This window comes from Diospyros lotus, chromosome 2, assembly GCF_014633365.1.
Source record: "Diospyros lotus cultivar Yz01 chromosome 2, ASM1463336v1, whole genome shotgun sequence".
In the NCBI taxonomy this organism is placed as follows: domain Eukaryota; kingdom Viridiplantae; phylum Streptophyta; class Magnoliopsida; order Ericales; family Ebenaceae; genus Diospyros; species Diospyros lotus.
The window spans coordinates 10,532,496-10,601,660 of NC_068339.1; the positions used below are offsets into that span (position 1 = coordinate 10,532,496).

The following is a 69,165-nucleotide window of genomic DNA, read 5'->3' on the forward strand; positions in this document are numbered from 1 at the left end:
CTCTCTCTCTCTCCCTTCTCCTCCCCTTTCAGCACTGCCCATCGACGCCCATCACTGCCTCGCTTGGCCAATTATCGATAGTCGCCGCTCACCTCTTGCGCCTCGTCTCTTGCCTGGTCGACCGCCACCTCGCATCTCAGCCAGGCGAGGGGACGGTAGGGCAGGCAAGGCGTGAGGCGTCGACCGTCTACTAGGCGAGAGGTGAGAGGTGAGGCGTTGACTATTAGCTAGGTAAGGCAATGCTGGGCGATGAGACAAAGGCAACAACAACGGCTAAAGGGGAAATGAGAGAGAGAGAGAGAGATAAGAGGAGAGAAGTCGCGATATTCTCACGATAAATCTCAATTGTAAAGTTATTTATGTACATATAGCATTATCCTTTCAAATTTGAGTAAGGGGAAGATGGAATGTTGATTTTGCAAATCTTTGTGAACATGCACATGTTTCCAAGATGACCAACATGATGGGGTGCTGTTAAAAGAACAGGCCAATATGTTAGATTATAACATCACTGTCTTAATTAGGACTTAAGATTAGTGGCAGGCAGTGATCTTAATTAATCTTGTCCTGTGGCATGTTTTTGTCATAATCTTGCTTGGGGAATCTCATCAATTTTTGCTTCTTTTTTTTTTTTTCGTTTCTATTTTTTAAGTTGGCAGATGTCATGAAGAGAGAAGACTCGCATGTGTTCCAACTAATTTCTATATATTATTGTCAAGTAATTAAGAAGATACATCCAACTTTAACTATAAAATACAAATAGCTTGAATGTTTAATTTTTTTTTTTGGTTCTTCTAATTCTATGCGTAATTTCAAAAGAGGAAGTGTTGTTCAACCGTGAATTAAATTGAGTTGAGCAAAGTGTTAGATAAGTTATTGTATTTTAGTTTTGAGATTAATTAATTTAATCTAATTTTATATTTTGAAAAGATCAAATAAAATATTTTATTTTTAGATTTCAAGTCAATTTGATCAATATACTTTAAATAAGTCATTGTACTTTTAAATTTGAGTCACATTAACTATTATAATAAATATTTTTTAGACCATCTAATGACGTTTTAATTCTATTAAGAATGTCAATTTTATCTTTAATCAAAATACCACCCCCCCCCCCCCCCCAAAAAAAAAAAAAAAAAGTGTATCTGCATACATGCATGCACTCTGATGAATGATGATGAGATTTGAACATATCATTGAAATTTTTAATTAATTTATATTATGGAGTTTGAACATTTGATCAATAACTCATCTATATATGCTAATAACACTGCCACTAATATCTCTATATCTATATCTATATAGCCTAAACAATAACATCACCAAAATTTATATATACACATTTCTGAATCAGCAATTCAACCAATATAAAACCAGGCAAAGTGAATCAGCAATAGCATTGCATTGGATCCAACTGCAAATTGAGTTTTGGGTTTGGATAGTCGACATTGATTGGGCATGATGTGACTCAGACCAATCTCAGAATGTTCCCTGTCTTTTTATCCTTACTCTCCCCCACCCAACCCAATTAGAATTTAGAAGCCCTTCTGAGAAACCAAATTATGTGGAGGTAAATCTTATTACTTAAACCCTAAACCTTAACTCTAAATGGTACTAATTACTTAACTAAATTATTATGAATGCAAGATAAATCAACTCAACAATACAAGACTTGTCTAAGAGAGTGAGGAAGTTTTATTAGATTTCAATAGTGATATATAATAATACCATAAATTCTTTCATCTTTCAAACCCTACTAATAATGATATAGATGATACAAAAGTGAGAATATTATTTAAAAAAAATTTAAATCTTAAAAGCATCAAGCATGGCTTCAGAAAGAGAGATTGCTGTGCATGCATGTGCACGTGCAGGCACATGCAAAACTGCTGGTAGGAAGTTTGACTGGCACTGGGTGTTGAGATGAGAGGCCATTTACATGTGTAAAGTGGGAGTGGTGGAGGAATCCATCACATGTCATGTCCCCTTTAAACTTTGCTCCTCTCTTCTCTCACTCCCTCCAATTTTATTTTATTTATGAAATTAATGATAAATATTTCTCTTTATCCCTCACCTGAAGCCCTGAAACTGCTGTTTCCTCTTTATTATTTTTATTTTATTTCATTTTAAGACATTTTTGTTGTTATATTGTCCTGTTGGGTCACAGTCGCCAGGCCCACCGCAGTCTGCCAGATGGATTGCCTGGGCCCAATTGTCTTAATACTCACGCTTGGAAGACTCCTTCCCCCTCCTCCTTCCATATATCTTTAGATGCTTAAAACTTATTTAAGTAAAGATAATATTTTGTTAATATTCTTCTACCCCACTAATTAGCAACTTCTCAAAAAATCATTTTTAGTCTTGATACCAAAACTTGTTTCTTACGGCATTACGCATAAATACAAATTATTGTCGATCTTTTAATGTTTTTTTGTTTTTTTTTTTTTTGCAGCTTATAAAATAATTTTTAAATCTATTATTTTACATAAAATAATTTTTTAGCCAAAAATATACCACATTTTATATACAAATGTAAAACTAGTATTAGTGTATGCATCTGCATTTCAAGGCATATTTCATTTTCATTTTGAAATTTTTTAAAATGCAAGTCAAAGTCAAACATCCAAAAATAAGAGAAAATATAGCAAACATTTTACATTGAAAGAAATGTAGCCTTATTTTTATTTTTTTTAAAAAAAAAACTAAAATAAACAATTAAATGTCATAAAAAGAAAATAAAATTCTTAATCGTGAATTCGTGGTGATAATGATGAGTTTGGAGACGAGAAAAAACAGACGTACAAGAAAGCAACACCAAAACGTGGGGTGGGGGCCCATCTTATGGGCTGGGATTTGTAGGCCCACATCCCACGTGGGCTGGCTCCCAAGCCCTTGACTCACTTCACTGGTCCGCCCATCCATTATTACTTACTGTGCAGTGTGCACTGTATTCAGACTCTCTCCCCATTTAAATAAAATTCACTCTGCCTGAACCCCTACCTTAATAAGGTACTCCTCCACCATTACAAGGCTCTTTTTTAGGATAACATCACAATATCATCTTCATGCCTGTCTCTAAACTAATACAGATAATATTTTGCGACAACTATAATTATATTTTGACCATATAATTTGGTGTTATTTGTGAGAAATTCATAATAATTTTTTTGTATGTACAATTCATTTATAACTGGGGAAGCCCATATTAGAGAGAGGGACGACCCTACGTTATTAAGTTAATAATTAGTAATGTCTTATAAGTAGTTTGATTATTTTTAATAAAAAAATATCACATAGTTATGTCTATACACATCTTTAAACTAAATTAAATAATATCTAATTATACAAAATTAAAAATCAACCTCAAAAATAGAATACAACAGTTCGAATGAAATGGGATCAACTTTGTTTTGGGTATATTCGACGCAATTTAGGTCTCAACTAAAATAGCATAATGAATTTTATAAGATTTCTCCGATAAAATCTTAGAACATGATACAGACAAAATTAAAAGTACTTTTGACATTTGAGTGAAGAAATTAGAGAGTATTCTTGTGAACATAGTTGTAGTGACAGTAAAAGGATATATTTTAAAAAATGTGATTTTTTTTTTCTTGGGCTATAGAAAAGATATGAAATTAATGGGGGGTGCATGCATGCCCATGTTCCAATTATGTGCATACATTGCAATATTGCACGTCATATAAAACCAACATCCTCATTGGGGGCCACCTGGCTTGTAAAAGCCGTAAAGGGCGGTCGTCTTTTTATCGGCCATGTTTGTCTTCATTGTACACTCCAATTCCATCCTCCACCCCCCACAAAAAAAAAAAAAAAAAAAAAAAACACATACACACAAATTATAGATGAATCGTATGCAAATATAAATCCATCTCACAAGTCTGCAACTTTAATTATTACAAAAGGGCCGAGAGGATCCCCGCTTGGGAAAGCGTGGGGCCAACTAGGGTCCTGTTTTGGGGAAGAAATTAGGCCAGTGGGTTTAGAGTTATTCCAAGCTGCAATTAAAAGATTCACCTGCCAAACAAAGCCTTGGTGATCGAGGTGCTGGCTCACCAACAGCATCTCTAACTACCCAATCATTAGAACAGTAAACTAATCACATTAATTTCTTAGTCTACAATTTAAATAACAAAAAAACAAGCTGGGTATCTTTGGATACATAATATGGTATTTTTATGTTATTTTAACAAAAAAGAATTCTCACTATTACTTTTTCATATATGAATTTAAAATTAAACTATTTTTTTTTTATGAAGTCTCATCCTAACAAGCCTTAATCTCATTAAAAGAGTTTTCTTATTTGAATTGTAACTCTTCACACAAACTATGAAATATCTAATGTAACATTTTTCTTGGGGCTAGCTGTAATAAGAATAAACATTTGGAGAGATTAGTTAGCCTAGCCATTGCTACAAACTATCAATTTTGGTTTTTGCATATAAATAAACCTGAGTATAAGGTTTCGGGTCTTGAGTACACTCACAATTTACTAACCAATATTAGTTGATAGATATTGCACTTACTTGACGGTAGTCTTCTGTTAGTTTTTATGCCAATCATAGCACCTCCAAATGGTAATTAAAATTTATAAAACCAACTAATAATATACTTAAAATCCCGACCTATCCAATAAAATACCAATATAAAAATGAATTTTGACACAAACAGCACAGTAATATTATATTATTCTAGAGGAGAAATAATTTTATAGGAAAGAATTAGAGTCAGAAACAGAAAGTTGTTGAAGGGTCAAATGGAAATTGGGCTGGCAATGGGGTAGAGCACTGACATAAGCAAAAAAGGTTGACAGAAGAAAGTGGACTAGAGTCCATTATCTATTATGCACTTCTACCTTCCTGGTATAGTTTTAATTCAATCTAATTATGTATATGTTGTAGTTAGATACATCAAGTGTAAAGGCAAGTGTTTCTCCACCACCTATACCAAACACAAGAGACTGAGAGCTGTATCCTGCTGTTAACTGGCAAAATTCCCTTTCCAACACATTCATAGCTGGAAGATTTTTCAACATGTTTTAGTGAAGAAATAGGATATACAGCCTTCTCAATATCAATTACTAATTTCAGCACTGCTCTTCCGATTCCAATTCTGAATTATGTGATAGTAATGGTGTTGTAGTTAAAATTGCATTTTTTGTAATAATAATTAACTTATCATTTTTTATACATATAATAGTACTCCAAGAAGGTAATATAATTAATAGATTTATTTAAACACTATGTTATGTTTACATCTTCATGACTTGCGAATGTGATGTAAATGCCCAACTTTTATTTTATCAAGTGGTAGTTACTGAAAATAATAATAATAATAAAGATGTACAATACAATACCAACATTAAAAATGCACAAGCATTCTTAAAAAGATATATATATATATATATATACATACCATATGGAGTTGATATGAAATTTGATTTGGTAGTGTCCTGCAATTTACATCAGACAGAATCATCTTAAATTAGTCTGCAGAAGAAACATGATTTGCAAACATATGTCACAAAAGTTGAGGAAGCTAGCCAGGGAACAAAAAGAAAACAGCGGAAAAGGATTAGGGAAAAAATAAAGCGAAACTGAGAACAACGATTCACAAATTTGATTTAGTATCCAAACATTAAACAATGGGAATAAGGATTCGTACATGAAAAAATTAACAGGAGAATTTGTAATGACAGTAGGGGTAACTTCCCGACCAGCATAATCGTCGCCAATCAATAGAAAGAATTAGAACTCCTCAATCTTCTCTCCCTCTCTCCTTCTAAACCTCTAATGTCCATTATTGCGCTCGAAAAAATTCACAATTATACAATGTTTCTATATGCAAAAAGATATTAAATCAAATTTACAGCGTGTAGTACTGGACCAAATCATCGAGAGACTCCGGCTGAGGATCGGCATTCTCGAGCATCCAGAGCAGGTGCTCGAAGAGCACCACCTCGCAGCCGACGACGGTGACGGAGGAGTCGCCATTGTCGCCGGACCTCTCCACCAGCTCTCGGAAGACCGGATTGTCGACGACCTCGGAGCTGAGGAGGTAGCGGCGGCGCGACTTGCCGACGTACACGGTGTGAAGGCCGGCTCCGGAGGAGATCATCTTGCTGCTGCTGTTGTTGTTGTAGGAGTAGGATCCGGAGGAGGAGGAGGAGGAGGAGGAGGAATCATCGTAGTCCGACGAAGACGAGTGGCTCGCGGCGGCGACCGAGCCCCCGGCGGTGGCGCGGCCTAGCTTGCTGAACGAGTTCCACTTCTTTAGCACTACCGACTTCAGCTTTGTCAGCTTGCCTCCCTTCGCCATGTTTATATATTTAAGTGTGCCACGGAGCTTGAGAAATAGAGAGAGCTTTAGAGAGAGAGAGAGAGAGAGTTTGGGACTGAGAACGGAGAAGGAAGGTTCATATATATAAGCAGGGGTGGGATAGAAGGGTAAAATGGTAAATTTGTTACGGCAGTAAAAACTAGAACAGCCTTGCACGTGTGGGCCCAGCTTGTTCTCTGAAAGACTATGGTTACAACAGAAACGGCATCTTCTTTAAAAACCGAAAAACATATAAAATAATTAAACCACCGTTGCAAAAATTTTGGGAAGAAATAATATTTTGTTAAAAATTTTATACAGAAAGTGCTACCATAACAGAGAGATAGCAAGAAATTTTAGCATGGTAATCATAATAATAATAATAATAATAATAATAATAAAATGTAATAACCCCCAAGTGTGGCATCATAATTTATGTGTTGGGAAAAAAAGTTTCAAATTAAATTCCTTTTATTTTTATATACATCATGAGATTATCTTAAATTTATGAGTAAATGGGTTAATATTATTATTATTATTATTATTATTAAATCTAAAAACAAATACCATTAATATGAATTTTGCCCACGCAACATAAGAGTTTGTGTTTTAAAAAAGATGCAAGTCCAATTTGCTTTGTGAACAAATCTTTCTGTATGTACTTTTTATGAGCATAATTGCTAATTGGTCTTCACATCATCAATTCACTTTATTGAAGAAGAACCCCATAAATAAAAGAGATCGAGTTGGCTTTGTTAAACTGTCTCTCTCTCTCTCTCACTCTTCAATCGATTTATGTTAACAAGTAGAGTCAAGTACAGTTTAGCTTTGTTCACAAGTTACTCTCGCACAAATAATATGGCTTTGTCCATAAGCCACTCCTCGTCCATGCCATTCTACGTTCTAAAAAACAGGACCCAAAATTTTACAGCTTCACTAGCAAATAATTACAATTAATTTCTTATTCCTTAAACTCCTCCTCAAATTTTAACAAAATATAAAAAAATCACTTAAATCACATCATAATGTAGACACATCTCAATCAATCTTGACACAAAATCACCTTCTTCGTAACAATTTATTTAAATAATACGTTCAAACAATGTTTTTAATCCAACATTTAATTTTCTTTTAATTAAGTTTTGAACAACTACAAGTAAAAATTCACAAGCAGGGCTATAAAATATTTACTTAAAAAGAAGAAGTAGAAAAACAAAAACAGTTGAACCCAGAATGGACGGCCCCGGCGATGACATTATTTTAGATTAAATTGACGGACAAAGTGAGGATTGGGTTAGGGTTGACATTGACACTTAAATGGGTGAGAGTGGCATCCCCACCTAATAAGAATTTAGAAATTAAAACCTATTTTTTGTTTAAAGTTTACTTAAATTTCGGTGATTGGGGCCCATGGCCAGCTTTGATGGCACTCTTGGTGTAACAAAGTAATTATACAATGCCAACACCCTTGTTCACATTCATCTACCACCTATCAAGTTGTCGTTCGTTGCCCTCCAAACCAACCGAATAAACAAATTATTTAGTTTGTTTATGGCCCTTCATGTATTTATACGATAATCGAGTTTTAGTCATCATCCTTAAAACATGAATTAAATGTATTTAATTTATATTTTATGCTTGTATTAGATAAATACATAGAATTTATACGAGAAATTAATTAACCCCTAGTAAGTCAATTATTAGTTGTATGAGAGATTATTAATGTGTTTTATTATTCAATTAAAATTGAATTGATTAATTTGTTATACAAAATAATTTGAGTTCAATTTTCAATTTGATTTCAATATTAGTGTTTTAGTTTTTAACCAAACAACCCGAAATATATACTACTTGATGAAATATATTTCCTTTGATATATAATCGACCAAAACAACTAAATGAAGCCCGGCCCTAATCCTTACCATCGAACAAGCCCTAAGCCTCGCAGGTAATTATCCAAACTTTAAAAGCATAATGAGAGTTACCTAAAGTTTGGCAGTTTAGACTGCCCTCCCTCCCTTCATCACTTGGCTTAAACTTTCGAAGTTTTACCCTGAATGGAATGTTGCGAAATTTTGCACAATTATATCTAATGGTCTCATTTAATTTAATTCTAAACCTATTAATATTATTTATCGTTTTGGAGTGTTCCGTTTTCAGTTTGGTCGAGATATCTGTTTTTGTTACTTGTAATAGGTTTTCACTAATTTGCCATGGTGTATTTTTTAACTTTATCATTAATAAAATTTGTCTCTATTTTCAAAAAAAAAAGAAAAGAAAAGAGAGAGAGTTGACTATCTAACTTAATTTATCTTATTTTAATATTTCTACATTTCAATTAATAGTATTTGATTTGATGGGTGATTAATTGAAAATATAATTTTAATGACGATGATGATAATGATTATAACGGCCCGCCTCCCGGAACCTCCTCGTGCACAAAGTGGATCCGTGAGAGGGTCATTATAAAAATGATATCGAACAATGACGCACCTACAACACACACATAACCCTTTTTGAAATCATAATTTTTCTTTATTGTAACATCTCATCATAATCTTTACAAACCATTCATCACTTGGGCTCACTTGGGCTTACATAACATGTGACAAACTCTGAAAACATAAACATTAACCTTATTAAGACACGATGACACCCAGGATCTAGTTTTAGGAGAGCTCTGCACTTGTTATCACGACTCGACGGTCTGGACCCAAACCCCGATGAACGCACCTGTGATCTCAGGATATGCTGACCTGGAATGATGTAAAACAAACATGAGTCGCGAGACTCAGCAAGCTCTAGAAAGAAAGGCTGAGAGTTTAGGATATGACTCTTCCCATAACACCTCATGCAATTCATGCTAATGTAATCACGCCATGTCATGAGCTATACGTACCTTACTTCTACATGCATAACATAAAATTAATTGCACATAAGGAACTAGGGGCCCACATAAGTCAAACATTGGCACCCGGGTCCCACATACAAACCTATTGTAGCCTAACATAGGCTACCATATCATCATTCTCTTAGACCAGCCTTTTCCTGACATGGTTGGCTTTTCCTGACATTCAACATTTGTCTTTTCTTGATACTTGTTACATACTTTTCCTGATTCCCATCATATTCTCATGTGTTCATCATGTCATACATTACATAATCATATACTTCCGCGATCTTGGTCTTTCTTCGGGCCAACCCCGAGCTAATATCTAAGCCGAGCCGAAGCTCACATGAGTCGGTACTCCCGACACCTGGCACGGTACTCCCGTCCAGAATAACAGTAACATTAGAACTATGCAATGCAACACATAAGAAATGCAAGGGCTTCTGTAGCATAAACGTGATGACAAGGCCCCCATAAACCAAGCATCAGGCCCTGCTATGCCCACACATAAGAATTCACACATGCGACATGCTCTAAATGCATATGCTTATCTAGGGTACCCAAATTGGCTCTTAGACCAACGGGGTCGTGCAAATGCTCATACAACCCATCACACACAAAGCATGACCCCACGTGAATGCAACCCAGCCCTTTGAAGCACACACATCATGAAATGCACAAACCAAGGCGGGAATCTGGAGTACCAGCTCTTCTGGCCGTCTAGCGCTTATCGTAACAACCGATGACTGGCGCCCATACATCCAGCCATCAACTGTCACGACCCACGGTCAACAGTCAGTGACTTTGTACCCATACCCTTAGACACACTTACTGACACTATTAACTTTATATCTTCCCAGCTTAACCTTGCATAACATTTCTCCATAACTCTTAACTCTTCATGTACATAACCACATAACATCGTAATACCATTCTCATTACTTTTCATTCACATAAAACCATCTCAACATACATAATAGACTCTTTAACATATTCTCCTAATTCTAACCATAACCAATTTCTTTAAGAACCTAACCCCAATGGGTTCGGCATCATTCCCAAGGAAAATAGAGCGATACGAAGCTTCGTAATGGACAGAAAGAATGATACCAAATCATCATTTTCTTAACTCATTCCATTAATAATAATCCCATTTAATAAAACATAAGTCATAGGGTGGTTGCCACGTGGAATATTATTATTAATGCGTGGCACCGAATCAAGGTGAGGGAGGGTTTAGAGTACAAGAAACCTCAAAGACTTTCACAGGAAATAAATAACGCGAGGAGAGGATTATGAGCTTGCCTTATTTTCCAGATTTCTGGCCTCTCTTGTGCTCCCGATGCAAAGTAAAACGTCTCCTATCAAATAATACAACCGTGACTTAAATTGGTTAATTCTAACACATAAAATGTATAATCTAACCGTATAAAATCCATGATTTAAACATATAACACTTATATAAATTTTACCCACTTACCTGAATATTTTAAACACCAATTAATCACCAAAATCTCTTAATTTTTGCCACTTTTTCTTCCTTCCCAAGTGCTGCTCGCGAGGCCTTCATCTTCTCCCTTAATTTCTCTCTTCCTCTCTCTCATTTACTCTCTGTTCGCGAGCCCTTCATCTTCTCCCTTAATTTCTCTCTTCCTCTCTCTCATTTACTCTCTGTTTCTTGGCAACAAAAGTGGCCGAAATAGTCACTAGAATGCCCTTAAATTGCCTCCAATGCTTGCTGCCCAAGCTTTGTCTTATATATATCCACTTGAGTGACTTTTAAGCCACAAATTGATATGGCTATGGATGCGCCACGCACAGCACACACAAACACACACATATATATATATATATTAATTAATTAATTTAATTTAATTTGATTAACTCTTTTATTATTATTTTATTATTATTATGGTTTAGATTATTATTGTTATTATTTTTTATTATAACTTGTTTTATTATTTTCATAAATACATTCAATTAATTTAATTAATCATCTTAATTTCTTATTTTTCAAAATATCATAAATAAATATTTTCTCAAAAATCTTCAAATATTTTAAAATATCCTCAAACATCCAAATTAATTATTTTTACTTGTCTCTAAATTTTTAGGATACTACAATGATAATTAAGGCAGCATGCTTTTCTGTTTTTTCCTCAGGAATATAGAAGGCCATCGTCTTTTTTTTTTTTTTTTTTTAAGAAAATTAAAAATAAAAAGTCTAGTTTGACCTTTTGCCGCCACACATTTAAATGAACTCTCTCTCTTGATTTGTTTATGGCCACGAATATATTAATTGATGATCAGAGCATATATAATTTATTAATTTAAGTATTAACAAACAAAAATATATATTAATATTTAATTATCTAAAACTTTAAGCCAAGCACATTTGGAAAGTTGAAGATGAGTTCTGTCATCTCTATCTTCATGGATAATGTTATATAAATTAAATTTTTTATACAAAGTTCTTTCGTATAAAATAATATAATTCCTTATTAATATGGCATCGTTTTGGTTAAAGCACATTTGGAAGACTTTTAAGTGCTGGTTTTCATTATTTTGTACTGAATCATTAATTAGTATCCCATTCCCATATATATAAAAGTTCAAAACTTGTACATTAGTCTAAATAGGTTGTCTAAAATTTTTTAATTCAAAAACCTTATTTATTGAATTAATTATTATTCTTGTCTCATTTAAAAGCTCAAACATGTAAGGAAAGCAGGTGACTTAGCTATTATTATTATTATTATTATTATTATTTGTAATCACGACAAAAGAGTAAGAAAATTAAAAATAAAATAAAAACTATGGCAAATATTCGCTCGCATTCCCAGTTTTAGCTGGGTGAGCGTTCTCTCTCGCCTTCTGGCATTATTGGCAAGTTCTGCTTTTGGCCGATAACAATGAAGGAAGAAAACAAATATTTTATTTGAAATTTATTAAAAATACTGTTACTGAAATGATATAAAAATATATTTAAGAAATGTTGTTTCCATTTAATAAGACAGACAGAGAAAGCAAAGAATCAGAAAAGCAAGCAACAGGGAAGGATGAAATGCAATGGATGGAGGGCTAGGCTAGGCAATGGGTGGTCTAATTGTTGAAAGAGACGGCCACGTGGCGTCCATGGAGCGGCGGCATGTGGGCAATACATGGATGAGCACGAGCATGTACTGGACCCCCATGTGGATCCATCTTCTTCTTCTTCTCTCATCGCATACACATACATAAGCAGCCAAACCCAAATCCCTTTTCTAATTCAATTCCCTCCCTCCGCCTCCATTCCAAGTCCAACCGACGATCGATAAGCCATATAAATTTTTTTAAGAAAAATATTCAACATGTGCTCAGATAAGTTCTTTGATATTTTAATTAATTAGAAATTGCATGCACCAACTTAATCAGAACAGGAAGGAAGCAGTTATTCAAATTTGATGGTTGTATCTTAAAAATTGTAAGCCATGCATGCTCGGCAGTCGGCAGTTTGGGAACAAAAAAAAAAAAAAAGAAAAAGTTAAATCATTAAATATAACAAATAATAATTGGAATAATAATAAAAGAGCGTTTATATATATATATATATATAGCAGAATGTCATCACTTCCTCTCTTATTTGTGTGACAATTCATTGTAAATGTTAGATTTTTGTCCACATCAACTCAATTTTCTTGTAAATCATCAATCAAAATTAATATAGTGCACTAATTAACTATAAATGTCTAGTTAATACGACACAAACGATTAATAATTGTGTCTGTCTGGGCAGGAGCACAAAAGCAAGCATACAAGCCAGCCAGGGGGCCAATCAATGAATTATGTATGTAATCTCGTCAACATTTTGATTCTCCAACTCACTGATTAATGGTGTTTACGAAAAAGCTAAGCTCAATTGGACTTCAAATAGCCAAAATTTTAGTTCACTGTCTGCGCTATGTTCTTTATAAAAGATGTTATTTTAGTTTACCTATATAATAATAATAATAATAATAATAATAATAAAGATCAAAAAGTCATTCATGTTTTGTCTTATTAAGAAGCGCTTAAAAGATTCCCATCGAGGCCTTGTTTCGGAGACTTATATATATATAATAAAATTAAAACAATTACAAAAGACGGGATCCAAAATTCTCAGCCCAAACTATGTTCGTAAAACGAGCTGATACTAAACTATTGTGATAAATATTTAATTTAGTATTTATTTATATGTAACAGTATGTAAAGGTAATGAGGAGCGAACGAGGATCGGAGGCTAAATAGGTCTTTTTATTTTTATTTTTTTGTGAAAATCAATGAATGAACACACCACACGGTGGACACATGGTAGTTTTGGAGTCTTGCGTATGCCATGTGATTCTCTGTTTTATGGTTTGGAAACACAATCAAATCAATGCAGGATTTGCGGCTGGCGCCAAATCAACAAATTTTAGATTTGTCTCAAAACCATATAATAGTCTTAATAGTATCTCTCTCTTATAGTAGTTTTTTTTTTTTTTTTAATTTTTGTGTTATTTAGTTAATAAAAAAATATAATCCAATGGAGAAGAAGTGACGACCAAAGGGCTGCTTGGACTTGCTATGTTGCGCTTCATAAAAATTGTGTTTTTACTAAAGTAACTCAATGATAATTAATGTTAAAATAATAGGTATTTAATCAGAATTTTACCTTTGTGTTGTGGTCGCGGATATGCAAAAGTAGTCTATTGACATGTATTTTAAATCAATATTTTATATTAAAATGTTCTTTCTATTAAAAATATTATAAAATTATAAATAAATAAATATTTATTGATGCTTAACCGTTACCCTTAATTTAAAAGGGTGTTTTAATTTTGATTTGAAGTAGCTTAACCTTGCTTGTAAGAAGAACATAAAAGGAAAATTGTTCCTCCTTTTATGAAAAAGCAAAATTGTTCTTAATCAAGCACAATTTTTGAATAAAAAGCAACGGTAGAAATTATGCATTGAGAATATTAAGGGGAAGATATGATGGTCGATTGGGCTACGTATGGTTCGTTGTTAACTAGGCTGGCCCAAATGTCTTTCGGGTTTGGAGTGGCAGCCCAAATCAACATCATTCTAAAATTTTGCATAAAGTTTCTTGCAATCTGCTACTTACTTTGACTTCTTAATTATCGAGTCATCCTAAATCTAAATAGGAATTGCGATTTTTTTTTTTTTTTTTTGGATCAGTGGAATTGTGGAAATTAGATAAATTCAGATATATAAAGCATATAAATTAAAAATAAAACATTTTACACAAGAAAGTATATGATAAAGAAGAAACCTTTAACATAGGCCTTTTATTAGCCTTTAGATCAAACTATCATTACCAGCTTAGATTATTTTATATACTTGACACTATGTTCGTTTCTTTATATTTTTAAGCAAAACTTATATTATGAAGAGTTTTAAGTGCCAATATGTCTTGCAAACAGCAAGTAGTACTGGATATGAAGCAGATTTAGGTGATATATTAGGATCAAATCTATAAAAGGACATTTGTGGCAAACACATACATAAATGGGCCAAAATTAATTGTTGTTGCTAAAATACAATAATTTATTTATTTTTTTTTTACGTGGGAGAATGTAAGGTGCGTGGTTGATAATGAGAGTTTCTAGAGACTGGTGAGTCTTGAGGGTTTTGAGAGTCAAGTGTCTCGAGAGTCTTGTCGCCAAGGTGCGATGAGGGTCTCGTCACCAAGGTGTGCTAAGGGTTTGATGATCACGTGGGTCTTGGCGATCATGTGGGTCTTGATGACCACGTGGGTCTTGGCAATCAGGTGGGTCTTGGCGATCACGTGGATCTTGATGATCACGTGAGTTTTGCTAATCACGTGGCCCTTGGTGAGGCTGATGATCTGGTGGGGCAGATGATCAGGTGGCCAAAGATAACCGAGTGACATTGAATAAAAGAGAGACCTTAGATAACCGAGTGACTCTTGATAACCGAGTGATCTTGGATAATCGAGTGACCCTTGATAACCGAGTGACCTTGGATAATTGAGTGACCCTTGATAACCGAGTGACCCTTGACAACCGAGTGACATTGGATAACCGAGTGACCTTAGATAACTGAGTGACCAAGGATAACCGAATGATTTTCAAAACGAGAGCACCGTTAGGGTGCGGGTGGGGGTCCTCGCACAAACCCTCTGATGCCTAAGTTAGTTATGGAGAGAAAAAGTGAGAAATTGTGTTGAGGGGCCCAAGAGTACGTACCTTATGTTGGAGGTGTGGCCTCCTATTTATAGTGGAAGAAAGAGGGGAGACATGCAACAATCGGGGCGAGAATCTCGCCACTAGTTTCAATGATTTCGCAGCCCATCCGAGAGGGAAAATAGGAGAGATTGGCCCAAGCCCACTCGGTCATGCCTTCTTCTGCCATTTTCCTTGGTTCAGTCTTGAGTAGTTCCCATACCTCGACTTCATGCCCTATTTACACCTTGATTCAGCTCAAATCTCTTAAAACTCAAAACACTAACGTTGTGTATAATTCTCTTATCTTTGCATAGGGCTTTGAATCACTTCAATCAGAGCCTGTATGAGAAATTTATGCTTGAAAAACCAACGCAGTGTCGTACCTATTTGACATAATCGAATGGGTCATGAAAAGTGAGGGGAGATTAGTCTCCCACCCACTCGGTTATAACCGAGTGGGGGCCTACTCGATCATGATCGAGTGGGTCTTCATTCCCTTGGATTTGAGGGCCTCTTTTTCCCTTTATCTTGGTTCAGATCCATCTTCACTCAAATACTTGATTCTGAGCCTTAATAGTGTAGGTGCATCAAATAAGAGCCCAATTTCAGCCTTGATGCAACCAGGATCTCTCAAAACTCAAAACATAAAAGTCGTATATAATTCTCTTGGATTCCCATAGGATTTTGAATCACCTTAATCGGAGTTTGTATGAGAAAGTTATGCCCAAAAAATCAAAGAAATGTTGTACCCACTCGACATAACCGAGTGGGTCCTTCTCACTTGGTCTCGGCTTGACCTCTTGCTCCTTCGGTTTGTTTCCTTGATCTCCTACAACCTGTTGGGCCTTTGGGCTTCATGTCCATATCTTGCGACTCTTTTAGGTCTTGTGACTCTCCAAGTTTGCAGGACATATCATTAATAATACATGGGAAGATGAACAAAGAAAGGATAAAACACAATGATCAAACCATGGTCGAGTGGCCAACGGACCCTCTTGGGGTGTTTCTTGAACCGAATATACTGAGAATATTTCAAGATTTTACAGAATATACCAAAAATATACTGGTAATATACCCAGAATATGCCACCCAGGAAACTCGAGATGGCTACCACAAGTCCCCTTCTCTCTTCTTTATAAATAAGAGGCCTGCTTCCTCTCTCAGGTACGTTCACTTTGTCACTCCAACTTCATTTCTTGTGCTAAAGCACTCGAAAATCAACTTAAGTATCAAATGATTTGTGCGAGAATATCCTCCTACACCCTTAATTATTTGTTTATCTTGGCAGGCCTTTCAGTCATTTCAAGGCCTCTAGGTCATCCAAGACCTCTCGGTCATCAGAGGTATCCCATTCATCAGCAAGCCATCATTTCTCCAGGCCACCTGATCATTTGGCCTCCCGATTATTTGGCTTTTTGATTATTTGGTCTCTTGATCATTTGTCTCAAGGTCTTATGATCATCCTTGCACGAGAACATCAAGATCATATTTCCCACTTTACAAATTCATTGTTGTATTTTGATAACAACAATTGGCGCCATTTGTGGAAAGAGGACAAAAAGTCAAGCAAGAACTACTATTGATGGAAAACACCAAAAGCAATCAACAATCTCTCTCCTAAGGCATAGAGGCTCACCATCTCCACAAAACCCTCAGCACCCAATGGGAGCGCACTTGCCCCCAGTAGACTCTCAGTAACAAGGAAGTACCCAACCAATTCCCCTAGAGCCCTAACAAGAGATGAAGACTCAACCACCTCTATTAGGTCTCTAACATTAGTACGGATGTCATGATCAACCCAGCACATCACAATAAGCTTCTCCCACGTTCTCTTAGGCAAAATATGAAGCATTGTGAAAACAACATATTGAGGGAATACAAACATTACAAGATGATCCCCAATGTGGCATTACCCACGACATTGAGAGATTCGTACTAGAGGTTGCCACACCAAGGAAAGTCTAGCAAGAAAAAGAAGAAATTAGTTCTTATCGAGAAGCTACGCCTGACTCCTACTCTCGGTCTTTACCTCGTTAAGGAAATCGCTCAAAACCCCTCTTGCAGGGCATTAACGTCTCCCCACGGTAAAATTGGGAGCGAGAGCAAAATTATTGAGAAGATAGGTAGAGCCCACAAAGGGGAAGACATTAGGAAACTATGGCAAGTACGCCTACAAGAAGAAGGCAAAGCCCACTTGGGGTTCGACGCTAAGGCTTAGAGGGACAGATAACCACACCATAATAAGTATACGAGATGATATAAAAAACGTGGTTGAAGAAGTACTCAAATAGAATATATTGGTTCCAATCGCGAAAGAACAACGAAGAAGGAAGTCTCCGTTCACCAAGAACATATTGGGGAAACCTCTAGTAAGAAAATTCAAGATGTTGCAAATTACTCCCAATGTCGACAAAGATGATCCTGATGATCACATTCAGAATTACGAGTCCCTCGTGACAATTCATGGTTGGGATGATGAAATTATGTGTCGAGTATTCTCGCTAACTTTGACAGGACACGCTTGAATTTGGTTTAAGAACTTACTTGAAGCATCTATCTCCTCATTCGGGCAACTAAGGGAAGAATTCACCAAAGCATTTGTCATTAATGGTCAGAAAAAGAAAAAAATCAATGTATCTCCTTAGTATTCAACAAGGAGGAAAAGAGACCATTCGCCAATACGTGGACAGGTTCTGTAATGCCACCTTTGAGATTCGTGACTTACGAATTGAAATGCTAATATTTGTCATGTTGCAAGGGATGTGGTTAACTTTTCTATAATAATCGCTATCTTCGGACTCGCCAAAGTTCTTGGTAGATTTGTTTGACAGTGTAAATAAATACATACACCATACGGAGGTAATGAGGAATGTGGTAATAGATGAAGATAAGGAGATAAAAGAAAGGAGCGAGATGTTGATGAAGACCTTAATTGACGATATGAGAGAGCCCGAAGATTAGATGTTGTTAGGCCTCAATTTAATCACTATACCCGACTCACCCAACCACGATCAGCCATAGAGGGGTCGGGACTCATCTGACTTCAAAAAATGGTTAATCAGCCTATATGAAAGAATCGGGATGAGTATTGCAGATATCATAGAACTTGTGGCCATTCCAACAATCAATGTTGGGAATTGAAAAATAAGATTGAAATGCTTATTCAAGAAGAACACTTATGAAGATATGTATGAGAAGAATAGGGAAATGATAGGGAGCCATAAAGAAGGGAAGAAAGGCCTAAAGGACAGGAAAGACATAATTAGAGACAACAAGAGAGAGGGAGGGACTACAGAAAGAATCCTCCTTTGAATAATGAACCAACACACCAGGTTATACATGTCATTTCAGGCGACGAAACCTGGGCCAGTAACACTTTTTCTTCCTAAAAGGCCTATGCTCGTCTAGCCTATCAAGTCAACTTGGTAATGGAAACTAAAGAGAATGAATAACCTATTATGTTCACACCAGCTGATAGGGGAGACGTAATCATCTCGCATGATGATCTAATGGTAATTGATGTTTTGCCTTTAATATAATTTTGATGATGAAAAACAATTGTATTTTGATGATGAAATAAAGTTAAGAGAGTTCAATGTTAAAGAATTTTATGATTCAAATATTCTTTTTTCATGTTATCATTTAACGATTTAGTTTTTATAAAAAGAATAGTCGACTATGTGTTTGTGTTCTGTTGACTATGTCTATGGATAGTCGACTATGTCTATGGATAGTCGACTATGTGTGGCTTATGTCGATTATATTCTATTCTGTCGACTATTATGTAAGGATAATCGACTATGACTTTTGTTCTGTCGACTATGTATGTGCATGATGTTGTAAAATTTCTTTGTATTTTTGTATATGTCGACTATCAGTAGTTTTTGTTGGACAATAATCAACTATGCTTTCTTGTCTGTCGACTATGTCTTAATTTTATTTGAAAATATAGTCGACTATCCATTGTCTTCTGTTGACTATCTCTTTACAGAAACCTTCCAACGGCTAGTTTTTCAAATCCCGATGGTCACAAACGGCTAGTTTCGGGCAATGCTTTTGGGATGCCTATTTATACAACTCAAGGATGATCAAGAGAAGGCTAATGGACGAAAACGAGTTGATATAGAGATTACAAATTAGTTTATTCGAGCTTTACAAGAGTTTGTGCTTTCATTGTTATATTTTTCTATGCAAGGCTTCGTTCTATCATTGTAAATCTATTCTTAAGCCTAGTTTTTATTGTGAGAGAACTTTTAACTAAGAGTGTTAACTCTTAGCTTCTCTCTTTCATTTGTATCACTTTTATTTTCCTAGATTGTGTAGCTAGAGGGCCCATTTGAGTGGGATGTTGTAATTCCTAGTCTCAGACTAAAAGACTTACTTGGTTTAAATAGGGGGTTTTAGTGGATGGTTTGAAAAATCCTTATTGAGGAGCTAAGGTAGTGGATTAGACTTAGGTTAAACCGAACCACTATAAATCATTTGTGTTCTTTTCTTGTGCTTGTGTTATTTAGTTTGTTTATCATTGCTAGCATTTCCATAAAAAGGATTTCAAGTTTCAAACTAAGTTTTTAAAATAACCAATTCATCCCCTCTCTTGGTGTGTGCCATAACACCTCTCGGTCCAATAGTAATTTCATCAATTATTACAAAGCATCCCATCGAGACAATTTTAGTGGATAATGGCAATTCAATCAACCTTATTTATTGGAACAGCTTCGAACTAGATGTGAATTGCCCATGACCGATTGAAAAAATGTCTCATCCCCTTTATATAGTTTCACCGGGGAGACTATCCTAATAACTGGTTCAATTGAATTACCTATCACACTGGGATTCAATCCTCAGAGCATAGCACAACAAGCCAACTTCATGGTGGTTAAAGCTACCTCAGCTTCGTACAATGTGATTTTGGGTCGCCCCTTGCTCAACGATATGAGGGTTGTAGTTTCTTTTTTCTATTTGTTGATAAAATTTCCTATGCCTAGGGGGTGTACGACAAGTTCGAGGGGATTAGCGGAAAGCACACACTTGTTATGTGTCATCCACAAAAGGAAAGAAAATTGAAGAGACTTTATCCATTACCAAACAAACTGTGTAAGACTAACTGCTTATAAATCCCAAGTCGTATAGTTTCTCTCATATGAATTGCATGCATGGTAATTGTTAATAATGTGAGCTCAAGACGAGACTGTGGACATAGGCACATTTGACTGAACCACGTAAAAAAAAATGCTTGTACTCTCCCTTGCAATGCATTATTATGTGTCTGTTTCATTTCTCATGATGAAAGGAAAGATTTATAAAAAGTTCTTTTCAAACAAAAGATCTGTTGTCCTGTTAACAACCCAACAACGAGGAGAAAACATAAATGTCGTCCCTTTAACAACCCAACAACGAGGTAAACACAAAAGGTCTGTTGCCTTGCTTATAGCCCAATAATGACGTGAAAAACCAAGGCCCATTGTCCCGCTAATAGCCTGACAACGAGGTAAAAACAAAAGGTCATTACCCTGCTTATAGCCCAGCAACGAGGTGGAAAATCGAAGGCCCGTTGTCCCACTAACGATCAGACAACGAGAAAAACACAAGTCAATTGCCCCACACATAGCCTGACAACGAGGATAAAACAAGCACATTGCCCTGTGCATAGCCTAGCAACGAGGAGAAAACAAGCACGTTACCCAGTACATAGTCTAGCACGAGGAAAAAACGAAGGGTTGTTGCCTCACTATCAACCTGGCAACAAGGAAAACACAAGCTTGTTGTCTCACTAACAGCTCGACAATGAAGAAAAAACAAACCCATTATCCTACATGTAGCCTGACAATGGAGGACAAATAAAATCATTATCTTGCAAGTAGCCCGACAACGAGTGAAAACAATACCCATTGTCTAATAAGTAGCCCAACAATGGAAAGGTATAAGACTGCTTCCCGCGAGTATCTCGACAATAAGGAGGTGTAATAGTATAATATCTGTTGCCCCATGAGCTATAGGGTAACTTGCAGTATGTGTATATAGATTACAGATTGTGTATGAACGTTACAATAAGAACTTGACAAACCCAGTACCAGCAATAGTAATCTTAAATAGCCTTAACAAACATATGTATATTGATAGAAACAATAAACCAATAGAAATTTGAAGTGATCAGAACAACAAACCAGGGATCATCGAGATGTAAACTGCAAACGACCAGAGAGACTCCACGATGACTACTGCAACTAGAATGACAAGAAAACATGGGAGCAATCAAGTCACGTCGTGGCACTGTCCTGAAGACAGTAATCGCCATGCACTAGGATCAAGTATACTTTGGCGACTATCTTGGTAGGATGAAACGATCCTCTCTGGCGAATGACAACCACAAACGACCGAAGCTAGCAGAACTCTGAAGTGTATACTTGATCTCTCTAAAGGACTCTTATATGCAAAGACAAACTAGAGACTATGAAAAAATGGATAATTAACAATGAAGCACGATCAATTTTTTATAGCTAAGCCTCGAACACTGGAAGGCTGCACTATTAAATCTATCAGTAAATCCAACTATAAATCATCAGATGGTTGGAGAGAAGAAATTAAGAAATTGAAGTGTGAAAAATTAATCATAAGATTGATCTAATTCTGCAAAAAGTAAGATAAAAAAATTAAAAAAAAACTTTAACGCATCGGGTACCAAAAAGATATATATATATATCTTTGTATCGAACCAACCTACTAACTAGACATGCGAGGGCAGCAGCGCGTGCGAGGGCGAAGGGGCTCACCTACTTGCGAAAATTGGGTCCCCTTTAGGGCCTACCCCCAAGTGCAATGGAAGGGTCTTTATACTCTTGAAATCTCCCTTATCCTACCAATGTGGGACACAACACACAAAATAATCCCCCACATGAGTGTAAGTGTGTTGAAACAGAACAAAATGACACGACACCATGAAGAGTAAACAAACAAGTTATGTATTAGATAAGGTGTATTTTGAACTTGAACCTTCCTTAGTGAGTAACCATTGAACTTACCGAAAAAATAGTAAAGTCAACTCTTGAACTATCCATCTTATGGTAAATCAAGACAACAAACATCACACACAACTCGTCTTATACCATTGAGTTCTATACAATTGTGTCCATTTTAGTCCTAAATAACATCATGAATTCATGAGAGCTTCAGAGAACCCAAGCCATTATATGTCTTGACTTATGCTTGCGCCTTATATGTCTTGACTTTTCATATCACAAACAATACTATGAATTAACTCAAGTAATTTTCTATTCATTTCCACAGGTGGAGAAGGCTTTCTAGCAAACTTTGATTCAACACAATTTTTTCATTTGTGTTTCGTAACAATACTAAAGTTAGGCAATAGTCCTAAATTTATCATTCTTTGTAGCGAGCGATAATTGACATGTCATAATCTAGAATGCCACACATCACACAACTCAACAATATAAGTAAAAGAGTTGTTCTTATTATTCTTGGAAACTTGAGCTAGTACATTAACTTTGAACATCCCATCATGCAGATAACCCCTTTCCACATACATACCCCATTTAGTCAGAGTAAATTTATCTTACTCAAATACAAGATTGAACCCATTTTTGTTCAGTAGGGTTCCAGAAACTAGGTTTTTTTCGAATCTCAGGCACATGCTAGACATCAGTAAGAGTAAGCATTTTGCCAAAGGTTCATTTCTGCAAGATCTTGCATTTTCTTTCCACAGTAGAAGCTGAAGCATTTCTCATATATAGCTTCTTAGCGCTACCCAACTTCTCACATGTGGTGAACAAAGACTTGTCCTCACAAATGTGCCTCGTGGCCCTAATGTTAATCCACCAACCCTTGTTATCTAAAACTATGCAGACATTAGAGATGACTGCAACAAGGTTGTCATCTTCCATCATAGTGGCTTGACTACACTTGGTCTTACGTTGGTAGTTACTAGAGCTTTGTCTCTTCTTGTGTCTACAGTCAGCAACTCTATGACCTGTCTTTCCACACAACCAACAACTGCCTTGGATGCGTTTGTTAATAGCAATATTCATAGGACCCAGGTGTCCGTTCTTCTTCTTAGTTTGTTGCTTTTTTGGTTGAGGCCTTGAAGCTTCAACTATGTTAATCCTAACTTCAAACTTGTGTGAGACTTTATCACCTTTCCTGCTGTCATCTTCAATGTAGAGTCATAGAGCTAGATCCTTTATGTACAACTCATTTCGCTTATGCTTAAGATAGTTCTTTAAATCTTTCCATGAGGGTGGCAATTTCTCAATCACAACATTGACTTGGAATGGTTCATTAATAACATTCCTTTACTGTGTAAATCACTAATGATGATTTGCAATTCTTCCATTTGGTTGACTACCAATTTGCTATCAAGCATCTTGTAATCTAAAAATTTCCCCCACGAGAAACTTCTTACTACCAACATCATTCAACTTGTACTTTTTGTCTAGTGCCTCCCAAAGCTACTTGGACATTTGATAGGCAGTGCAGTTCACGTTGTACAACAAGTTCGCCAGTCAATTCAGTATGTAGTTTCAACAAAGGATATCCAAATGCAGCCACGCCTCTTTTGCAACTACAGTCTTTGTAGTAACATCTTCCTTGGGAGTGACCAAACACTCTTCCTTGAGAATATGAGCCAGGTTCAATGTGGTGAGATAGAAAACTATTTTATGTTACCATCTCTTGAAGTCCTTGCTGTTGAACTGTTATGGTTTTTTCACATGAGGAGTTGCCTTGACCGTGGGCCTGATAGCAACGACAGTGACAGTAGTAGTGGCAGTGGTCGGAGCAATGGTAGTAACAGAGGCTGAAGCAGCGGTAGTAGCAACATTGGGGTTAGGGGCAGCCATATCGACTAATGTCTTCAGTATGTAGGGAAACTTGTAGTATGTGTATATAGATTACAAATTGTGTATGAATGTTACAACAAGAACTTAATGAAACCAATACCAGCAATAGTAATCTTAAACAATCCCAACGAACACACGTAGATCGATAGTAGTAATAAATCGACATAAATTTGAAGTGATCAGAACAACAAACCAGGGATCACCGAGATGCAAACTGCAAACGACCAGATAGACTCCATAATGACTATTGCAATTGGAATGGAAAAAAAATAGAGGAACGATCGAGTCATGTCGTGGCGTTGTCCTAAAGACAGTAATCGCCTTGTACCAGTGGCAAGCAGACTTCAATGACTGTCTTAGTAGGATGAAACGATCATCTTCGGCGAACGACAGCCCTGAACAGTTGAAGCTGGTAGAACTCTGAAGTGTATACTTGTTCTTCCTGAAGGACTCTAATATGCAAAGGAAGACTAGAGACTATGAAAAAATGGATAATTAACAATAAAGTATAATCAACTTTTTATAGCTGAGCCTAGGACACCGGAAGGCCGCACCATTAAAACTAACAGTAAATCCATCTATAAATCATCAAACGGTTGGAGAGAAGAAATTAAGAAACTGAAGCGTGCAAAATTAATCATAAGACTAATCAAATTTTGCAAAAAAGTAAAATAAAAAAAATTAAAAAGAATTTAATGTACCAAGTACAAAAAATATATACATATCTTTTTGCCGAACCGAACTGACAAACCGACTGGACGGATGGCAGCGGCGACGCATGCGGGGGCAAAGGAGCTCACTCGCTCGCAAAATCTATGTGCCTCTTGGGACCCACCCCCAAGTGCAAGGGATGGTCTTTATATCCTTGAACCCTTCCTTAATTATCCCACCGATGTGGGACACATCACACACACACTTACACTCACACACAACACGAGTGACTTACATTGCTTCGTTTGGTGACCAAATGACATAGCATTCGTTGTCCCATAAGAAGTTCGACAACGAAGAGACACCATATTCGTTGTCCCACAAGTGACAACAAGGAAATAAAACGTCAATCATCAAGAATATCCATGATTTGAGAAAAGTTCGCAATATGCCAGTGCTCTTCTTGGCGAAATATAGACGCATATATGTGCCAACACCAGGCGAAGTCACAAAGTCTGTGTCTAACACTCTTGAGCGAATTTGAAGATTTTTTTTGTGAAGCATTGAGTCATTTGCAAACATCGCTAGAGTCAAAGGAAAAGAAGGGTCCTACCCCCTCAAGAACGAGGAGCACATGAATGGGTTATGTCCGTGCTCTCAGAAGATAGAAGACTAAACATCAGGATTTCTACTGTAGGAGTAAAAGCTTCAGCATCGTGTGCATTTTCTGAAACACCTACCTTATCACCCTAAAGCCGTTGGTGTTTATGGGAGTTCAAAATGTGAAAAGTGCATGAGTGATCCTAGAAGCTTAAAATGACCCTAAAACTTGAAAGTTGCCTGCATGGAAAATAGCTTCAAGAAAAGCAAGTGAAAGGAAGGAAAACATGAGTTTTGCAAGGCGAGATACTCTTCTACTTTGAACTCATGATCAAAAAAGTAGTGAGTAATTGATATGCCTTACAAACAACAAGTAGTACTGGATATGAAGTAGATCTAGGTGACATATTTAGATCAAATCTATAAAAAGACATTTGTGGCAAACACACATAAATGGGCTAAAATCAATAATACAAGGGAAGATGAGCAAAGAAGGGATAAAACACAAAGTTCAAACCATGGCTAAGTGGCCACTCGGTCATGGAAGGCTCATGACCATGAGGGCTTGCTATTAGTCCACTATTGAAAAGCAACTAGCCAAAACGAAGCATTATCACACAACTCAAAACAAAACTAACAAAGAATGAACCAAACAAACAGGAGTCGAGCAATGCCATGACCGAGTGCCTACTTGGTCATGAAGATCAAAAGCCCCACTAGGTCATGACCATCAAAAGCTATGAAAATGGTCTATTGGTGAGCCAAAAACAAAGCAAATCAAGCAAGGGAAAGCAACAAAAGAAGATACCATCAACCATATGTAAGAAAAACCACCACTCAGTCATATGTGACCACTTGGTCACAAGTAACCTCTACCCTCGAGAGTCTCTTTTATAATTAACGGATTCTCTCGGGGCGTTCCTTTAACTGAATAGCTAAGAATATTCCAAAATTTCACATAATATGTCAAGAATATATCGAAAATATGCTGGGAATATACCCAGAATATACAACTTGGGAAACTCCAGATGGCTGCCACGTGTCCCATTCTCATTCCTCTATAAATATGAGGTCCGTCTCTTTTCTCAAGTATGTTCAATCTGCCACTTTAACTTCATTTTTTGCATTTAAGCACTCGAAAACTAACTTAAGCATCAGAGAATTTGTATGAATACATCATTTCGTCCCCTTAACTGTTTGTTCATCTTAGTAGACCTCTCGACCACCAGAGATCTCCTATTCATTAGCAAGCCATTATTTTTGTAGGCCACTTGATCAATTGCTTCAAAGTCTCCTAATCATCCTCGCATAGGAACATCAAAATCACATTCCCTACCTTACAAATTCATTGTTGCATTTTGGCAACAACAAGTGTAATAGTAAAATTAGTTTTAAATTAAAATTAAAATAGATAATTATGAGTTTAAATTTTATTAGTATAATTTTTATTTCTTAAAGAAGTTATATAAATGGTATTTTAAAGATCTAATTTTATTAGAGAGAGCTTCATAATATAAAAATAAAGAGTTTGATATAATAGAATAGATTTTAGGATAAAATGCTTTAACCTCCCATCTATTTTTAAAAATTTCAGAAATCTCTCATACAATTAAAAATATCCAAACAATTTTTTCTCACCTTTAAATTTGAAAAATTCCCAAAAGATGTCATATCTCTCCCCCTCTCTCTCCCAACATAAACAAAAAATTAGTAGCCAATAGATAAGATCCCCAATATTATTCGAGTTTAATTGGTGCAATTTGCCGCCATCATATTTTTATTTTTTTTATAATTAGGAAAGAAGAGAAAAAGAAAGAGACGGAAGGTCAATTTAACTTTTTGTAATGATAAGATTATTGATTTTTTTTTTTTAAATATAGAGGAAGTCTCTGGAATTTAGCTTTATTTTATGCGAGTTTTATGTAAATAACGCTATATTATATATTTAATTTTAAATGGGTAAGCTTACAAATGTTAAGGATCATAATTAATAAATTCATATACAGAGAATTATTTATTACATTTATAATTGAATTTGAAATCAAATAATGTAGGGCATATATAAGGGAAAATTAGAAAACAACAATACATGAGATTTGTTATCATGTGCAATTTTTATCAAATTTAGTTTCATACATGAATTATTTTTAACTTAATATAAATGTACTTAAAGCGCAGCAACTTTATAGAGAAAAACTTGGCAAAAATAGCTACTAGACTTTCTAAAGATGGAAAGAAGTATTCCTGAAGTTGCAATTTAAAATAAATTATTTAAGTATCTAAAATTGTATCTTATAGATAGATGAGTTTTTAATGCCTAAAACCCTCTTAAATGATTTTTTACATATTTATCAACATTTTTATTAATCTTTAGAACATGTGTTGATTATTTATTATATTTTATTTGTAATTTAAAAACAGTCCTATTAGTGTAATATTTTATTAATTAATAAAATTATTTTAAAACTTAATTTAACGACAAATCTAAAAAAATATTTTTTGTAATTATTCCTATATTTATTTAATGCCAAATACACGTAAATCAATCCCAATCGATACCAAGTCTATTCACTCACAGCAAATAACGACGTGCGAGTGGACCGTTGGGTGGGGCCTCCAGATCCGTACTAAACCTCGCCCGCACCACAAGCTCAAGTTGGTTGCGACTCTCGAATTCTCCTCTGCTCGCTGCTTCACTTCACTCTTCCAACCACGAAGGTGAAACAAATTCAAACCGTTCAATTCTCAATCCCTCCTCCAAAATGAAAATGAGCATCGCCTCCAATTTCGGCGCCACTCGCCAAAACCCCGCTTCGCTGCGCTCTCTCCAACCTCTTCCACTTCGATCCGGATTCCATCTCCGACAGTACCGATCATGGCACCGTCGCCGACTCAAAGCTGCTCGAACGGCGGTGCTGTGCTGTCACTTAGGCCCCTCCTCCCCCTTCGAAGCGGTGTTCCAGAGGTTGCTCTCTCACTTCCCTTCCGTCAACTCCTTCGACCTGATCTCTCCCGCGCTCGGCCTCGCCGCTGGCGTCGCTCTTTACCTCTCCGACCGCCGGTTTGATTCCCCGCCGTCCGACATCGGAGAGTGGACTTTTCTCGCTAGTCCGACGCCGTTTAATCGTTTCGTGACTCTGCGCTGTCCGTCGATGTCGGAGGTGGACGGGAGGGGTAACTGTGGGAGAATTATTCGAGCGAAGCCGGCCCGTGATGACGAGGATGAGGCGGAGAAATTGGTGTATCAGAGAGTGTGCCTGAGTTGTGAGGATGGCGGAGTGATTACGCTGGATTGGCCGGTGAATTTGGATTTGACGGAGTCGTATGGTTTGACGTTGGACACCACGCTTTTGCTCGTTCCCGGGACTGCTGAAGGGAGTATGGCGGCCAACGTTCGGCTTTTCGTGTGTGAATCGCTGAAGCGCGGTTGTTTTCCCATCGTGATGAACCCTAGAGGATGTGCCGGTTCGCCGCTCACCACGGCCCGGTGAGTGAGTCAACGAGTTTAATGATCTTTTCCTTCCTGTTAATTTTTTACGTTGTGATGGCTCAATCTCTTGTATCATGACTCTCAATACTACTAACACCTTTGGCTAATCAAGAACACTTGCAGAAATTAATGGTTAGGATGGTCAGCTGGATAAGGCTAGTCAAGACAAAATGGATATAAAATATGCGCAGTAATAGTTTCCAGAAATAAAGTGTTTTTCATGAGGCAAATATATTTGATTAAATGGCAGTGAAGGTCAAGTTCATTCAGACTTACCTTAGCTACCTTAGCTTCCACATGATTCTGTCCTACTTGTGCACTTGTTAAACCATCATTTCAAGTGTCTTGACATCTTTCAAAGCCTCCAGGACTCGAAATCTCCCACCTAAGCTATGGTTCAACTAGATTAAGAGCTGAAGTGCAGTTTGTATGCATTGGATTCCTGGCAGTATAGGTGTGAGAGAAAAAAGATGAGACTGGAGGGCAGGATGTAACCGAAAATAAGCCATTTCAATGCTATTTGCAAAATAGAGTGGCCTTTCATTTTCAATTTTGAATTTGAGTTCACGAAGCTATGTAATACGGTTAATTTACTGTACAAATGTCTCCAGAAAAGTTTTATACATGGTTAATTGCTCAGTGTATATTTTAACACTACAAGTGCCATGCATATTTTAGCACCTCAATTCTGTAATTCTGTGAACGTATAAACAAGAACCCTATCTTGATTAATAGGATTTGACACTGTTTATGAGAACATAACATGCAGACATAAGTGTTTTGAGTATTAGAATGCTATCACATTAATGCATGAGTTCTGGACGTCTCTTAGTCCTGGTCCCTGTTCAAATTTTTCTGAGATCAAGCTGGCAGTAGGATCCCTAATAAAATTCATCTATGTAGGTTATTTACAGCAGCTGACAGTGATGATATCTCCACAGCTATACAGTACATCAACAGGGCAAGGCCATGGACAACATTGATGGGTGTTGGCTGGGGTTATGGCGCAAACATGCTGACAAAGTACCTTGCCGAAGTTGGAGAGAGAACACCACTTACAGCTGCCACGTGCATTGACAATCCTTTTGACTTAGAGGAGGCCACAGGGCCATCATCTCGTCATGATGTTTTTAGTCAGAAGCTATTAGAAGGCCTTGTGGATATTTTGCAATCTAGCAAGGTTGGTAATTGTTGTGAGGATTCTAGATCTTAAATATGACCACTCAAACTCCTGTCTTATTACACTGGCTATATCTTGACACAAAATTAACAGTATGCACAATCTGGTTAACGTTCAATTGGCTGAATCTTTACTGCCTTGCATTTATCTCTATAGTGTATTAACTTATATACTGCCTTTTCAATTCTTTCAGGAACTGTTTCGAGGTAGAGCAAAAGGGTTTGATGTGGAAAAAGCTTTGGAAGCAAAATCTGTCCGTGATTTTGAAAAAGCAATTTCTATGAAATCATATGGTTTTGATGCCATAGAGGACTTTTATGAAAAATCTAGCAGTAGAAGTATGGTCAGAAATGTGAAGATTCCTGTTCTCTTCATACAGGTGTATATATATTATTCTTGATGTTTGGGCATTTAGATGTATAACAAGATCACTTGTGTTATTTGAATTTTGATTTAATCATTGGGTGTTTCAAGTTTATCAAGTATACATGCAAAGATTTTTCAATATTTTGGTTATGTTATGCCTTTGTGATATGGCCATTTTAATTGTGGTATTGCTAACATAATAATCTTTCCGTTTTTAGTTGAAAAATTATTGCAACAGATATCTCTTATATATGTACTGGTTGACAAGGGAACCATATTACTGTAGCTTCGCCTCTTACTTGTTATGTGTAAAACTAAACCTCATTATGACCTTTTGTTCCTTAGAAGAAATACTGACAAATTATGGTCATATTGCTTTATCAGAATGATGATAGAATGGCGCCATTGCTCTCTATTCCACACAGTGTGATAGAAGAAAATCCATTTACAAGCCTACTTTTATGCTCTTATTTGCCAGCTAGAACTACTGTGAATGAGAGATCTATTATATCTTGGTACCAGCATCTTACCATTGAGGTATGAACTTGAATTCATTACTATCTTACAATTGAATAAGTTTATTCTGGTGTAGCTATAACTCCTTGTTTATGTGGATTCGCCTGTTATGTGTGCCAAACTAACTGGGTTCTTATCCGAATCTACAGAAGTAAAGTTTGAAAACAATTTTAAAAATTTAGAATATTCTTAGTTTGATTTGTCTAAAATTCAAACTGATTTCTTAGTCTGGTATTGGGCATATGGATTGCTAAAAGAAATGCTTTAAGGTTTTTTTCATAGGTAAAACTTATTACCAACTTGAGAGTATAGCATGATGTATAATATACTGTGACTCCTAGCTGGCCTTATATGAAATCCAAGTGAATGGTGTGAGGTTGACAATAAATTTTGAGTTCTTTGCCATATCCAGTGTCAAGTTTTGTGAAAGGTTTGCAATGTATTATAGGTGTAGGGTGTCGTATCCCTTGGATCTGATAGGGAGTTCTCTCTTAATAGGAGAGTTTAGGCAGGAATTTAGAGAATGGAGAGAGAGAAGAATTGAGGGAGAAGAGGATTAGAGAATTAGAGGGAGAAATTGAATAGAATCAAATTCAAAATGTTCGATGCCTACAATTGGCATTGGGCCAAGCTTATATACTTGGTTCTCAGCAGATTAGCGCCAAGCAACAAAGTTGCCGTTACCGCATTCAAATGTAACAAATTCTAGTAATTACACTGGCCTCTCCTACTTTGTAGTTATTACATTAGGACCTCTAGGTACACGACAACTCCCCTTTCCTTGAGCTAATTCTTATCCCCAAGAATGGTAAGCAGGCTGGTCGTGTTAGGGAATTGGTTGAGAAACTCTAGAAGGTATTCCAAGTACTGTTGTCCGGGTGTATTGTAGACCATTGTACAAGCACTTGAGTGATAGGGGCCCCTTGTTGGAAGATCACCCTCTTGTTTAAGATAGCCAATGGGTTGGTTGTTGGCTCTTGCTCTTGGAGTGGCAGTGGTAGGGGCTGGCTAACTATTTGATTTTCGTTAGCTTTTTTGAGAAGGGACACATGGAACACAGGGTGGACTTGGGTTCCTTCTGGTAGCTGTAATCTGTAAGTTACTGGTCCAACCTTTACTGTAATGGAATAGGGCTCATAGAATTTTGGACTCAGCTTAGTCACTGGTTGCTTCGACATGGACTTGAGTTGGGGCTAGCTGAGTTTGAGGTAAACTTCTTCTCCCACCTCTCACTCTCTTTCTATCTGCCATCTGTTTTGTCCGATTCTGTGCCTTAGCCAACTCAGTTTTCAGAGTTTGTAAGATGTTCTGCCGATTTCGTAGATATGTATCCACATCTGTCACATAAGTTGGCTCCCCGATCATCCATACTAAATTGGACTTGTACCCATATAAAGCCTCAAATGGTGTCATCAGAATGGAGCGATGGTGACTGGAATTATACCACCATTGTGCCAGGGATAACCATTTGTTCTATCCCTTAGATTGTACAAAACAGAAGCACCTGAGATAGGCCTCCAAGCACCTGAGATGCAAAAGGGCTTCTGGTGGGGCAGATTAAGGATTGGTTCAACATTTCTTTGACTAAGGTTTCTGATGTGGTCATTGATCAAGACCCGGCCCAAGGCCTAGCCGACCATGTCGGAATAGTAACGCTGATAGGCCACTGGTGTATTGGACTTACCAAAGACTAGCAAGCATGAAGGGGAGAATAGGGAATTAGCACATGCAGGTTGTTACAACCAGCATGTGCGCATGGGGGGGGGGGGGGGGGTAGTTTTGTAATCCATAGACTGAGGGAATAATCTGCATGTGCAAGGGAATTCAGTTAGAGAGGGGCAGAGGAGCGGTATAAAGAGCTGAGAAGAAGAGGGAGAGGGGAGCTAGTTTTTGATAGAAGAATTGGGAGAGTAAGGGCCTCTTGGATGCCCTGGTTTGTTCGTGTTTTCCGCTGAAAAGTATTGGAAACTATTGATATTTGATTGTTGTTTGGATTTGCTATCTGGTATCCTATCAATTTGGTATCAGAGCGTTTCGATCCTAATGGTGAACTTGACTGATCCAGTCGGTGATTCGGAGATGAGGGTGGAAGGCATTCGCTGGGAGATGATGCCATGAGGAGTGCGTTTCAAAAGATGGAGAGACACCTAGCGAACCTGCTAGAGCTGTTTGTGAGGATGCGAGCGAGATGGGAAGAACAGGAGCGGGCGAGCAAGAGGAAGAACGAGGAGAGACAGGAGGAGCAAGAGAGAGAGAGAAAGGGGGAGCGTGATGAGGAAGACCAACCTGCGGATTCTCTCGTGTCAAGGGAGGGAACGCCGGTAGCTGGAGGGAGAAGTGGCGAAGGGGGCGGCTGGGTCGATGGTGTCGGAAGGCAGCAGTACCTGGAAATACCCAACTTCGAGGGAGATGATCCAGATGGCTGGGTCTTTAGGGCTGAGCGCTACTTCTTGGTGAACCAGCTGTCCGATGCGGAGAAGTTGGAGTCGGCGGCCTCATGCTTTGAAGGAGCAGCTCTGTCGTGGTTCTAGTGGGAGCAAAGACGACGACGGGTGAGGAGCTGGACGGAGCTCAAGGCGATGTTGAGGGATAGGTTCAGGATCGCACAGGAAGGCACGGTGGAGGAGAGGTTCCTTGCGCGTCGACAGTGGGGCTCCGTCAAGGACTACCGCCTTGGCTTCAAGACTTTGACCTCACCGGTCACAGGCATGCCAAAGGCGTCGCTGGAGGGCCACTTTATCAACGGAATAGAGCCGGTCATCCGAGCCGAGATGAGGGTGTCAAGGCCGATTGGGCTGGAGTAGATGATGGACCTAGCCCAACCAATTGAGGAGATGAATCTAGTGATTCGTGGAAGGATTGTTGGACCCGGCCCAAACAAAGGTTAGGCCCCGTCGTCCCCAATTTCGAATCACCAGCGGGCAGTGATATTGCCTCCTTCGATGATGGCACAAAAATGGGGGATGCCCAGCCCCGCCTCATCACATTGGCCTTCGGCCTTCGCTAAGGCGATGGGTGAGGGGTTGGGAGTTGCGGTGTTGGCTGACGAGAAGACGGACACAGCAACACAGTGTTTGGAGGGTGCTACACCTCCATGGGCCCAATGGGAACGATGGAGACGAAGAGAGATTCGTGTGGGTAAGAAAGCAAACCTGAAAGACGAAGCCATAGGGCACCGCCATCGCATCTCTGCTCAAGCAATGGCGAAGAAGGGGAAGGCGAAGAAGAAAAAGGCAGGTGACTAGACAACCACAAGGTGACAGCAAAAGCGTCAAGAAGAAATGCAGGAAGAAGAAGAAGCTTCAGAAATACCAAGCTCCAGTCCCAACCAAAGACATCGCGATGCCAATTCAGTTCGATTCGGACGCCGACGATGATTCCTCCTCTGGTGAGACCAAGCCCGAGAAGATCCAGAAACTTCTTGAGCCCTACACCAAGTACCAGTGGATTAACTTCCTTGTCGGCACCGACGTGCCCGACGCTTTCCTCTTCACTCGCCTCCGCGATGCCGCGGATCGCGACATATCTAGTCGCAAGTTCGTCGTCTACGGCCTTGCGTGGGACATGACGTGAGAAACCTTAGCCTTTGCCTTCGAGTCGTGCGTTGAGACCGAGAATTGCAACGTCATCTTCGACCGGGTCATGGGCAAGACCAAGGGGTACAGCTTCGTCCAGTTCAAGACGAGACTGGAAGCGGCCAAGGCATTGATGCAGCCGAGGAAGAAGATCAGGAATCTGATGTCGAGGAAGGCGTATCTAGTAACGTCCAAGGAGGGCATCGTATCGATGATTGGGGCGCCATCAAGGGTCCAGCCATCTCCTACCACTTTTGATGAGAACAATCTGGAGGACATTTACAGTCTCCTTCGTTTTTTGAGAGTGGAACCATAGGGGAAGTGGGCATGGTGGAATAAACTTGTCCAAAGGCCTTTCGAGGAGGGTGATGAGAGAGGACTTAAGTTGGTGCAGTCAATTTTAAGGCCAATTAGAGTTCTTCCGCCAGCAGACATTAAGGTGATTTATGGTGAACTCACAGAGGCTGAAAAAGATTTATACGAGGCCTTATTTAAAAGATCCAAGGTGAAATTTGACCAATTTGTTGAGCGAGGATGAGTTCTCCATAATTATGCTTCTATTCTGGAACTACTATTGTGTCTTCGCCAGTGCTATGATCACCCATTTCTTGTGATGAGCCGACGTGATACTCAAGAGTATTCGGATCTGAATAAGCTTGCCAAGCGGTTCCTTAAGGTTGATCGAGAAGTGGCGGCCTGGGTGGGAGAAGTTTCAGTGGTCATGTTGGAGGGCACATTTGTTAACCGGTTGAAGCCAAAAATCAGGATAGAAGTTAGGGTGTTAAGGCCATCGGGTTTATTTGCAAATCATGGAGACCGCCCAGCAAATCGAAGACAAGATTCACATACTCCAAGCCCAAGTGGGTCCTGGACCACCTGGGAGCCCTATGATTTAGCAACAATTTCCTACTTTTCACCTTGAGGACAAGGTGAAAGTGCAGGAGGGGAGTAATGATAGGCCACCGGTGTATTGGACTTACCAAAGACTAGCAAGCATGAAGGGGAGAATAGGGAATTAGTACATGCAGGTTGTTACAACCACCATGTGTGCATGGGGGGTAGTTTTGTTATCCATAGACTGAGGGAATAATTTGCATGTGCAAGGGAATTCAGTTAGAGAGGGGCAGAGGAGCGGTATAAAGAGCTGAGAAGAAGAGGGAGAGGGGAGCTAGTTTTTGATAGAAGAATTGGGAGAGTAAGGGCCTCTCGAATGCCCTGGTTTGTTCGTGTTTTCTGCTGAAAAGTATTGAAAACTATTGATATTTGATTGTTGTTTGGATTTGCTATCTGGTATCCTATCATAACGCCAGAATAGTATTTTAATACTTCATATGTTTTAGGATTCTACTTTATGTTTCTACTTGATTTAGAATTCTACTTCATGTTTGATTAGAGTTTTATTTTTATTAGGATTCTAATTGAATTTTATTTAGAATTTATTTCTATTAGGATTTTAGTTGACTTTTATTTAGATTTTATTTTTAGGATTCTAGTTAGATGATTTTATTCTAGTTGGATTTTAGTTACAAATATTAGATGGATTTGAATTAGTCAAACACTATAAATATGCCTAGAATATAGAGTTTGCAATCAAGTTTTTTCAATATAAATTTCAGCAACCTATTTGGGTTTTTTTTAGCAAAACAGTCTTGTTTTTGCGTCTTCTTAAAAGCCAAGATTCGGCCATTAAAGTTTGTTATTTCAAGGGTTTATTTTGGTGTATTTTCTTCACACACACGCTACATGCTGCGTTAGTTTCAATCTCACTTTTCAGTTTCGGAGGGTATCTATATGATCTGATGTTGACTGGTTCTGTATTTGGCTGTAGGGGAATTGTGTGATCAAAGGGTCTTTTAGGGGGTAGGCTGTTAGGTTCTGCAAACAAGTCTCTAAACTCAATAAGTAGTGCCTCAAGAGAAGACAATTCATGTACCTTCCATTGTGTGGTGGCTGGGAAATTGTCAGTCATCAGACATTGTCCTCCTTGTTCTTACTGATCATCGTAGGCCTCAATTGTAAAGAGTTGTGCCACCTGGGATATCTTGCACTTCAGTAACTTCTGCAACCTTTTTCCTCTTATTAGCTTGCACACCCCTGTCTCCATACTCCCTTGTAACGTAATTCTCCTGTCTCCCCTTGCCAGCGTGACCTCCATTTTATTAAAGTCAAAGCTGATGGGACTGACCTCCCTCATCCAGTCTACTCCCAAAACTATTTGGTAGCCTCCCAATTTAAGTAATCTAAGATCAGCTTCGAATGGTTCCCCTTGCATTATCCAACAAAACCCTAGACATGTCGACTTACTCAACACTCTACTCCCATTAGCCACTGTCACCGCCAATGGTTGAGTGTTGGATAACTCACACTTCATCTTCCTTGTGGTTCTTTCGTCGATGAAATTATGTGTGCTTCCACTGTCAATCAACACCATGAGGGACCCCTTCGGTACCTTCCCTTCCACCTTAATTATCTTGCTGCTAGCCACCCCTTTTATAGCATGGAGAGAAATGATGCCATTTTCTTCCTCTTCACTTTCCTCTCCGGCCATGAGAGTCTCTTCCCCTGTATCTTCCTCCACTTCTCCTCCTTCTAACAGTAGTAATTGTCTGCCACAACAATGCTCGGGGTAGTACTTATCCCCGCATTTGTAACATAATTCCGAAGGTCTCTTCGGCTCCATCATCCTTCCTCCTTGCTGCATCGCGTTAGCTGGCAGTGGCAATGTTGGTAACTTTGGTATTGGCCCCATTCTGTACGTCTCTGTTATTGGCCCTCTCCCCACTGTTGGGGTTGGAAAGGATCCATGTCCCCTCGTCTGGCTCCTCTGCACCTTCATTATTGCTTTCATATTCATCTCCTAAAGCAGAGCACTCTCTACTGCTTCCTGCACCGTTCGTGGCTTGGTCATCTTCACTGCTGACCTTAGCTCCTCATTCAAACTGCTCAGAAAACTCGACACAAAGTAATCTTCAGTCAAATATAGATTTCAGTTCAGCATTAGAGACGTCCAATTCCTCGAATCGGAGTTGGTACTCTTGCACTGATCCATTCTGTTTCATTTTGTTGAATTCTTCCACGATATCCATGGTTCTCTTTTCTCCGAATCTGTCACATATCCCTTTGACAAACTCCTCCCAATTATAATCTTCCCTCACCCATAACCAACCTTGGTACCACACATCTCCAACATCGTTCAAATATGCCACCGCCAGATTGATCTTTTAGTCCTTAGCCACTCGATGTATCCCAAATAATTTCTCACACCGACGTAACCACTAGCGAGGCTTCGTCTCATCAAACACCGGTAATTCTAATTTCGGAAGGGGAAAATTGGAAGGGATTGAATTCACCCGAGCCTCCAGTCTCCTCTCCATTCCATTGTCTCCCAATGTTACTGGATCACCTTCCACCTCCGACGAGCCGACCACTCTCTGGCTCGTACCTATTCCTGGCAAGATCGGATCTCGGGGGAAAATCCGGTGATAGCCTCACTTGAGCTTGACTCGAGAACATAAGCATAAACTGTTGCATCTGATCACACAGCATATTGCTTTGCTCTCTCATCTCCTCTTTGATTTGGTTGTGCATATCTCCGCGCAACCGATCTGTTACCTCCTCCAATCTCTAATCAATCACCGATCCCAACAAGTCCTCCATTGATCCGACTCAAGTTTGTACTTCCATCATCGTAGCTGACACTTGCTAGAGCTGTAGTTCCATCTGCTTCATGCGAGTACCATCCGCCATTGCTAATTTCCTCAATTCTTTGGGAGCCAGGAGCGAGTGCTTTGATACCAATTGCCGTATCCCTTGGATCCGACAGGGAGTTCTCCCTTAATAGGAGAGTTTAGGTGGGAATTTAGAGAATGGAGAGAAGAATTGAGGGAGAAGAGGATTAGAGAATTAGAGGGAGAAATTGAATAGAATCAATTCAAAATGTTCGATGCCTACATTTGGCAGTGGGCTGAGCTTATATACTCGGTTCCCAGCAGATTGGCGCCAAACAGCAAGGTTGCCGTTACCGCATTCAAATGTAATGAATTCTAGTAATTACACTGCCCCCCCCCCCCCCCCCCTACTTTGTACTTATTACATTAGGTCCTCCTAGGTACACGACACAGGGTGTTAAAAGATAGAACAAGAATTGTGAGCATAGATTGAAAAAATCTTGAAGTATGAAGTCAGTACTTAGGGATAACTTTTGAACCATGGAAATCATTAAATCAATAAGATAACACAAATCAATTTATGGCATTATCTTCATTTTAATTCTTTGTGATTTGGCCAATAATTTTACAATCTTGTAAATAGATTACTGGTCTGTATGATTGTTGATTAGTTTCAAATAAGCCAATTTCTGAATTAGTATTGGCAATTCTTAGTTCTATGGAGATCATTTATTTTTTTCAAAGAGTGGCTTATGTTCTTAATTTATTGGCTTTTTCTAGGATTTTCTCTTTCCAGTAAGGTTATGCTTGTGCTTGATTAATGTTTGAAGGGTTTCCTCATTCTTCCTCTCATGTAACGCTCTTTTTTATCTTCACAACACATTGACAGTATTTAGTTCAGAGGGCATGTATGTAACTTACCAGGTAGGCTCTTGCTTATTTTTGGGGGGCTCCAGAGGGCATGTATGTAATTTACCAGTTAGGCTCTTTCTTCTCCAGAGATCTTAAAATCCATTGGTGTGGAAGAATGATTTATCCCCATCATTACTTTATGAATCCGTCCTCCTTGGATGCTATGTTGCCTTCTTTTATTAGGCACATCAGGTTTGTTAAATATTCTTGATCTATGATTTTGCACTGACCTGAGTGACCTATTGGAGTTGAAGCCAGAAGGGACAACCACTCTCTTTGTGGTAAAGAACTTTTTTGTATGCCCACTTATTTGGTTCATTTTAGTGGCGTGCATCTGCAATGTATAATAATATTTTTGGTTTAATGATGCAAGGACTTTATATTGCTCTAGTGTAAAGATTTCTGCCCATACAAATCTGTTGCAGACATAAATGCTTATTGCTCTAAAGATCTTAACCGTTTTGAAATGCCCAGGGCTGTTATAGACTGAATTGAATTGTTATGACTTATGCTTGCCTTCCTTACTTTCTTTCATTTAAATAAAACTAAATTCCCCAAACTTTGCATACCAAACGAAATCTAACTGCGTTGGATCTCTTGATCTCTAATCCAAATCTTCTGAACACAGTAAATTTCTCAGTTTTTGAAACTTTTCATTATTACTTCAGTTGGGTGGAGGAAGATCTGTCAATACTACTTTAGATCTATTTAGTCTGGGCTAGTTTGTTGATGAAAGGTTGAATTTTTAACACACCTGTTCTCTCTTTAATAATAACTGTCCCTCGTAGTCAAGCAATTTATGCTTAGGGTTTTTTTTTTTTTCTTTTCCTTTTAGGTGTTTATGTATGTCATTAGCATATTGATCATGGAATGTTTATTTTCCTACACCACAATGTTTATGTTGTTGACTAATAAATACATAATGGTTTATTGTTTGGAGAAAATATAAAAAATGCAAAATTGTAAACAGTTAGAATAGTGTAAGTTTGTAGCGAAAAGAAAAAAATGTGTCTTGAGTTAGTGTCTAATAAATGAAGTTTATATAGGAAATAAAACTCACTGAAAACCATTTTTATATTCCAACCTGTAGCCAAAACAAAAATTTTTTAAGGGTAAACTTTATAGGTGTTGTGCAAAAGACTAGGGAATTTAGACTTCCGTTTTCTGTCACCATTACACACCTGAAACTGCTCCAACTGGGGCCATCTGCTACCGTTGCTTAAAACATTATTTATGTCAGGATTTGGCAAATATAAATACACATTTCACAAGTGCTATGCTAATGAAGTCCATGTGCTATGTGCAGTGGCTTGCAGCTGTGGAACTTGGATTTTTAAAGGGCCGTCATCCTCTTTTGAAGGATGTTGATGTCACGATTAATCCTTCAAAAGGGTTGGCACTGCAGGAAAACAGACAATCTCATAGAAGTGGCAGAGTAAACAAGTTCCTGAATCTTTCCCAGTCCATTGTTTTAAATGAACAATCTGCATATCCTTACAAAGAGACGCTAGAAGAAAGTGATATCTCAGCTAGGAATTGTAGGAGTGCTGAAATTAAAGATAAAGGATTTCAACCAGAGAGCAATGGTGCATTGATGCAGGCTAGCTCTGTTGATGCAGAATCAGCTAAAGTGGAAGTTGGAAGTATTGATAATGAAAGCGGCCAAGTGCTACAGGCTGCACAAGTAGTGATGAATATGCTTGATGTAACTATGCCTGGTAATCTGACAGAAGAGCAGAAGAAGAAGGTATTGCTTAGTCACATCTCCATCTTTAGCTTCTCAACACCCTAACCCAAAAAAAAAAAAGAAAAAGCCATTGAGTTTATTTTATTTCCATTTGTTGGATTCAACTGCTTAAATTTTTTGATTCAAGCTTATAACATTACAATTAATGGAATACCCATTTTGTTCACAGTAACTGAGGAAAATAATGATGATAGTAAGTGTTCCACTATGAATAATAGTAACCACGATTAGTGAACTACAGCCCACATGAAACTTTGTGGGATATGCTTTAAACATGCTTTATCAATAATGCTGCCATTTCAAGTTAATTAACTTCCATCCCCCGACCCTCCTAAAAAAACAACAACAATAACAAAGAACATATGAAGTCCTAATCCCATTATAATGGAGTCCACTACATGAATTCTAGCTTGTCAATCATTTTTATTTACGGCCTTATCTTAGAAATAAGGCTCTTATAGCTTATATTATACCTAAAAGCAGTGTTATTAAAGGTGTGCCTAGGCGCAAGGTGCAGCTAGGCGCACCTTTTGCGCCTGGAATGGTCCCAAGCAGGCACAACCTTGGGCTAAGGGGTGCTTGACTGTTTTTTTAAAAGTATTTTTACTATTTTAACTTTTAAGTGTTTATTGCTGTAATTTTTAATAGAATCCTAATAGGAAAAGGAAACTTTTCAGATTTTAATTCCAATTATAACTAAATATTAATTGGAATTGATATTTTATTTGTTGCTGTGATTTTTAATAAAATCCAATCCTAATGGGAAAAGAAAACTTCTCAATTCCAATTCCTATTATAACTAAATACTAATTGGAATTGGTATTTTATTTATTGTTGTGATTTTTAATAGAATCAAATCCTAATAGGAAAAGAAAACTTTTCAAATTTTAATTATAACTAAATACTAATTGGAATTGATATTTACTTATTGGAATTGGTATTTTGCTTATTGCTATGATTTTTAATGGAATCCAATCCTAATAGGAAAAGGAAACTTTTCATATTCTAATTCCAATTATAACTAAATACTAAATAAACAATAAATCAAAAGAGACTCTCAAACCAAAGAGACTGATGCTTATAATGATGAAAATATGGAAATGTTTGATCTTGATGATGAGGATGATTTTTGGATGGTTTAAAATTCATAATTAGTTAATCTTATTTATGATTTAATTTAAGTTGAATTAAAGACTTTTCTTACAATTGTTTTTGATTTTTGTGATCTTATAGGCCGGTTACTAAAATATGATAGGATGTGTTTTATTAAAAGTTACAGGTATATAACTTGTTTTAATATTTTTCTTAGTTAGTATATGTTGAATTATTTAATTTTCTTGATAACATACGTGTGAATATATTATTAGGAGTTAGGACTTATTTTATACCTTATTCTTTAACTAGGACATATATTTTTCTTTTTATTTTTAGTTAGCATGCGCCTAGTTCTACCAGGTGTGCTCCTTGCCTTGCACCTTATGCCTCAAGCTCCAATACCCTTTTGTGCCTTAGTGCACCTTGGGCCTTTATTAACACTGCCTAAAAGTCTCCGAGCAAGGTTTTCTTAGTCTTCCTTTACCTCTTTTGCTAAAGACTTGTTCCATTCCATCCATTCGCCTGACAAGAGTTTCTATTGGACTTCTTCTCACAGGACCAACATCAACAACAACATACCAAACCATCTTAATTATATCTCATGCATTTGTCTTAAATAAGATAACTATGCACCTGGTTAGGCCCAGTGGTCTTAATGTTTGCTGGAGTGTGGTCACCGGTGAGCATGTTTAGGTTGCTTCTACTTTTAAACTTCTTAATGACTAGTATTTTTTTCTCCAAGATGGAGTTCTTTCATTTCTATGATGCTAAGAGTCAAGTGGCTTATGTGGAATTGTGTAAATAGGTGACAGTGAGTGCTGCTCTTTGGAGAAAAATTAATTGGACATGTGATATTGCTATTACTGTGCTGTGAAATGCTGTACTAGTATACCGTTGTGATTTACTCTATAGAAAGTTTTCCGTTTGTTTTCCAAGGTACATGGAGTCGGAATAGTGTCACTGTGAAGTATAAATCTTGTAGAACTAGAATTTTCTTGTGTGTACTGGTATCAGCTATTTAATATATGTTTTATGTTAATTACCTATTGAACAGATAAATATCTATTGTCTCAACAAAGTTCCTTTCATGGATTTCTGTTTTTTGCTCACTAGGATTTGGATATGGAATTCTTCTGTCAATTACTTTTTTTAAAAAGGACGTGATTTAGTTTAATCACTATTCTTTTTTCACTTCTCTATAGGTCCTGACTGCATTGGACCAAGGAGAGACATTTGCAAAAGCTTTGCAAGATGCTGTGCCTGACAATGTCCGTGAGAAGGTTAGAAATGCTGTTTCTGAAATTTTGCATAATCAGGGAACAAATTTGAAACTTGATAGACTCCTGAATATTAATCAAATACCTAATGGGGCACTAGGATTAAAGTCAAATATTCAAGAAAAAGTAGGACTGCCGAGTGCAGGTGAGTATGAAGATCCTCATTCTTCAGATCAGGGAACAAGTGTTGATGTCATTGTAGATAACTCCAATGATAACAGGTTATTTGAAAAGGACACTAGTAAACTGGAAAAAAATGATGAAAATGTGGATATGTCCAGAGAAAGAACCACTCAAGATTCTGATTATAATGAAAATGAGTTGAATGCCAGTGAGAAGCATGATTTTAGCAGCCATTCTGAAGGGCAAAGTGACACCGGGGATGCAAACGTTTGCCAGCATAAAGTGGACCAGGATGGTGAACTACCTAAATTAGACATGAAAAAGGAGGAAAACATCCAGCAGAATAAACAAAAAGTTGCAAATTCTACTAGTGATCAAATTAAGATGATGCAATCCTCCAAGACAGAGGAAGGACATCCCCTCTTGTCTCCCGAGTCCGAGCAGAAGGAGGATAATATCCAGCAGAATAAACAGAAAGTTCTAAATTCTTCAATTGATCAAAATAAGATGACCCAATCCACCAAGACAGAGGAAGGATTGTTAAATCCAGTCTTATCTGCTGAATCTGAACCAATGGAAAGGGAAATCAGTGATAATCTGAAAAAGGAAGAAAAAGTTATGAATTCTATTTCAAATCAAGATATCTCGGATTCCTCAACATTCAGTATGTCTCAGGCATTAGATGCCTTGACTGGAATAGATGATTCCACACAAGTGGCTGTTAACAGTGTATTTGGAGTAATAGAAGATATGATTACTCATTTGGAAGAGGAGAAAGATGACCAAGATGAAGTTGATGATAAGAAAGAGGTTGAGGACAGGGGAAATGGTTCTATATCTGAGCACCATGAAGACATTGATGACTCAATGACGAAAGAAGAGAAAGAAAGTGAACTGAGCTCACAGTCTGACATGACAAACTGCCTTTCTTCTTTTGAAGGTAATGATTTACAGAATGATACAAGAAACGGATTGGCAGAGAAGAAGAAACATGTAGGAAGCCCTGATCCACTTAAGGGGAATAAGATTGGCAGTTATGAGGAAATTGGTATTGCTAGCCATATAAATAAGTTAGGCATTGGATCAAGGGAACATTTAATAAGCACCCAAAGTTTGGCTGAGCATTCAAGTAAAATTAAATATTTACATAACATTCCACTGTACATAAGTACAAATTCATATGGTGATCCTCTTTACAAGGAATACTTACATGGATATCTTCATGCAACGACGCCAAATCCTAAATCTGCAGGACTGGATCAAACTACCACTTTATTTCTTGACTATTTTCCTGAAGAAGGCCAGTGGAAGCTCTTGGAACAACCAGAAAATGATGAAAATTCTGCCAGTAATGTTGATAATCATGTTGACAAATTGACTGACAATTTTTCAGCTTCAAAAGCAGATACAGATACAGTCAAAGTCATTGAACCATCATATGTTATAGTCGATGCTGAGCAACAACAGGAACCCATTTGTGAATTTGACAAAATGGACAAAACTAATCAAAAAGATGCAATAGGTCATAAAACATCAGAAGAGTTGATGAGCTTTGTTAAGAACATTATATTGGATTCGTTGAAGATTGAAGTGGGTCGAAAGATAAGTGAAGCAAACATGAAAGAGACAGAGTCCAATTTTGCTAAAGATATGGAACGAGTTGCAACTGTTGTGTCTCTGGCTGCAGTACCCAGCAAGAATAATATGATTTGTTTGGATGGTGAGGATTGTAATTCAGGAAAGTTATGTACACTTAATGGAGAGGATATATTGAGGGCTATTTCGAGTTCTATTCAGGAAACCAACTATTTGAGAAAAGTAGTTCCAGTTGGTGTTGTTGTAGGCTCCAGCTTAGCTGCTTTGAGAAAATTCTTCCATGTTGCTTCAATAAATGATATTGACCAAAGAGAATCCTTGGCCCTTGATCAAAAGAAATTTTCTATGGAAAGAAAGGTTGCTCAGATAGTAGAAACAGAGGCTGATCAAGTTCAAAATAAATGTGATCGGATGTACAGTGTGCCTGAGAGCACAAAAGGGGAAAAGCCTGAATCAAAAACATTAAGCAAAGGGACTGCCATGGTTGGTGCTGTCACAGCTGCTGTGGGAGCTTCTGCTCTGCTGGTGCATCAACAGGTAACAACTAGATATTTACACGACCTCTATTCATTTGATTCCTCTTTTCAAACCAACGATGAAGAATTTTGAACTATTATGCGGTATGACTAAGCTGTCCAAGTATGCCTTAGGAGGGTGGTCTACATAACCAATCGATTGGTTTCCATCAAAATCGCTGAAACTTTTTCATTTCCTAAGAAAACAACTGCAAACATTACCAGAAACCAAATCTCCTATGCTTTTGCTGAAACGTTTTGAGACGCTGAAAGTCACCAAAATGTCTAAACATTCTAATACAATGACTTATTTTGACAATGTAAGGAAAATTCTAACTAGAATTTTCTTTTTAATCTATCTTATAAAAAAATATATTTGAGAACTAAAAGTCTTGTGTATATATCTATTACAAAGTTTTGAGAAAATTTAACATAGAGCAGAGAGTTCTAAAGTAGAATGAAAATTGGGTTTCGTTTATTTTCTGACTTCTTTATGACATATATGTACTTTTTATACAAATATTATGATTAGAATTTTTTTATATCTCATAGTTATAACAAACTAGCTTTTTATAAAACCACATTCTTAGCAACTCAAGTAGAACTTCTAACTGGAGTTTTAGTATTCTTTTTCCTTTGTTAAAATTTATCCTCAGTATTGTTACAGGAATAAAAACTTAAATCATGTTTCACCAAGGACTTCTATCTCATATCAGGAACGTTGTGGCATGGGTTATAATTTATATTGTAACCTTATCTCTGCAAATTTTCATTTGGCAAAATCTCATGCATATTTTGATATGTAGATACTTAGTGTTCCTATAATTAATTTATTAGACACTAATAATGGGTTTTGAATTTATTTCAATTTGTTTACATCTAACTTAAATTTGTAAAAAGATGCATGAGCCAAAAAGATCCAATTATTTTGATTCTAGCCTTGTGTAAACATTTAAATAGACTTCAAATTTCTTTTTCCAATGTTTCAAACCTTTTCAGTTTCTTATTGTTTTTATCACATTTCTAAAATATTTCCTTTTCAGAGCTAACCAAAATAGTATATTTGGAACAAAAAATTGATCCTTGAATTGTGAAAGTGCATGGGAAAACAAGTGTCAAAGTGGTGTCATCTACCTAGAAAATGTAGCAATAGATGGCATATCTCCAGCCCATGTTGGTTATTTTCTTCATATGAGATACTTAATGCTTTGTTATTGTATGCTGATGTACTGATGACACATGCAAAATTATCTAGAACTTGTTTGGCTTTGCATTCTTCACATCTTCCCTTCTAATTTTAGGAAGAGTGTGTGGATTGTTGTGTTTCAGAAGAGATCTTTCTATGGTTGAACATTCTTATTTTTTTCATTCATCAGTGCATGTATGTTTCTTTAATACATATTTTCCTTCTTCAACACAAATCAGCTAACAATATTAGATCACATGGTACTTTTTCCAACAAAGTTTGGTCGTGTCCCTGTGCTTGATTTAAACTATTGTTATTTTGATAAGCTCTGAAAACATCATTTTCTAATATTGCTCTGAAAATTCAGAATTTATTTGCCTCAAGATTTTGTAGACCACCTCTGTGAGTAGAATCAGTTTAAAAACATTTTACTAGAGATCATGAATAAAATCATGTTAGATTGTGCATTTCTCATGTTTGTTGGTGATCCATGGGTATGAAGGATTCAGGTAAAGGTGGTGCAGTTTCTGGAACATTGTCCAAGGCCTTTAAAGAGAAAGGAGATGATCAGGAGGGCAAGCTTGATGAGGAAACATCTGAAAAAAATCAGAATATTGTCACAAACCTTGCAGAGAAAGCCATGTCTATTGCTAGTCCTGTGGTACCTGTGAAAGGGGACGGTGAAGTAGATCAAGACAGGTCTGATTATTTTATTTAAGTTAACACATATCTTTTGCAAAATTACTCACCATTCTTCTTGTCTAATCAGGCTTGTGGCAATGCTATCAGAATTGGGACAGAAGGGAGGCATTTTGAAGCTTTTTAGTAGAATTGCTTTGCTCTGGGGTGGTATACGTGGTGCTATGAGTTTGACTGACAGACTTATCTCATTTCTGCGTGTTGCTGAACGTCCCTTGTTTCAGAGGTAAATTATGACTAAATTGCTGAAACTAAGAGAATTTTTATATTTCTCACATGAAGAAGATATTACAAGGAAGGATATATGATAAGTGAAGAGCATAAGCACTTGGGGTGATAGCATCACTTGAATTTATATTGTGCCATTGGCAGAAATATTCATCAGTTTCGCACCATTTTATGTTCTTATACTTTTACTGATGAGAAGGTGCAAATTGAAAAGATTATAATAGGAAGCCTATGCTTGGCGTTTGATTGTGTTCAGCAAGCATTTTTTTACAACTTTGTCTTACTGAATTGCTAAATTGATCTGATATGGCTGGTTCAAATTACCCTTTTGCCTCTACCTTTCTAGTCCTTTTATGTTGTCAATCCTACAATTCGAGTGTTGGTGGTGTAATGCTCCATGGTGAATACACTAGTTCAGGGATACATTAGATTTGTAAAGAACCAACGTGAGCAACCTTTTGGAAATTGAGCAACCTTAGGTTGTGATTTCACAGGTGTTTGTATCATAATTTAATATCTGTGAGTGACTCCTGATATATTATTTGTTCTTGCATCTACTTCTTAGTGCACTTTCAAAGTAATCTTATGCAGGCCTTTAATGGTAACCCTGGTCTCCCATTGATACTGTTTTTTTCATTCGTTTACTTGACAATAAAATAGAAAGTAACCAATACAATATAATTTTGTACTGAATAGTCCATTGTAAATGTATCTAGAGCATTCATTGCACTTTCTTCTACAAATGCTTGAAGTTTGTGATAAAGTGCCCAAAATATGCTTTGACACTGCATAATGATTCACGGTTCAACATATTTACGTCTTATTTCCCTAACTATTTTGTGCTGGCAGTGGAATTATATGTCATTCTAGCCACTTGCCTTTCCGGCATTCCTTTGGTCATATGTATAAAAACCGTTGGTTGGAAACCTATGTTGCTTCTGTTTTTCTTTGTTGAAAGCTCAACGGGACTGACCAAACAGCTTAGCATTACTGTGCTACGCCACAAAATGGGCTTAATGATATGTTGTGAGAAAATACAACAGTGAACATGTTTATGGTTACATCGATACAAAATTCTTTGTTAAAGAATATTTTCAGACTATTCATGCTTGTCTCTCTTTAATTATTGTCTGCCCTGGTGTTACGTATACTGAATTCTTTGTAATAATCATGCTTTCTTCCCTAGGGTACTTGCTTTTGTCTTCATGGTGCTTGTGTTATGGTCGCCTGTTGTTGTTCCACTGCTCCCTACACTTGTGCAGGGTTGGGCAATGCATAATTCCTCCAGAATCCCCGAGCTGATTTGCATTGTTGGCCTGTATGCTTCTGTTGTAACACTTGTTATGTTATGGGGAAAAAGAATTCGTGGGTTTGAAAATCCATTTGAGGAATATGGGCTGGATTTGTCTTCGCCATCAAAGGTATGGACATAATTACTGCTCAAGTGCAATGTCCTTGAAGTAGCAATTGTGTACTATGAACTTGATAGAATTTTACCCTGTTTCTAGTTGGCTGCATGTGTACATTCTCTGTTGTTTGAAATATCATTTCCGACTGTTGCTACGCGCATGTATTTGTAATGATTCCTCCCTCTCCTCTCCCCCTCCTGTTTTCAAGATCTTTCACATGCTTTGATAATTATGTACATTCCTTAGATTAGAGTCAAAAACTAATTTCAGGCACATTTGCAGGTCCAAAACTTTTTGAAGGGATTAATTGGAGGGGTTATGCTTGTTTTGTTAATACAATATTCAAATGTATTCCTTGGTTGTGTTAGTTTGACATGGCCTTCCAATTTTACTTCACATTCTTCTGAGATTGTGGAATGGCTCAAAATGTGTGGCAAGATGCTTTTACTTGTTGGACAAGGAATTGTGACAGCAACAGGCATTGCAGCTGTGGAAGAACTTTTATTCAGGTCATGGCTGCCAGATGAAATTGCAACCGATCTTGGATATTATCATGCAATTATCATTTCAGGACTTGCCTTCTCTTTATGTCAGAGGTATGTTTGTCATTTCCAATTTGGATGACACTGTGCCACTGTCATTCACATATTTTCTCCTCTCATCTAAGTCTTTCTTAAGCTTTTGGCCTTTCACAAAAAGAAAAAGAAAAAAAAAATGTTAAATGGAATACATATGCAAAGAAATTTTGGCTGCTCATTCTTTGATATTGTTGATGTATGCTACAATGGAGTGACATGTTCGAGAAAAATATCCCTTTAAGTTTCATAATTCATGTCTATTGTTGGTAGACATCTTCAATGATGGGGGTAATGACCATTGGTCTGGGGAAGGGAGACATCTTCAATGATGGGATAAAAATGGTGGTGTACTGGTTGAGAATTTGGGAGATAGAAAGTATATAAAGACAAACACGTTTGGCTTTGGAGAAAGCATCCAAACTTTTGATGGTAAATGTTTTGTCCAACCATAGTTAATGAATCATTTGGAAATCACGTCAATTAGGGATATTAGAAATTCTCTTTTTATTTTATTGTTTTAGTGCCAAAAAGATTAACACACACACTGTTCTTAACACCCAAACTTTGAGGGGAAAAAAACAGCCCAAAAGCATACTATCCTCACAAGCAAGCCTACCAGGAACTTGGGTTTGTAGATCACTCTTAAAAGAACAGGGTTAAACCCCACCCTCTCAGAAGACCCAGAGAAGCCCAAAAATATTCTCATGAATCGAACAAAGAACAAAAAAATAGAACACACAAACTGTAGTAATTCTAGTTCTTTATTCTTGGAAGACGTAAAACAATCTTCTGGATTTGGACGAGATTGGCAAAAGCTTCCTCCCTTCGAAGTAGTTTTTGAAAGACAGGATTTCGTGATGATTCCTTTTTCTTGGTTCTAACTCATTTCATCTTATGACCATATGAAAGTGAGAAATGTCATAATCATTTTCTTTTATGGGTTTCAGGTCTCCACTTGCAATTCCAGGCCTATGGCTTCTGTCATTGAGCCTGGCTGGGGCTCGGCAAAGAAGCCAAGGAAGCCTCTCTGTTCCAATTGGGTTGCGGGCAGGCATATTGACTTCAAGTTTTGTTTTACAAAGGGGTGGTTTCTTGATTTATCAGCAGAACTCCCCCCTGTGGGTATCCGGTACTCATGCTTTCGAACCCTTCAGTGGGGCTGCTGGTCTTGTTTTCTCTTTATTAATGGCAATAGTTCTCCATCCAAGGTTAGCCATTCCATCTGAAGAAAAAATACAAGGAGAACTCAAGCATGAAAACACAAGCGACATTCAGTAATCAAGGGCACAGTATTAATAAGTTCGCAGCAGTGTCTTGGTGCCGCGTGTGGTAAAACATACAGCGCACACTACGGCGTCGTTCTGTTTGGAACATGTAGAGTTGCAAAGAAACGAAAGCAAAAGGTATCATTAAGGACCTTAAAACTTTCATATGAACCGTGCGGGCATGCCGTAGTTCAAGTGTTGGCATTTTAGTGATGCATAGTTAGGCAATTTTGGCTTCCATTGAATTACACAAGCTGTCCATTGGGACATTTCAAGTTTTCCCTGCAAAAAGCAGTGTACAGAGTGATTTCTATTTAGTTCATTTGTTTTTGTACCATCATGATTATAGTATATAAATTCAGTTCTATTTTCTGATCATTGATATTTGAAATGTGATTACAAGTTTATGGAAATTAGATGACGCCCGAATTCTTAGCGACTAGCTGCAGAGTTTTATCTTAATTGTTGGCCATCTCACAATTCAAGCTAGACTGTTACTGCACTGAGCTTGACTATGAATGAGAAAGGAATTGGTTTCAAAGAAACCAAATTTAGGGAACAAAGGAGAACCCAAAAGGGCTGTTGTCTGTAAATGGACTTGAGTTAACCAAATACAAAATTGCGAGGATTGTGAAAATGCAAAAATAGTATTATATTCATTGATTGAGTTGATTTGTTCCATGAAAAATGATTTTGGTGGCCATAATTTTGCCGCTGCTTGCCCTTCCTTGCCTTACATCAAGGGGGAATCATGTTACATTGATCTCCTCTCCCTCTTTTAACTTATTATTTTTCATCATGTCAGCGAGAAAATAATGGTTAGGAGAGGAAGCTGCTGCAAGGGCATTGGTTGGTTGATTTCCATCTCAAAACCAAGCAAACAAGACATGCAGAGGCTTGAAGCTTGTTTTTTTTTGCGGCTGAAATTTCAAATCTAGAAATAACAAATGGAAACTCTAATGCATGGGGGGATAGGGTTCAAGCAAAAACCGACTGTTCCTTGCGAAAAACAGGGCTCAAATCCAATTGCAAGCAACGACAACAATGGAAAGAACATAATGGAATGGAAAGAAAACAAAAGCAAAAAACAGAGAACAAAAAACAAAAAAGAAGAAAAGAAAAGCAGAAGCCTCTTTCTTTTACAGTCTCAAAACGCTTGAGAATTATTCAGCAATTCAGGAAACTTCCACTTCGCAAGCCCCCAATTCATCCACCAATCTTCTTTCTACTCAGCAGCCAATGGCACAGACTCAGCCTGAAAACAGTTCACAGCAAAGAGTTAGATGAGGTGTGAACATTTTCAAAACAAGATCAATTGCGGTTAAAGCATGCATCCACAGATGAGGGAGGGTACTCACCAACTTGCGATACTTGAGGGCATAGAACATCTCTAGGTAGCGACGGATCTCGAGGCGGTCGAGCTTTGACACGTACTTCCAGAACCCGTAAACCCCAGCGAGCGTCATTAGCCGCTCGGAGTAGATCTGCCAAGTGTATCTACAAGAAGCCAATGTAACAGAGAAGATTAGGGACCGGCATGGTTTGGTGAATCAGAAAATCTGTTGAAGACAATAGAACAAGAATTCTTACTTCTCTTGGATCCTCTTAAGGCCTCCTTGTGAAATGGCCTCCCAATAAGAAGGATCTTTGTTGAACTTCTCGTAGAAGTTGACAAGAAGCTCAGCTACCTGATCACCATGATAGGGATCAATGTGGAAGCCAGACTTTCCATGAATGATGATCTCTGCCGGGCCACCGTGGCAGGTTGCGAATGTCGGCAGGCCACAGGTCATGGACTCAACAACCGTCAACCCGAAAGCCTCGTAGAACGCAGGCTGCACGAAAACACCCTTGGTGTCGGCAATGAACCGGTATAGCTCACCATTCCTGATCCGGTTCATCTGGGAAGATATCCATCTAAACTGCCCGTTGAGCTTGTGTTTCTCGATGAGATCATACATCTTCTTCATCTCGGCCTGCTCTTCCAAATCCTTGGACTCCTTCCTGCGATCTCCACCCACCACGACTAGATTAGCCAGCTCTCTGAGCCGCTCACACTTACCATACAGCTCGACAAGTCCTGTCAGGTTCTTCACCCGGTCTAGCCTTGCCATAGAGAAGATGATGGGCTTCTTCTTGTCATGCAGCACACCTCTGTTTAGATTACAATTCAAAAGTTTGAGAGAGCATCCACACAAGCGCAAGACAATGAGACAAAAGAACCAACGAAATCATTGGAACTTACAGATGCTCCTCATTTTCCACATCACTGAAGAGAAGCTCTTCAATCTCAGGGTGGAACTTAGTAAGCCTCTTCTCCTTCTCTGTGTGAGGGAAGTAGATGGACATATCAGCCCCAGGCGAGACAATGTTGAATTTCGGGTCAAACACATCAATGCCATGGACAACCCGGTACAGACCAGGCATGGTGAAGGCGGTGTGACTCTCATACTGTCCTACGGTATTCTTACTGGAGAATCAAAGCGGTAGCAGCAGCAGCATTAGCATAACAAAGAACAGAACAAACTAAACAAGAAAACCAATATCAAGCAACAACGGGGGCCTGAGCCTACCTTCCAGCAATTTCCTGGAAAGTACTGGTGATAATAAAGTCGGTGTGGTTCATGGCGATAAGATCAGCTGTAAACTGGCACGAAAAGTGGTACTTATCCTCAAATTTTTTCCAGTAAATGTCTGAATCGGGGTATTTTGTTTTCTCCAATGCGTGAGCAATAGTACACTATAAAATGGCGAAAGCATCAAACATGTTGCATCAGTCCAACGGGTTATAAAGAGAAATGCAATTAATAGAATGAGCGAATACGAGCACAAACACGGTACCTGTGTTACTCCTAACTTGTGAGCCAACAATGAGGCAACAAGGTTACCCTCACTGTAGTTTCCTATGATCAAATCAGGCTTTGCCTGCAACTCCTTGGAAATTTCGTGAGCAACATCCTATTCAAATGGCAAGCAAAGAGTTTAGAATGGTGTACATAATCTTTCAACGTCAGTAAGAAAGAGTAACTAAATGTATCACCTCTGTGAAGGTCTCAATGTATGGCCACACTTCGAAACGAGAGATCCACTTCCGGACAATGCCCTTCTCATTTCTAAAGGGAACTCGAAGAATGTGAGAGTGCTCTGCACCATAAACTTTCTCAAGGTGTTGGCCACAGGTCGTGCCCACTGCATCCGGGAGAAGACGAGTCACCTGGGTATAGCAACAAGATCAAGCATTATAGCCGGAACAGGAACCATACACAACTCATTCAAATCAAACCAAGGTTATGCCAAACACTGACAATGAGAATTCGGGGGATGATATCGAGCCCTTGCTCCTTAATACGCTTCAACATTTCACGTTCCATGGCAGGAACTTGATCCAAAATGTAAACAACCTGTCCAGCAAACACAAAGAACAGAAGAAAGTTTAGATCCACATGCAATTCAAAGATGGGAAAATGAAACAATGGAGATGTGCTTAGTTTTCTCAGAATCACACCTGACCACCAGTGTCAGGATAGCCCAAGACATTTTCTTGAGCGAAGTAGCCATGGGGAGAAAGGATAACAACATTGAAAACCATAGGGATTCTGCCAAGGAACGTCTCGAGCGTGCACGGGTCCGGCGCCTCAAGCAGATCCAGCAGCAGGTGGATCATTCCAAGCACCCGCTCGGCAGTGTCACCCCATCCTCTCTCCAAACCAATCTCCTGGAACTTGTACTCAAACTCGGAATATGGCGTTTCAAGTGGGAGTGTGAGGAGAAATTCCTCTGCCTTCCTCAGAACAAATTGGAGGGCATTAAGGTTTTGAATCCTGTCATTGAGCATCATACTCTGCACCAACAATATTCCAATAACAACACTCGGCAAAGTTACCAAATAGAATAGGGAAGCAATTAGTCATGAAGAGAAAGAGATTGGTAAAAATATTATCCTGTGCTCTGTACAGCAACCATATAAATCATTCAAAGTAAATAACAAAGGAAACAACTCAGAACCAAAAAGAACTAGATCATTAAGAGAAGCTTATCTACCTGGCCCTTGTACTGGTGAACCTTGAGAAAATCAAGAAGTGGGTGCATGCTATCTCTGTCATGGAACAATTTTGCAGAGAGGTGCCTATTGAGGAACTCAACTCCATTCCCAATTGACTTGGAAAGAGTCGGCCGAGGGAAAGATGCGGTGAAGGGTTCAAAATCCAACTCGAGAACAAAGTTTCCGTTTTGACTGCACCGCAATAAAGGTGTTAGGATCCGATCATGCACATCACACACAAAAATCAAGAGAAAATGAGAGAACGCATGCTCTTACGGTCCGTCGACGAGTTCTTCCTTGAAGTGAAGATACTCTGGCACGCTCAACTGATCAACAACAAGAGCATTAGTGTTCACCCTTATGTATTCCCAGACACCGGGCCTTACCCGAACAGCCAGAGCAATCCATGGAGCCAAAACTATGGCTTCCTGGTAGTCACACCGCACGAATCAGATCAGAACATTTTCAGCATATTGAAGGCAAGGTTTGAGTTTTAGCAATGTTTCAAGAGAAATTCCATTTGTTCATCAGTCTTAATTACCTGGGTTGATTTCAGAACCTCGCCGAAAGCTCCATCATGGAGCTTCTTTTGGACATCTTTGGAGAGTGATTCGAACTCAGCCTCAATCTGGTGGGGCTTCAGAATTCCTTTGCCATGGGCTTCAATCCTAAACCCAACAAAACCCATATAAGCCAAAAAAACACACACAAATATGACTACATACCACTTCTTATGACCAGATCGCTCAGAACCAGAAACAAGAATCAAGAGAAAACAAGACGCAAAAATCTTCAACATGATCCGGGCATCTCAATGCCAACGTCCACGATCCCACCACAACAGAATAATTTACTCATAACTACAAAGTAAGACCAAAGCTGGACAAGATCACAACTTTTGTTGCTTACTTTGAGAGAAGCAAGAGAATTTCATTGCGGTGAGCAGAGAGAGTTTCGTCGAGGCGCTCGCGCAGGCTGTGGACGCGAGTGAGGACCCTGTCCGCCATGTGAGAAACAGAGATTTTCTCGGAGAAAATTCACCTGCAAGACAAGAGAATCTTCAAACTATAGAACCATGGATATTCATATTGGATTATCCAAAATCGAAACATAAATAACGTTATATTTGCCGGAAAGTCAAACATCCACCTAATTAACGATGATCCGGGATGCTTATATTTTCCAAACCTACCAACTCACCTACTGCCGTTTAATATTAGATCTCTATGCTTAACAACCAAACCAAGGCCACAATTATTGTTCAACTCACAAAAATCCTTCAACAAACATTTCAATAAAAATAATTTTATTATATGCTCTGTCCTTCAAAGTAGTTGATTTTCCATGGCATGTTCAAACCAAGAACCGTTTGGTTTACCAGAAAGTTCAAAGTTCAACGCCCATTCTGACCAAATATCTGTTTTTTTAGACAAAAAAGAGGGAGGGAGGGAGGTGGGTTGATGAGGAAACACGAGATCAAATTGTTCTGAGTCAGATCTATGAAAATGAAACAGAGCATGCAGAGAAAATGCTTTCTTGCTTGAAAAACAGGGCACAAGCAGCAAAACAAGTGGAAAATAAGAAAAATAAAGGTTTATATATTATATATTATGAAATCTAAGGAGTTTAGCGAAGAAATTAGAGATTAGAGAAGAACAGAAAAAGAAAAGGCACTGACAGATTGAACAGAGGGAAGTAGAAAGCATAGAAGTGGTAGCGAAGGCAACCAAGCCGTAGGTTTTGTAGGCAGAGAAAGCCCGAGAAAATGTCAGCTTTCAAAATGGATAGTTTCCGGTGAAAATTTGAGAAACCTTATTGCCTTCCTTTTTTGTATGATATGCATCAGAGGCAGCTAGCAAAGCAAAAGAATCATTTCAAGATTTTTGAAATTTTTGGAAAGGAAGAGTGAGCAGCAGAGATGACAGCAATCTCCCACCAAATCACTAAGCATCAAAGCTACTGAAACAAAAAATTTCCGAGAAAGTTGCCGCAGAGGAAATCTTTCCCCATTAGCATGCAAGATCAACGCAAATCTCCATTAAGATCCTAACCCCAAACCCACGAATCCTAGCCACCGACACTGAAAACAGGAAAACAGAAACAGGGAAAGGAGAAGCAAAGGGAAAGAGAGAAAGAAAAACAACCTTCCCCCAGAACAGGGACTGGAAGAGCGAGCACAAAGAAAATGAAACGAACGGAACAACGAAACAAAATAAACGAGACAAAGCAATGAACGGGCTTTGCTTCGTTTTGATGGTGGAGAGGAGAGGCCAGGCTCTCCTTTTATACACGAAAACAGAGCAATAATACTGGGGTTTTAGCTTTAACGCTGGGTCGAAGCAAGCAATGGTTGGTCCTTCGATTTTCGTGAAACAGCAATTAGCTTTCTCTCTCCTCTGGTTTTAGAGTTGTTTTCAATAAAACCCACTTTTTCCATGTTCATCATCACACTGTTTTTGCTCTTAATTTAATTACGCCCACCGCCCCTTTTCTTCTTCTCTTCTTTCTTCTCCTCGGCTCCTCCTTCTGGAATTTCTGAATTTGTTATTATAACAATAATCTTAATTAATCTAATCTTGTATTCCGCCTTGAGATTGGTTCAACGTTCGTCAAATTCCACGCCCAGCAAAACCCATTTTGTTTCTTAAGAATCCACTGTTTTGTTTTTGTTGTCTTTGAATTGACTCACTAATGGGAATGCATTGTTTCTTCGCTATTATTCGCTCTTCTCCTCTCTTCTCTCTTCTCTTTTCTTGGGAACTGGCAGCTCATTTTCTCTTATTATTTTCTTGTATTTTGGCGGGGACGGAACTGTGAATCATGTGACAGGGGTGCTTTTGGTAATTTCACCTCACAGAATTATTAAAATTGTGTGCTTATATCATTGAAATAATTGGCATTATTATAAAATAAAAAATAAAATTACGTAACATCTCCCTTATAAAGTCTCCTACATTTATATTTTAAAAACATGTATTATTTTCATCTGACACTATCTAATGATTTTATATTCCACACCCATACGTAATTTTACATGCTTTCTATATATAAATATTATTATCTTATCTGCTTTCATTTTAAAATTTCAGAAAATTACACTTTCTCCCATTAAAAATACCTATATATATATATATACACACATTGACAACTACCGCCAGTCACGGTACGGTGGAGCGATTTGGTCGGGCAGCCTGAAAGATTTCGTGCGATGACGTGGCTTCCGCTGATTGCAGGATGCGGAGGCCTTGTTGCCATTGGGTGCACAGTCGATTATGAACTTTACTCTCTATTCACACGTCAAGAACGTGGGTCCCGCCATTTCATCCATGCTGCGTCGGATGATGATGAACTGAAACCTACTTTTAAACTTAAAACTTAAAAATTAAAAATTAAAAAAAAAAAAACTTTTTTTAAGGTTAGGGACAAAAGGTGAAGTCTTTCACCTTAAGGGTCCCACGTAATGTTCTGTACACGTGGGAGAGATTAATTACGGTACATGGCGATGCATCAGGTAAGAGGTATAGTATATAGTGCTCACAAGGAGTCACCCCACATGAGGATGAAACTCCTACACTACGACTGTTATGACTCGAACCTGCATCATTGTCTGTAATCTGTTACCTGACTGTCATCTGTGCTACGCTCGTGGGCAAGATTAGGGATCTTTAGTTGACTTCAAATTGACGTGAACTCATCAAAACGCACGGAAAAAAATATAACTTCATATTAATATAAATAATATATTAATATTTTTTAAAAAATATTTTTAATTTTTAATTAATTTAGATTAATTTAGCTCCATTAAATTTTGCAATTATTTTTTTGTGGACCCATACATACATATATATGTATAGATGATACGTTAATACTAATTATTATATAACTTACACCTCTTATCTCATTCTTTACTTTATAGACTTTTTTATTAAATAGAGTTTGATAAAATTACAATTTTATAACCAGAATATCAGGTCAGAGTGACGTATGATCTCATGCTTGATGCAATTTTGTTACTATTCAATGATTAAATACATATTTTAATATTTATATTTAAATAATTAATTTTTTTATTATTTTAAAGACATCATTAAATTATTTAATTTTAAATCAAATATACTCTTAAATATTTTATTATTTCAATTATACTCTTAAATTATATAATTTCGAATCAATTACAGGCCTCGATATATTTATTGATAATAATAAATTTAAAAAAATAATTAATTTAAAATTATAAATTCAAAGATATTTTTAAAATAATAAAAATTTAAGCATTTAAATAAAAATTAAAATAAATATTCTACCTTATCCATTTCCATAAGATTTATGTACCTAGATGGACCCTTCCCTGTATATTTGTTTTCTCGTACAATCTTGATGGCACGTTTCACGCTGGGAGGGTTGAAATGAAAAATAAAATTAAATGCGGGTACCAAGCAGCAAATGACGTAAATAATATTTGACCCAAAAATTTCATACTGGTCGCTTATGTTGAGTGCAATTTTGTGCACCTTCAACTAACCTCTCATTGGTTTGAGGATAAAAAAGTTATTTTGAAAAAAGAAAAAGATAGGAATGGGATTCCTCTTCTCAAAAATTCACCCTATTTCTTTTTTTCCTGTCTTTCGTCGTGGATTCTTTTGTCACGACTTCATCATTATTGTCTTGCTTTGTCATTGCGGGAAGACGGGAATGGAGTTCTTTTTTCCTAAAATCCACCCTAGTTCTTCTCCTCTTTTCTCTCGTCATGAATTTTTTTTATCATCGTTTTGCTATTACTACCTTGTCTTGTCTTATCATTGTATTTTCATTTATTATCGTTGTATTTTCTTTTTTTGTGATAATGGATAAAGATGCAATAATGGTCGATACACGAAAAGTGAGAAGAGGAACGTAACAAAAGAGAGTTGTTGGAAAAGATGGAAAGAAAGAAAAAGAAAATAAAGACTTATTTCGTGTCAAGGTGCAAGAAATTTATTTTATTTTTTACATGGAATGACAATTTTGCCCCCCAAATATTGAAAAACTCCTGTTGGCAGGTTGTCCTTGTTTGTGGGGGACAATTCAGTCTGATTTCATTCTACGCCACGTGGCCCCATGCCCGCATCAATTGAACGGAAATGCAATTTAAAAAGGATGAATAGTTGATTTATAAAATAATAATTTCATATATTAAAATAAAATGTTTTAATATTATATAATTATATTTATAAAAATATCATTAGATTAAATTACACATAACACTTTTAAAGCTTGATAAAAAAATATAAAACTCTTTTAATTATAGTAAATTACACATTTTCAAGGGAAGAATTTGAATTTTTGTCATAAAAAATCATGATATTTATGAAAAAATCAAATAGAAAAAAAAATAAAAGGATAATATTGTCTTTTTCACTCTTTTTTATTTGACAATGGGATATTTGTCATTTATGATGCTCAAAAAAATTTGTATTTTTTTTTTATAAGAATTGAGGAATAGTTAATGTAATTTGGCCTAAAATTACACCCATAGGCCTACAAAATGATTTTGCTGGTGGGCCATCCACAATTTAGTCAACAAAAAATAAAAAAATGAAAAGAAAAGAAGCATTCCAATTCACCGATCAAATCATTATAATATGCTGCCTCTCTTTGTTTACTAGTTTTTCTTTTTAGAAAAGTCAATAAGACAAACAAAAACTTACGGATACTAATAAATATTATTTATTTATAATAATAATAATGTGTATTGCCTCTTAACGTATTTGCCCAGCCCTTATATCGCATCTTCGTAAGCAATGTAGCTATCGGACTTTTCCTTCTCGCCTTAAATGACAAAAAGGCTGATTTTTTATTTTTATTTTTTAATCTTTTTTTCACTAAATAAAGGCTGGTTGATGCACCCAACCAAGTTGCCTTTGATTATTACCAACACGGGTAATGCCCTAATTAAAGTATTAATATAATTCTTCCAGAGAATCATAGAGCCAAAATGAGCTCATCATCCTCATCTCATTAATCAACTTAATTAGAGGTAAAACCTTCGGTTATGTGTCATTTGGGAGCCAAAAGAATCAATTATTATTATTATTATAAAACCCAAAACGACATTTGCTACAACCATAATTTTCATTTTCCTGCGGATATTTCATCGTGTCGGCCTAAATTAAAAATAATAAAAGTTGTTCTATATATTATTATGATTAGGCGTTATGTGTTAGGCTAGAAAATGTGTTCAACACTTTACATATTTAATTTAGATTAGTCTTTAACTTACAGACAATAGAACGCGTTTTTTTATTTATTTATTATTAGGTATCTTGTTTCATTCGCACAAGAAAATCAAATAGGCAGAACCGTGCTTTCTTACCCATTATTTTCCCGAGAAAATGAAAATAGGAATAGAAATAAAAATGGGCTCCCCAACCCGAACATCTGCATCTGCGGTTGGAAGCTGTCCCGAGACTTGGAGCCTGATTGGGTGGAAATCCATGATGCGCATCCCACGCTAACCCCACCAGAAAAAGAGAAAAAGCAAAGAGGAGTTGAGTTTGGTTTGGTAGAAGAAATAGAATTTGACGCTTGAGAGAGAAGCTCCAGATGCATACGCATGTGCCGCTCAAAAACTTTTTTATTTTATTTGATCTTTGGTAACTTTGCGCAGCATTGTCATATCATTCATGCAATGCCCTCTCCATCTAAATTTCCCAAACCCGTGTATCTGTACCACCCACTGAAAATGACAATAGATTCGTGCCCAACCCAACCAAACAACACCTCCCCTCCTCCTCCTCCTCTAATCTCTTCTTTTATCATTAATGCTGCTAATGGCTCTCCATTTAGAAGTGATCCTGATTCGGATCAAATTGAGTTTTCAAATTAAATCCAATCATTCGAATTGATTTGATTTTATTATTATGTATAAATTTAGTTAATTTGGTTTTTCTTCCCAAGTCACTCTCTAATACGTCAAATGCTCACCCTTTAATTAGTTTGGACAGATAGACAGACTCAAAAATTAATAAAATGACAAAATGATTTGATTTTATTATATTTTTATTCTTTTTAACTTTTGTGAATTTAACTGAATTGAACTCTTGGAGTTGGAATGAATTGATTTGGATGTATATTTGGGAATCAAAAACATCAATTTTATCAGATTCTTGTTCTATAGAGGCTACAAATCATCAACAAAGTTGCCGTTCCAGAAAGGGATATTTCAAAGAGATGCTACAAAATGCCGCCCCCAACTTTCTATTACCAAACCAACCTTATCCTCCTGGACAGATCAAATTTTAACTAAGCCCACCTTTGAGAAAGGCAAGAAGAGAATCTCTTTAGTAAAAGGCCAAAGAATAGTTCCTTGTCTTCTCTCCCTGCTTCCATTGGCATGGTACGTAAAGAATTTGAACTAGGCATGGTACGTAAAGAATTTGAAGTTTTACTAAATAGAATATCAAGATTTAAATATACGGTGATTTAAAAGATAAAATTATTATTAAAAAATAATATTTAATTAAAAAATAATAATAAGACTTTAGGTAAGTTCTGCAAAGATTATTTAATTTTAAGTGTTTATAGACTGTGTCTACATCTAAATTTACTTAGAAATACATCAGTAAGGAAGATTACCTATACCTAAGGATTAATCATGCAAAACTCAAACATTTTAGGTGACTCAAACAAAATAAAAAAAAAAAAAGAGAATCTCTTCACCGTTGATTAAATATTTCATTTAACTATGATATCATATCATTTTATTAATATTATCTCACATTTTAACTATATTTTATCATTAATCTTTTTATCCAAATACTAAAATCGTAAAGAATTAGTGAAATCTAAAACATACGCATAAAATTTAATGAAATGATTGTCTTAATACTAAAAATACATTTGACTTTAAAGTATAGCAAGTCGATCGATAATACTTTACTATAGACTTAAACCCATATTTGATTCAATCGAGGATTAGGTTTAGCTAATCTTAAGATAAAATAATTGTATAAGGGTAGGATTATTTAATCCCACCAGCTCGCAAATCATACGATTATTACTAAAATGCGCTTGATAAACGGTCAGATTAATATTGAAGAACCAAATAGTTGTAAATTACCACTCCCGTGGTTGAATGAGTACAGAGGCCATGTGAGCTTCGTGCAGGCTCTGTAGTTAGATGTTTGCTTGATGACTTTATATTTAATAATGGCCCCCACTCTGACAGCTAGGCCTAGGCCGGTACAATGCAAGGGCAATGGAATGGAATTATCCATTCATCCGAGTTTGGATATACTCTGCTCTGCCTCATCCATGACTATATATATATATATATACATGTCATTTTTTTTTTTTTTAATTTCTTCCTTTTCTTTATTCAAAAAGCTTCATCTCTTTCGAGATGAATCGGCCATGAAATAAACGAGAGAAAGTGATGGGGGTGGCTGTGGGCTCCTTGGCCACTTTCCACACACTGGCCAGCCTGTGTTTGCTCAGGCGACTCAGACTATGTTCCTGCTGTTCAACTTTCCAACCCAAAATCATATTTTTACTGAAGTTTTTTGTGTTTAATTGTGATATTTTTGTCATTATCAGTTAGTTTTATGGGTATTTTTCCAACTGTATGATCGTTCATGAATAAGATTTATATAATCATGGTCCACGCGCCATGCATTAATGTCCTATTATTATTATTATTATTTAAGTGAGTAGAGTGATATCCAAATCTAGTTTTATCCGCATTTGGCATGTTAAAACTTGAAAGGAACCCATTTGATTAAGTCTAAGCAAAAGCAATGGTGGAGATTGGTGTTTGGATTTGCGGTTTCCATCTTCGGTGATATTGGGACCCCACACCAGTTGGTGTGCTATTTATGGTACCCTTTATTTTGAGCTCTCAAGATATTCATATATAATTTTTATGACAAGGAAAACATTACTAAAATCAAGCCACATTAATAACTTTCACAAACCTAAGCTATTTTATTATATATTTTATTGATTGAATACCGAGTCAATTCAATTGTTTTAACAGCATTAGCAGTCTCCATGCCCTGCCTAACTTTTCGGTCAATATGGATAACTTTAAACCCCCAAATCTGAGTTGGCTAAAGAAAGGTTCATAACTTTGAAGAGAAATTTTTGTACTCCCCTCCCCATTTTCATTTCTTTCTCCCTTCTAGAACTTGCATGCTATAGTCTTGAATATATAAGATCGTTATATCATTCGTTTATATCGATGTATTAAAAAATAAGAAATCCACTATTGGCTCATGTTTTGGGCGACACAAATTTAAGGGTCCTAATGTTTCTAAAAAGAAATCAAGCTAAGGTCAGGTCAACAAACTACAGTTTGCTGCGTGTTCTTCAAGCAAGAATATGACAATTAAATATTGCATTTATATCTTTTAAAATATTTCACATAGACCAATGCATTAGATCACGTAGAAAAAACTGGCGAGTGCGGGTTGTTGACTTGCAATGTCCTCTAAATCATATAAATTAATAAATTAATTAAACAGTAATGGGAAAAACAGTGGATTGGTTTTGATGGTTTGAGAGGGCCACTTAATTTGTCCCTCCCCATGATGGCCTACCAGCTTTAAAATTCTTCTTGTTTGCTGGTGATCTCCACTTTTCTTAATCTTCAAGCGTCTCCAACCTCCCCTCCCAATGATCTCCTCTTGCTCTTATTGGGTGCCCGCCATGAGTATACGCGCATCCGCAAGATTAATTGATGAATTAAAATTTATAAAGTAAGTCTTTAATAACATATTTACGTTTAATACAGAATTCTGTTCACTAAATCCGTAAGAACAGTGACATGATAATATGACAGTTTTCCTAACTTCAAGCTTAGTCATGGCATCGAAATTAGTCACTAATTTAATTTATAAGGTTTGATTTGTCTTAAATAAATTTAACTTTGTATTTTTTTTTTATATATGTTAAAGAAGAATGATTGTCTGGAGATACGACTGTGTGATGATATCATTTTGATATTTAAATTAATACATAATATTAGACCTACCTTATAGACAGGTGAAAGTAGTGGAAAATATTGCACCTTCGACTCACCTCTCGAAGGTTTTTTTTATACTTTTTAATTTGAGCTTTATAATAAGAATCACAATAAAAATTAACTAATTGTACTCGTATTATGAATAGTTGATTTCTTATAGTTTCACAAGTCTGTAAGTGATTTGAATTGTGAATAATGGAAGAGTGTGGAATATCTTACACAAGTTCATAGATGTCATCTTGCGATTCTCCTTGTTGGCTTAGATTTATCTGTTGTTAAGATTATAGAGATGTGGCTACTTGTCCTATGTGGAATTTCTTTTTCTTTTTTTTTAAACATTTTCACGTAGTCTATTAGTACAAGATTATAGTGATATCTTTTCCAACTAGAGTTAAATATTGTCGGCGTTCAATTTCAATCGACCGTGATTTATTTTGGGCCGTCGTGAGTAAATCCAAAAATACCGAAAAGAATAAAGGAAAACCAAAATTCCAAACATGAGTCAACATCGGAATTTTTTACGTGGTTCGACCAGAACGATATCTACTCCACGACCGCACTCTGATTATTCCTTCAGAATGGCGGTATCTGATTATTCTCCTCGTCCCTCATGATATCTATGATTCTTATTTATACTGAGGGGCTTTTACAATTTAGATAACATATAAAAATACAATGATTATATAATGGGGGACAAATAGCCCTTATCATCTATACAAAATTGGGAGTGGGATCCTCATTACGAGGGGCATGGGCTGTTGTAGATAAAATGAACGGGCCCTACCTCTGACTTTCTCAGCAGCTTCGCCACTTATGCGAGCTAATGGCTTTAGGCCAACGACCTGGATGATACAGCGAACTGAGGATTTTATAACGAGCCCGTTAATCGATCGTCGAGAGCTCGCCAGGGGTTTTATCAGGAGCTCGCAAGGTGCTTGCTTTACGGGCTTCGGGCTTTGGTGGTGTATGGATTTCATTTGACGAGGTCGTCAGGATCTTCCAAGCTCTGGGTGATTAGGTTAGCCCATTGGGCTGAGCCTGGCCCATAAAGGGGGTGATGCGGGAATAGCGTATAACATAAGCCCCCCAACTCGCGGTGTGATCTTCGTACTGGGGGCTGACGCGTGCCAGCTGTTAACCCTCCGGCTCCTGCCTAATTGCTTTAAATCTCGTCGTCCCACGCAGCACGTCTTGTCGGCAGTGCATTTAATGCGCATTTCCCCCCATTTCTGATCATGATTACGCCTGTGGGACCCACAAGCTATCGTGCGGCAGCTGGATGTTGAGCATGTGATAAGTCGTCTTTTGATCCGACGGTTGGGATGGATAGGGCCACAGTATAAATAGTGGGGGGTGTCCCCCATTTCTTCCTTTACGCTATTTTGAAATTCTCTTAATCCTTTGCCTTCTTGCTTTCGCCTTCTTCTCTCGAGGCCTCCATTACCGTCGTGCTTTCAAACGCCGACCGTTCTCGTCCGGTGCTTGGTACGAGTCTCCATTCAGACGTCAGGCTTAGTGTTTGGTAAGTTTGTCGTGACTTTCTTTTTCTTCTTGTGAGGCCGTCCACTGTCGGTTAGCCGTCGGTGGTTTCTCTGGCTTCGCCGATTGATGTCGTCTTCATTTTTGGAGAAATGGCACGATTTGGTTCGGCGTTTGCTGGGCCTTTGGGCACAATGACCTTAGGATTAGCTTTCCATGGAATACCGGGCTTGCAGCTGCAGCCCCTCCGCCTTAGGCGGCACCCCGTTGCAAAGCGCTCGGCCTAAAAGATTTAGGAGATGTTTTTAGGGTTTTTCTAGATTCTTGAGGTTTGGTTCGCAATTTGCGACCTGACTGCCCCCCCTCTTTTTTTTTTTGTAAATGTCCGACCAATATCGCTAAAATTCAGGTCAAAAGCACTACAACTATTTCGTAGGAGAAAACGACACTTCAAACTCTAAAGATTGTCTTATCATGGAGGGTCAAGACTTTGAGGGTGTGAGCTCGCGGTCCAGGAAGGTCGTCGTCCTAACCTTTTTAGAAACCGAGCTGGAGGTCCGAGATCAGGTCGCTAAAGGAAGTACTAGACGCGCAGGTCTTCAAGAGATTCCCATCCAAGGCCAAACCTCACGAGGTAATGGCTTGTGCTCGGGAGTTTCATCTCCCCAAGAGCTGCCAAATATACATCCCTACTTCGAGCTGCCACGCAGCCTACCCGCCAGCCAATTTCGTAGCCGTTAGCCCTCAGCACCTTGAGTCTGGCTTTAGGTTCCCAGTAGCTCCGTACCTTATTGCCCTTTTAAACGACGTCAAGCTCGCCCCCTTTCAATTAACACCGAACTCGTATGCCCAACTCACTTCTTTGATCGTCTTATTCTTACAAATAAACTTCATCTCCTTCATCGAAACTGATAAAAAATTTATTTTCCTTCAAAAATGTCAAGGACGGGCTGTACTACCTGGCGGCTCGTCCTTGCCCGTATAAGGCCGCCCTTCCTTAGGGTAAAACGAAGGGGAAGTCTAACGTGGGCGATTACAAGTCTAGTTGGTTCTTCGTGTCTTGCCCTTCGCTTTCCCTACTTAGGAATTATAGCTTCGCACTGACCCCTGGTAAGAGAATATCAGCTCGCATGAATCTTTCCTTTATTTCTTGAGTACTTGTTTTAACTTGCTCATCCTTTGATGCAGATTTTGGGGGCAAGAAACCGACTTTATCGGCTGAGGAGACCGACGTCCTTGGCAAACTTGTGGCTGCAGGGGTCGAGTTCAGAGATTCTTGAGCTTTCGGACGAGCTTCTTTGCGAACACGAGCTCGCCCCTCCTCTTGGCGTCGAGACTATCGAGGGAGATCATTTCAGGGACTTGGGCATGGAGATCCTCCCTTCCGTCTTACGGGTCGTAGAACCAAGCAGTTCAAGAGGGGAAGCCGACTAAGACGAAAGTATGGTTGATCTCAACCTCCAACAGCTGAAGTGTTCTAGGGCGAGGTCGAGCACTACCTCGTCCACTACCCTAAGCTCTAGGTCACAGGGTGGTAGGTCAGAGCAGCTGCAGCCGCAATTGTGCCCCCAGCAACAGTAGACTCAGCAGCTGCCGGGGGGGGCAGCAGGAGTAGCGGCAAAGAACTCTGCCCCATCAACCCCAATAGCCAAAGCAAGCTCATCAGCAGCCAGGGCATCGGGCCCCCGCCTCCCGAGACCACGGTTCGAGTGGGGCCCGTGGGAAGGAGGTCGTAGTGGAGGTTCGAGACGCCCCTACCGCCGGTTCGAAGTGGAGGTCTAACCAGCCACAACAGATGGAGGACATCAGGGCCAAACGGGCTAGGGTCCTTGAGAAGGAGCTAGCCCTAGAGGCCCTGCTAGGAGGGGTCTTCGTTGGCCCCTTCCTGGATTCCATGCCCGACCTCTTGGGTGCGAACTTGAAGCCCCTTGATGACCCGAAGTTAAAGGGGATCCCTCTCTGTGATTTCATGGCCCGTCACAGCCTGGTGGTAAGTGGGAATTCTTCGTACCTTGGTTCCTTAGCCTACTTTTTAATGAGCTAACATTTCTTCTTTCACAGACTTCTCTTGCCGCTATGAAGCTCCGGGCTCAGTACAAGGATTTTGAGGAGCAGTTTCAAACGGTGAGCACGTCCCTTCAGGCTGAAATAGTGAAGCTTGAGGACGAGAAGAATGCCCTGAAGGCTGAAATAACGAAGCTCTCGGACAAGAAGAAAGATCTCCAGGTCGAGTCCCTTGCTACCCAAAAGGAGGTGGAGGGCTCCCTGACGCGTCTGAGGATGGAAGCTCAAAAAAATAAAGACCTCGAAGAGGAGCTTCGCAGGTCGAAGAACATGTGGGAGCTTTCCAACTCCGGGCTCACCGGCGAGCTAAATAAAGCAAATGAGGAGTTGCGGAGGGCTCAGGGGCAACTCAAATCGATCGAGGCGGATCTGAAGGCAGCGAAAGTGGAGCGGACTCGGGCGGATGATCGTGCTGCTCGATGTGAGGAGCTCACCAAGAGGACCATTGATGATATAAGGGCGGAGGTCGGAGCGCGGATGGATACTGCGCGCCGGGAGACCAGATCCGAGACCTACTCGGCGTTCCTGTACACCCTTTGGGTGAACCATCATGAGATGGATTTCTCCTTCTTTGGTGCGCAGGCTGTCGAGAAGGTGGAGCGGTATGCTGT

General features: G+C 37.9%; 3 protein-coding genes across 6 annotated transcripts; 1 reads left to right on the forward strand and 2 right to left on the reverse strand.

The window, feature by feature from the left end:
- Window positions 1-5,627: 5,627 nt before the first annotated feature.
- LOC127795548 (auxin-responsive protein SAUR78-like) lies at window positions 5,628-6,402 on the reverse strand. The gene has a single exon (XM_052327307.1). The coding sequence runs from the start codon at window positions 6,337-6,339 to the stop codon at window positions 5,887-5,889; it is 453 nt and encodes a 150-aa protein (XP_052183267.1). The 5' UTR covers window positions 6,340-6,402; the 3' UTR covers window positions 5,628-5,886.
- Window positions 6,403-28,216: 21,814 nt separating this feature from the next.
- LOC127795879 (uncharacterized) lies at window positions 28,217-51,411 on the forward strand. Of its 4 annotated transcripts, none has more exons than XM_052327840.1 (11): window positions 28,217-29,031; window positions 29,938-30,214; window positions 30,408-30,593; window positions 30,965-31,117; window positions 40,558-40,998; window positions 43,296-45,626; window positions 47,293-47,489; window positions 47,560-47,715; window positions 48,904-49,138; window positions 49,409-49,722; window positions 50,652-51,411. In XM_052327840.1, exons 1-11 carry the CDS (start codon window positions 28,307-28,309, stop codon window positions 50,980-50,982), a joined length of 5,346 nt encoding a protein of 1,781 aa, XP_052183800.1. In that variant the 5' UTR covers window positions 28,217-28,306; the 3' UTR covers window positions 50,983-51,411. The 4 variants fall into 4 exon arrangements, 3 of the variants coding, with proteins under 3 accessions (XP_052183800.1, XP_052183802.1, XP_052183801.1); XM_052327841.1 differs by having other exon boundaries at window positions 28,885-29,031; window positions 29,976-30,214; XR_008021878.1 differs by lacking the exon at window positions 50,652-51,411 and having other exon boundaries at window positions 48,980-49,138; window positions 49,409-49,557.
- A 535-nt stretch (window positions 51,412-51,946) lies between these two features.
- Window positions 51,947-57,399, reverse strand: LOC127795880 (sucrose synthase). The gene is made up of 14 exons (XM_052327843.1): window positions 57,156-57,399; window positions 55,921-56,052; window positions 55,553-55,679; window positions 55,288-55,439; window positions 55,011-55,203; window positions 54,475-54,810; window positions 54,275-54,370; window positions 54,010-54,183; window positions 53,811-53,927; window positions 53,543-53,709; window positions 53,215-53,439; window positions 52,560-53,123; window positions 52,328-52,466; window positions 51,947-52,224 (listed from the first exon to the last, which is right to left on the reverse strand). The coding sequence occupies exons 2-14, from the start codon at window positions 56,016-56,018 to the stop codon at window positions 52,195-52,197; spliced, it is 2,418 nt and encodes an 805-aa protein (XP_052183803.1). The 5' UTR covers window positions 56,019-56,052; window positions 57,156-57,399; the 3' UTR covers window positions 51,947-52,194.
- Window positions 57,400-69,165: the final 11,766 nt, after the last annotated feature.

Bases quoted from the DNA above. Each gene is read 5' to 3' on its own strand.
- LOC127795879 (XM_052327840.1), top strand. From the start codon at position 28,307: ATGAAAATGAGCATCGCCTCCAATTTCGGCGCCACTCGCCAAAACCCC. The intron at 31,118-40,557 runs GTATGAACTTGA...TGCTATGTGCAG, and splicing joins ACCAGCATCTTACCATTGAG to TGGCTTGCAGCTGTGGAACT. The intron at 40,999-43,295 runs GTATTGCTTAGT...ACTTCTCTATAG, and splicing joins CAGAAGAGCAGAAGAAGAAG to GTCCTGACTGCATTGGACCA.
- LOC127795880 (XM_052327843.1), bottom strand. From the start codon at position 56,018: ATGGCGGACAGGGTCCTCACTCGCGTCCACAGCCTGCGCGAGCGCCTC. The intron at 53,124-53,214 runs GTAAGTTCCAAT...TAATCTAAACAG, and splicing joins GTGGAAAATGAGGAGCATCT to AGGTGTGCTGCATGACAAGA. The intron at 52,225-52,327 runs GTGAGTACCCTC...AACTGTTTTCAG, and splicing joins CCCTCAAGTATCGCAAGTTG to GCTGAGTCTGTGCCATTGGC.
- LOC127795548 (XM_052327307.1), bottom strand. From the start codon at position 6,339: ATGGCGAAGGGAGGCAAGCTGACAAAGCTGAAGTCGGTAGTGCTAAAG.